At 31.5% G+C, this 56,449-nt stretch overlaps 3 protein-coding genes, 1 long non-coding RNA gene and 1 pseudogene across 4 annotated transcripts in view; 3 read left to right on the forward strand and 2 right to left on the reverse strand.

The window, feature by feature from the left end:
- Window positions 1-530, forward strand: part of LOC114168886 (uncharacterized) — a 3,364-nt gene extending 2,834 nt beyond the window's left edge. Inside the window, exon 3 of the long non-coding RNA XR_003600783.2 lies at window positions 54-530. This is a non-coding gene — a long non-coding RNA (uncharacterized LOC114168886). The remainder of the gene's footprint in view (window positions 1-53) is intronic.
- A 6,492-nt stretch (window positions 531-7,022) lies between these two features.
- On the reverse strand, window positions 7,023-8,018 carry LOC114169096 (aquaporin SIP1-2 pseudogene; annotated as a pseudogene).
- A 2,027-nt stretch (window positions 8,019-10,045) lies between these two features.
- LOC114169935 (phosphotyrosyl phosphatase activator (PTPA) family protein) lies at window positions 10,046-14,254 on the reverse strand. Its single transcript, XM_028055337.2, has 2 exons — window positions 12,995-14,254; window positions 10,046-10,521 (listed from the first exon to the last, which is right to left on the reverse strand). The coding sequence occupies exons 1-2, from the start codon at window positions 14,152-14,154 to the stop codon at window positions 10,515-10,517; spliced, it is 1,167 nt and encodes a 388-aa protein (XP_027911138.1). The 5' UTR covers window positions 14,155-14,254; the 3' UTR covers window positions 10,046-10,514.
- Window positions 14,255-22,233: 7,979 nt separating this feature from the next.
- Window positions 22,234-26,807, forward strand: LOC114170096 (L-ascorbate oxidase homolog). The gene is made up of 8 exons (XM_028055581.2): window positions 22,234-22,759; window positions 22,879-22,988; window positions 23,849-24,119; window positions 24,626-24,728; window positions 24,830-25,175; window positions 25,303-25,668; window positions 25,970-26,048; window positions 26,345-26,807. Exons 1-8 carry the CDS (start codon window positions 22,619-22,621, stop codon window positions 26,543-26,545), a joined length of 1,617 nt encoding a protein of 538 aa, XP_027911382.1. The 5' UTR covers window positions 22,234-22,618; the 3' UTR covers window positions 26,546-26,807.
- A 21,106-nt stretch (window positions 26,808-47,913) lies between these two features.
- LOC114170382 (uncharacterized) lies at window positions 47,914-49,084 on the forward strand. Its single transcript, XM_085668410.1, has one exon. The coding sequence runs from the start codon at window positions 47,980-47,982 to the stop codon at window positions 48,847-48,849; it is 870 nt and encodes a 289-aa protein (XP_085524536.1). The 5' UTR covers window positions 47,914-47,979; the 3' UTR covers window positions 48,850-49,084.
- Window positions 49,085-56,449: the final 7,365 nt, after the last annotated feature.

Raw genomic sequence — 56,449 nt, forward strand, 5'->3', positions numbered from 1 at the left:
AGAAAAAGCAGTGGGAAATTTCTAATGCTATATTTGTCAATGATTTGCAATAGGAAAACACATATACGGATTTATTTAAGATGAAGATGAAACTGTAATTAGAAGCTATGCACTACACAGATGAAACTCTAATGTTGATGCTGAAATTGTGAATGAACCCTCTTTTTGAGGGCTATGATCTGAGGTCCTCACTGTAACCTATGTTGTACTCCATGGCAGCTTCTACAAGTGTGCTTCACTTAGAATCTATGTTCTTGTACCTGCGGAAGAGAGTTCCCCTTCGAAACTTCAAAATCTGTCACTGTTTCAATACTTTACCAAATACCTTTGAAGTATTAAGTCTATGTTTTTGTACTTTATGTTGATGTACTTTTGAACCTTTTTTTTTTTTCTTTGCTGTTGTTTGCAGCAGCAGATTTTAATAAGTTGTGGTGACGTGGATTATATATATATATAGAAAGTGAGAGTTTGTTTGCCTATATATAAGAATAATGTATGCATGCAATGGTGAGTTACGTAATTTTTTACAATTTGACTCCCCTACCCATTTTTTTAGTTTTTTTTTTTAGTTTGATACGATTTCTCCAAAAGAAATACTAAAATAAGCAAATTTGAGATTAATTATAAAATTGAATAAATCATGAGTAAAAATGACTTAGTAGAAAAATAATTTATTCAAAGTGAAAATAAATTTACAAATAAGAGTATAAAATTTAAATAAAAGTGCACAATAAATTTATGTGATTGAGGATTTAAAGGTTTATGTTCATCGAAGAAAAATATTATTACTCAACATGTTATGTATTATTATTCAACATGTAATTTATGTATAGAAATTTACAAAAAAAATCATAAAGCTTTTATGACAAAAACTATAAATTTTGTTGTATAATTTTTTAACAAAAATAACAATTGAATATTACTTTTTCTAACAAAAGTTGCAAATCTTCCCATGATACATAGTCAAAATCTCCTAAGATACTTGTTAATTTCTAGTGACAACTATTAAATTAACTCTTCATTCTTACAAGAGTTTCCTACTTTTGTTTTCATCATGTTACTAGATGTGATTTTGGTGAATACTCAGTTGAGAACCACCATATCTTTCCTTCACCAGAATTTTAACATATAAAGTCAATAATTCTACAATGAAGCTTTAACATGATCTTTTTCTTCTTCGTCATCTGAAACAAACATTTGACATACTGTCAACATATATGCTTGAACCCTTCTCTTCACAGGTGACTTGCACAAACTTCTTGAGAATAATATTTTTTTCTCATTTGTCATCACCATCTTCTACCTCAAACTAGTTGTCGACAAAAGTGAAATTCATTATTGACACCATCTCGACCAAGCCAAATCCTACCACACATGCACCGACAATGTAATTGCATAACAACAAATTCATGAGCACTAACCTCTCTCCAAAGAGGCAATATGCAAAGTTGATTATGCTCATGCCAAATTGTTTCTCTTTTCCTGTTGATTAGAACCTAAATTCTGATGTCACCTTTGTAAATCATGCAATAGAAAAATAATTTCTTCAAGTAGAAGCACTCCCACACAGAAAAACATAAAGGGTTAATTTATTACCTAAACTTTGACGCGAAATTGAAAGTTGTCCCTGTTCGAAATTTTGATACATTTTGATCCTCAAACTTTAAAAATAAATGGATATATTCCTTTTAAACCAATAGAGTTAAATTTTTTTGACGTGTGAAACTCATTTCATGTTAGCATTTGAGTTGTTTACCCTATTTGACATGTTTCCGCTTCAAAGTCAATTGAGAAACACATTTGACAAAAATTCATTACTTAAAATTCATATGAAAGTTTCTAACTTTAACCAAAGTGACTTCTCAAATAAAACTAAATACCATTTAAATCATATGATTGTTATATTATGTACATTTAACACCGCGCTAACTTGATACAATGTAAAGATCATTACTTTTACTTAATTAAGAGGTAAAGGACAAATAAAAATAAATTACAATAAAATAAAAAAGAACAAAAATAAATTATTCATCTAGCCTCATAATCTCATTAGGGAATTACAACAAAATCACTTGAGAGGCTTATCACTCCAAGGGAGCAAAAATGACATAAATATAGAAGGGGAAGGATGGGAGGACATGAAACTATAAGAAAAGGGAGTGGAGAAGTGGTTTGGTCGAAATTAGGGCCCCAACTGGTTCCTAAGATTCCCCTTGATGAATTCTCTCTAGTCTCTTTATATAGAAATTGGGTTGAGCTTTTTTCTGTCTTTTTTGTTATTGTAATCTTCCTTTTTTATAATATAATCTCATCTCACTATCTTCTAAATAAATCCAATAACTTTAAAATATATTTGGTTGTTATGGAGATCTAAAATATTTAAGAAATCTTGCAAGATTTCAAAAGATTTGACAGTTACTATGTTTTGATATTTTATAATATAATTAAATAGGATAATTATTTAAAATATAAGAAATGTACCTAAAAATATATTTATATTTTATCATAAATATTATGGTATTATCAAATACCTTTTGATGAAAAAGATAGGTAAATTGTAAGGTCTAAATTTTGTCTCTTAGTTCCCTTTCTCTCTTGACTTTTTCATTTCATCTTCCTGGTGTTTGGTTTGACTTCTTTTGGATTTGATGATTTGCTAATTTTTATTTAATCTTGAATATTTTGTGAAGTTTTAATCAATTTATGTCCATACATCCATTCACTTTAACTTAGTTATAGCTACATTAACACACATGAGAATATTCATAGAATATTTATGTAATTAAAAAACTATTTTTAACATTTTTTTAACTCATGCTCAATAAATCTAATTATAAAAAATTTTAATTAAAATAATATTTATGAAAGTTCATACATAAGTTTCTAACTTTAACCAATGTGACTTCTGAATTAAAACTAAAAATCATTTTACTCATGATTTATTTGGTTGATATGGAGATTTAAAATATTTAAGAAATCATGCCATATTTCAAAAGATTTGACAATTGCTATGTTTGATATTTTTTAATATAATTAAATAAGATAATTATTTAAAATATAAAAAAAAATACCTAAAAATATATTTGTTGTCCCTTTGGTTGAAAAAAATAGATAAAATTGTAAGGTTTATTTTTTGTTGTTTGTTCCTTTTCTCTCATCACTTTTTCAAGACATCTTCATGTGATGATTGACTTAGCTTTTTTTGGATTTGATTATTTTCTAATTTTTGCTTAACCTTGAATGTTTTATGAAACTTTAATCAATTTATTTCCACACATCCAACCTCTTTAACTTAGTTATAGGTACATTAACACATCTCATAATATTCAAAGAACCTTTATGCAACTAAAAAACTGTTTTTAACATTTTTTTGTTACTCATGCTCAATATTAAGCCTAATGATAACAAATCATAATTAAAACAATCTTTTAAGAAAAACAACTAATTAAGAAACAAGAATAAACGTTAAATGAGTACTCAAATTTGCACTCATCACACCTCACACTTGTCTATTTGCACTTTGTGTAAAACTTAATAATTTCAAAACTTTATTCATATCTACATTAAACCAAAGGGAAAGAACTTCTCTAGAAACACATCAACTTTTTAAATAAAATCAAGTTGCGTGAATCAAATGAATGGAAAAACTCTATTTTAAGCACATGAGTTTATATTTTGAAATTACAAGGAAAATCATGTATGAAAGAGATCACATAAGCTAAAATGTATATTCTCTCACCAATGCTCTCGTAAGTGTTTAGGATTATGTTTTCACTCAAAATAGTCATGTAAGTAAATATTACTATAACTTAAAAATTCTAATATTTACACACTTTTGAAAAACATGTGTTCAAAGATCATGAAGACTTTTCAAAGGTTTGTCTAACATTTTTTAATATTCAAACTAAAGAGATTTGGGTAGTTTTCTATGCAGATGTAATATGACAGTTTTCATATACTAACTGGCTTAAGGTGAATATTGGTGATGCAACTAAAGACTGTCCTGTTTTAGCTATGTATGTTAGTATTTTTAGGAAAGTCAAGATGAATATGTGAGTAGTTTTTCCAACTTTTTAGGCATGCAAACTTCTACTTATATTTAGTTCATAAGGTTCATTTATGCATTGGAGCATGCTTAGAGGAGAGTTTTCAGAGACTTTGATTAAAGAATAATTTTACATTAATTTATCTTAATTTCTTAGGTAATAAAAAAAATCTCATTATGATGATATTTTTATCTTTAAGTTTACTACTTTTATAAGATCTCGGAAAATGAAGAATTTTTCCAAACTTACTTTTATTTAAATAATATTTTTTTTTTTTTGAAATGAATTTAAGGTAGGTTTATTATATTTCTCAACAATATAGACCTTAGAATTAGGATAAGATCTTTGCACTTGTTTTTTAAGATATACTTTTTTTCTTTAATCCAAAGACATAAGCAAATCATCAAGAAAAAAAATCAATTCAATTTTATTTTCTTTATAAAATAGAATCACATCAATTTCTTGTTATGTTGTTATTTTTGTTGTATTTTTCTTTATTAATTAGAATAATTGGTGTAAGCTTATAAAGGTATATTTTTTAGAATAAAAATTAAAATTGAGATTCATAATTAAGCTTAAATTTGTTAATGGTTCTTTATATTATGAGTTTATATGAAAAGGTTTGTATTCAAATTGAATTTTATATTTCTTAATCTACAATCGAAAGATTAATATTTAGAAAATTCAATTAAATGTTAAGTACTTCATAGGAATCCTTTCAATTAAGCTATTATTTAAAAAAATAATGTTTTAATGAGTGTTAGTCAAGCGTATGTTTGTCTTTAGATATCTTGGTATTTAATTGTTATTATTAATAGAATGTCGTGACCAATCCTTTCATTTTTTATTCTCTAACTTAAGGGTAGATAAAAAATCCAATTTTTTTGATCCAGTCCATTTTTCTCTGATCCAATTTATTTAATATTCATTCTATTCAAAATCCAATTCATTTAAAATCCATTTTATTGTATCTGGATATCAATCTAATCTACATTTTATATATTTTATAGATTGGATATCCATTCTCGAAATCTAGATTTTCAAAATGGATAATCCAAAATATCCAATCCAAATTTTCACTTTATATTTTTTGTTAGGTTAGGCTAAAGGTTGAGACGTACTAGCCAAAATTTAATCGTATTTGATTGAGTTGGCGTGATCCTATACAAAATTTGGCCGAATTAGGCCAAATTTTGTCAAGTTAGTCCTGATCAAGATTTGAACCAGTTGGTCCTAGACAAAATTTGGAAGTATTTGGCCAAATCTGTCAAATTCTTTGGTGTCAGCTCTATGGACACAAATTTGGATCCACATCCATTATTTGGATCCAAAATGGATGTGGATTAGATTTTCGATAGGGCTGACACCATAGAATTTGACAGATTTTTTGTCGAGGCCAACGAAGCCAAATTTTAGTATGGGAACTTGGATGACTTTCGAACGAATTTCGGTCGGGGACGACGTGACCAAATTTGGGCTAAGGTCGACTTGACAAAATTTCAGTCGAGATCGACATGACTGGATTCGACTGAATTTCGGTCAGGGCCGATTTTGCTTAATACGACCAAATTTTGGCCAAAGCCGACTTGGCCAAATATGACCACATTTAGGTTAGGGCCTGATCAATCAAATTTCGGTTAGGGTTGATTCCACTAAATTCGTCGACCGGGACCGACTTGACTGAATATAGTCAATTTTCAATCACAACCGACTAAGTTGAATATAGTCAAATTTTGTTCGAGACTTAGTCGACCGAATACGGCTAAATTTGGGCAAGTGTCGGTCGACGAATTTAGTGGAGTCAACCCTGACCAAAATTTGACTGATCAGGCCCTAGCCCAAATGTGGCCATATTTGGCCAAGTCGGCTCTGGCCAAAATTTGGTCGTATTAGGCAAAATCAGCTCTGGCCGAAATTCAGTCGAATCCAGTCAAATCGATCTTGACTGAAATTTTGTCAAGTCGACTTTGTCCCAAATTTGGTCACGTTGTCCCCGATTGAAATTCGTTTGAAAGTCATCCAAGTTCATCTCATGCTGAAATTTGGCCTCGTTGGCCCCGACAAAAAATCTGCCAAATTCTATGGTGTCAGTCCTATGGACACAAGTTTTAAAAAATTTAATTTGAATTTATTTTATGAAAAATGGATTTTGGATTTTGAACTTGATGCAAATATTTAGATCTGGATTTAAACTTGATCTAAATATTTGGATCTGGATTTTTAAAAAATCCAATCTACTTTTTTTAAAAAAGTGAATTTGGATCGAAAATTTAATCAAATTATTTGGATCCAATCCATGATCACCCCTACTCTACCACATTAGTTAACTTGTTTATTCCTTTCTAATCTCTTTCAAATTACTCATCAACCCACTCCTTTCTTTTTCATAAAGAAGTTGACTAGCAAATTAGAGAAGATTTGAGTGAAAATGAGTAAATCAACAAATTAAAAACGAAAATACAAAAATAATGATCAAGTCATAATGTTTGTAGGTAAAATCAAATAACAAGAAATTTAAACAAAAATAAAATAATGTTTTAAATACTCAACCAAGTATGAACAAAATAATTTTTTAATACACATTCAATTAAAAATATGCAAATTCATAAAATACTTAAAAATAAATAAGTTTGGGTATTTTCATCTGAGTATCATGAAAAACTCTTATTCTACCGAGTACTCAAAATACTTTTTTAAGTGATTGCTATTTGAATTTCGTTATTAATGGAATGTTTTGATAGTTACTTGTGTCTTCTCATCTCCAATTTACCAATCAATTCACTCATTTCCTTTCAAATTTCCTCTAAATCACTCCTCAACCTACTTAACGAGTTGAACATATGAATATGGAAGTCATTGGCATTCTATAAGAAACAAAATAAAGAAATACTAGTTAGACAAAAAAAAGAAGAATACTATTTTAAACCCTTAACAAAGGAATTTTTAAATAAAAACTAAATTGAAGATAACCCAATATATAAAAAAAAAACTTTAAATATTAATCTACATAGAATATCATATAATACAAGTCACTTACATTGTAGATATAAATAATCCTACTTTAAAAAGCCAATGATTTATTTAAGCAGTGTTTTCCCTTGCTCCCATTAAAATCCATCTCAAGCCTTCTTCTGTTTGATGGGTGCCATGAACAAAGACCTGAAGATGAAAGCTGCAGAGGACGCCCCTAAGAAAGGGCACACCCAATACACATAAAACTGCTCCAAAGTGTTGTGCTTGTTGTTCACAAAGGCCCATCCAAAGGCATTGGCAGGGTTCATGGAAGGTCCAGTGAACCCAGAACCAGGGATAACCAAAGCAGCAGTAGCAACAGAAAGCAAATAGACCTTCAAAAAAGGGTTCTTGGGACCCCTCAGCACCAAAAAGAGAATAGCCATGTTATGAGTGAAGGTCAACAACCCCTCAGCAAGGGCACCGGTGTGCAAATCCACCTTCAAAAAAGGACCTTTCAGCATGTGCTTGTACTGTGATGGCATCACCAGAACAAGAGCCTTGGCTCCCACAGCGCCACCGAATGCCTGAGCAGGGAACCTAACAGCCATTGATGAAAGAGATGAATCGGGTCTGAGACCTGCAGTGTAGAATGAAACTGTGGTTGAAGGGTTGAAGCTGGCACCGCCTAACACACCTCCGATGAAGCTTACGGTGAGCACACAGAAGGTGTTCAGAACTGTGGTGATGAAGAGACCTGCGAGTGAAAGGGGTTGGAGGCTGAGGAAAAGTGCTACCTCTGTTGAAGCGATTCTCAAAGTTGACATGATGAAAACCCAGATTGATGTCAAAATTGCATCTCCAATTGCAGCCCTTAGCACCCCCATTTTCTGTTTCTCCATTGTTTCTTTGGCTTGGAGGTGCAAATCTCACACACTGTAACTGGTGTTGTGAGCCAAGAAAAAGAAGAGAGAAAGAGATATATGGAGTTTTTGTGGATGTAATTGAACATCTCTGTCTTTTGTGCAGAGGGGTGGTTAGACAACAAAAGTTATATCAGAACACTCCGATTTTAGCTGTTGTGTATCCCTTGTGGGACCGCCTAATCCTCACGTGAAAAATATTTTTTACAAAATTTGTTTTTCTGATAAATTTTTAATAATGTTGACGTGGCAGTACATTGAATGAAAGAAAAAAATGGTACAATTTAAAAAGACAACAAAAATGTTTGGTAATATATTATTGAATGAAAGAAAAATTTGGTACAATTTAAAAAGACAAGAAAAATGTTTGGTGACTTGAAAAGAAAATTTTTTCAAAATTTATTAAAAAAAAAAATTATGAAAATATCATAATCCTTCTCACAACCGAAATTAAATGCATTTTTGCTTTAGGTTATTTTATTAAATTTATGTTAATTTTTAAGTTTCATTTTTATATTAATTATTTGTTGTACCATGTATATATTTTAGACAACAACAACAAATATATTAAAAGGTGTCTATCTTTATTGATAGTAACGTCGAAAACGAATAGTATTTATATGTTATTTTTACTAAAATTATTTTAAAACAAATATTTAAAATACAAATTAAAAAAAAAAGTATAATTCAAACTAAATTATTCAATAAAATATTTATGTGAATGATTTAGTCTTTTAAAAAAAAAATTTAAATGAGTTGGATCAAAATATAATTTTTGAAAAATTAAACTTTTATAAAATAACTTCAATTTCTTGCGTTTAAATAAAAAATATATATAAAAAAATAAAGTTAAAATTTAAATGATTATTTTATGATTAATATTTTTTTATTAATAATTTCGTTTTAGTTACTTGAATTTTAAAAATATATTAAATGAAATTCACTAAATAGGTAATTAAATATTATTATCCATGATTCACAAATTTCATTCATAAATATGTGTACATGTATTATTTTTGTCATCCCTAGTGGGATCTCCCAATTACTAAATCAAATGCATTTTGTCTTTAGTTTATTTTTAAAAATTTATATTAATTTTCAAGTTTCATTTTTTTATATGAATTATTTTTACTAACATGTGTATATCTTATCATAAAAATGAGTTCTTTCAATTGAAGATATGACCATTTTCATCTCTTTGTTTTCATACATCTTAAATCAATCTTACTGTTCTTTTATTCTTTAATTAGGCTTTCATTCTAATTCAATAGTTTATTTTCTCTACTAAATGAGTCTCATAAATAAACCCACATTATTTATATTAATATTAGTTATTAACTGAGTCCGATCAACTTTCTTATAGAAGAAATTAAATATAGAGTTGTAAAGTATGTTACGTGGTGGATGGAGAACCAACCGAAAATGCAATACCTTTTGTGGTGAACAACGTAAGAGATATGTGGGTTACATACATATGTGTGAAGCATCTTTTTCATACGAACTCATTAGTACCTTCACGTCATGCAAACAAAGACATGACTGTGCCGTAACCATTCAATTTTTGTGGAACAAAGCAGAATCTTTCAAAAAGAGTTTTATAAGCTTGTTGGATATTAAAATCACTAAACTCGATTTGATGGTAAAAAAGATTGAATTATTTATGTAGTGTCCTCCTAAATTATCGAAGTAGGATGGGGCTTAAACTCTCTTAATTATTTGCATTATATTTTGAGGTATTGTTTCATTATATTTTTACAGGGTTAGAGTTTGTTAAAGAGGGATCCACACCATAAATCCAACTTGAACAAAATAAAAAATATTTTGAATCGTATAATCTAAAATATAAAATTTACATTTTAGATCGTAAATCCACGTTACAAAAATTTTATGGGTGCATGGAAGAAATTATGGAGGTGAAGAAAGAAGTTGTCCCCCCTATCCTCTCAATCACTTTCTGTTAACTGCATTTTGCATTGTGCAGCAGATAAATGTTAACAAAGTTCACCTATGTAGTATAGGAAACTTATTTTCAAATTTTCAAAATGAATATCACCCTTATATTTGAAGTTGAGCATCCATCCCTATATTAAACGAACGAGTTTTTTTAGTGTTACATCATTGTACTGACCAGAAGGGAAGAAATAATGATTGATCTTAATAGAGACAACATAGGTTACACGTTTATCATCTAGGAGTTCCGTAGCCGTAATGACAAAAGTCTGATAGAAACTAAATAATAAAATTTCAAACTTATTTATTCACTACAAAATTCAATCACATGATTAAGGGGCTACACTCTAAGCTGCTCATAACGCAAGAACCAGAAACAGCAATGAATACATCAACTTCATATTTTTGTGAGTACAGAAGTAGAACCATCTTTCTACAGGTAGCAAACATTCACGTCAGTCATATGGCAAAAGAAAGAAACTCTTTCCATTATCTTTTACCTTTGCGAAGGTGCTATAATCTTATAAGGATGACCTTTTGGTAAAGTTAGATTACAAACCCTTCAAAACAACCTTATAGCTTCCAAATCAACCTATTTTATATAGCTTGTCCTCACAGGAAAGCCGGCAGTGGACGCCAAGAACTATTCCCTGGCAGAAAACAAATTAATAAAATAAGATATCAAAAAGGAAAAATAGGAAAGAGGGAAGAACTTGGCAAGTCAAATTGTACTTTCGCAGAAAGTTTTGAAACAACTCAATCATGAAGATGACGATACTTATTACCCTGTAGTGATTCCAATTGTGTGATTTACCCATAGATTGAAACATTCATAGAGAAAATGCAAGTTTTATACAATATAAGAAGCTTGTGACATCAAGATATAAAATATTAGTTTGATGCTGAGCAACCAGAACTGCACAGATATTAAAACTCTGGCATCAACCCATGTATAGAACATCGGTACATAATACTATCGCGGACATTCAAGGAAGGTCATCACATCATTATATGAAATTAAGAAATTAAGTTGATGCATGATAAAAGACTCAACTACACAATACATAGTTTATGGAACAACTACTGCTTTGGAAATTCTACATCAGAAAATTCAGAATTCAATAAAAAGCGCAAGCAGATGATCTCATGAAAAACAAGCAATCATATCTCACAAATTGGCAAGCAGCAACTTAGTATTTTCTCAATAATATGGATAATATGGTGCAACTACAACGGTTAGAGATATAATTTAATTACATGGGTAAATATCTTACCAAATATTTCCTATTATTAGATATTGTTCTTGCTCCTTGTTATTGTATTTCTTCTTTATTATAAATAATAATACTCATATGTATACCCAACACACAATTCATTATATTCACATTCAGTCTCTATCTTCTCAAGGTACCAAAATGGAACCCTCCTCCGGCACCTGCTTTGTTATTAATCCTTTCAACAGCAACAAACATTTAAGTGCATAGTCTTCCTGTGTAACTTTTTTCCATTCTTCAACATCAGCAATGCAAAGGCAGCAGCGCTCCAACATTACAGTAAAGGCTTCTCAGCTATGATTACAACAGAGCAAGTTAGCCAACTTGCAGGTATTGTATTCGAATGTTATATGCTTCTGTCTTGATCTTTCCACTATATTGAGTTGGAAGACAATTTGAATACGAGATGAAAGACTAATTCAATATTTTGAGAATGGCTTCTAGATTTAAATTGGGCGGTTCCAATTTGGAATAGTATATGCTCAAGTTTCACAGTGATGACACATATTCTATATGGAATCCTCAACCATTTACTTGCTCAGACACTGAATGACGCTTTGATTTGTGTTTCAGAACATAAATCAACAGTGTCCATTTTTTAGATGAAAGTGAATAAACTGCTCACAACCCATTATGGGTGTTTTCTCGGATTGGATACTATCTACAATGGCAATCCTAAAGCGCATCCAAAGTCATTGACTCTGGTAACTTAACTATTCTTTTTACACTCTTTTTTCTGTCATTTGGATTAAACATTAATGATTCCAGATTGATTTTCAGGAATCCGGCCAGAGTAAGCAAGCTTCACTTGTTATGGATTAGGTCCCATATGCCCAAAAATTTCAAGCGAAAGTGTGTTACTGGTGATAAGATTGATGTACAAAGTGATTTATAAGATTGAGGTACAAAGTCTACATTTATATTGAAGTAAATAAATTATGCATTTGAAGCAACTAAAGTGTAATATGAAATCATTCACATGTTTTCACCTTATAGTTTAAAATTTTGGGATAGTGTTAATGTATGACACAGTATTGGAAAGTCTATGACAGTGGTCTAATTTCAACTTCTAACTTTGCCAACCTAATTCTTCTAATAAAAAAAATTAAATTTCAGCACACGCTAGATGGACCTGTGTACTACTCTAGCTTCAAAGTTCATAGCACTCTCCTACACGACTGAATCTGGTCGGATTCATCATACAGCTATTACATGTTCCCTCAGCTAACAGGCTAGAAGTTTTGGATAGTTGGCTTATGGTATGCTCTGGATACATACCAATTACCATCTGCTAACTATGTCGCTCATCTGGAGTTTGGATTTTTCAGGAAAATGATAGGTGATCGGTTTCTATTCAAAGGGGTTTGAAGCATAAAGTGGCCCTCTAGACGGTGTTGTCCACAAGATATTTTTCCGTTCAGCTCAAGATAATGATGGACATGGAATACAAAAGCTGTCATAACAGTAGGCTCCACTATAGCTAATGCTAGCCTATTTGGCATTGGCAAAGGAAAATCTAGAGGTGGTTCCCCAAGTGTTAGACTTTCAATCTACATGGCCGGTTGGTTTGGGTTGTGCAGTGATGATGTTCTTTCAGTAACGGATGATGCCATCTAGCATCCACTCCGAATTTGGATACCCGTTTTCCCCAGCAAACAGGCGTCTTTCATGAGAACATAAATACACAAGCATTGGAGATAATGCGCCAAACACACTCTTAAACTACATTATACATGATTTCTACACTCCGTGCAACCAACCAAACTACAGTGCAACTACGGTAAACACATTTAAGAGCATAGAGAGAACCAAATCACAGCAATACAATCAAAAACAGCATCGCACATACCACTTAATTATCGATCCAAAGAGAAAATGCTGCATGATGGGGACCTTCTCAAGAACCTCAGCCTTGTACATCTTGAGCAACCCACCGTTCACCTTGTTCCAATTGGGCACCCCACTGATATCATCCAGCATGGGCGAGTGCTCGGCAAACACCCCCTTCTTCACCTTCTTCACAAAGGCGATGCAAGCAAGGTAAAGATACTCCTTGGAGAAATTCTCCAAGATATCCTCATTATGAATAGACTTAGGCTTCATATATTTGTGATCAATCAACTGGGAAGACCCAAATATGAAGGGCAAAAAGTGGTAATCATCAAGCCCCCACACACCATGAGACCCTGCAGGCTCTAAGGAATACAACAACTGCAATTTCCTCATGAGCTCCAAGTACTTCACAAACACCCTCGCCACCAGAGCCGGATAATCCTCCTCTCCGACCACTCCCAGCCGCGCCAGGCAGTACAGCCACGCCGCAAAATTCGTCTCGTGCCCGGTGCCGTAATCGATGCGGCTCGCGTTTCCGAAGGAGTCAGTGAAGTAGGGCACGAGTTCGACAGTCGCCGGTTGCAGATTCTCCGGGAGGAGCTTTAAGATCAGTGATTCTGCGGAATTGGACATTTTCTCGTGCCAGGTGCGATACGCGACGTTTCCGTAGCGCGCGGATTGTGGAACAGGGGGGGTTTCATCGGCGAATAGGGTTAGGGTTTCGAGGATAGAGAGCACGGCGAGAGTGGCTGGGGATTCGTGACACTGATCAGAGATTTTGCGGCCGCGGATGGATTCGGAGAGGGCGACGACGAAGCCGAGGAAGTTTTTGCCGGAGAAGGAGTCGTGGAAGCGGCGAATATCATCGGGGGAGTGAATGCGCTTGGTGGGGGTGTGAAAGTCGTAGGGTGGGGGCAAAATGGGAACCTTTTGGGCTTGTGGAACCGGGGAGAGAATGATGGCGCGGGTGGAGTTAGGGTCTGGGGGGATTGCGGGGGCGCGGATGGGGCGGTAGGTGGGGGGAGGGGTGAAGGTGGGGGTTGGCATAGGGGGGGCGAAGGTTGTAGGGCCTCCGCACTTGCAGCAGGTGCCGGTGGTGGGAGAGGCGGAGGAGGGTGAGTGCTGATGGGTGTCGTCGGGGTGGTGATGGTGGTGGTGGTGGGGAGAATCTTCCATTGTTGCGATGGCGAGGGTGGTGATGCAGTCGAAAGTCGAAATGAGGGAGAGAAGAGAAAACCTGAACAGGAGTTTGCGGGCTGGGCCCAGTTATACGTATGCTCTTTGGGTTGTCGATAAGCCCTTTGTTTTTATAGCGGTTACCGGGTTTCAGTAATTCATATCATGATTTAAAACATAAATTTAAACATAAATAATACATTTTTGACTTTTTAATTTAACCCGATTTAAATTGGATTTAAACTCATTTTAAAATCTCTAATTGAGTTTGTACATCTCTGATCACCTTGCCTTATTTTAAGGAGTTTTTTAAAACAAAAAAATGATGTGAAAAAACATTTAAATAAGGAATTGAAGGGTAAAGATATTATGAACATTGACTATAAAAAAATTAAGCGATGTTACAACAAATAATTTTGTTCTATCAAAGAGAACTAAATATTTATCGAAAATCATTACTAACTAAAAGGTAATTTTAGAGGTGTTAAACTGAGTTAGCTCAATTTATACAGGTTAGATTATCATAGGTTGAATTAAAAATGAGTAACCAACCCAACTCATTTTTTAAGAGTTGAAGATTTTATAACTCATGACTAACTATGGATTTATGGGTTAAGGATGTTTTGTTCTTTTATATTATTGTATACATTTATTATAATACAATCAAAGTGGATTAACTCCATTTATTTTTCTATAGCATTATCGTCAAAGCGTTCACCTATTTTACCAAACACATTATTATAAAGATAGTAGTTTAAAACTAAAGTGTGAATGTACGTAACTTGGCCAACAAATAAGTTAAGTATATAAACTATTCATATATTATTGAAAAATATTTTAGTATTTAAAAATATCCAAATGTATAATTAGAATTATTAAATAACCATATTAAAAAACTTATGAAAAATGGTAAAAACTAATAAAGGATTGTTATTGGTAGGTTACAAGCTAACCGACCTCAACTGCAAATTGAATTTGTTTAACCCGCAGGTTAAGTTAGTCGGGTTCAGTTTAATCGGCATTTAAAATATATATGTTTTTCAATCCAACCCAACTTGAATTCGTGGTAAGTTGGGTTGCCTAATGGATTGGAACTCATTTTCAATTCATACATTGACGTATTTACAACTGTATTACATAGAAGAAAGTCAATTGGTGACCTCAAGATGAGGAAATGATAAAAAAGAATTTTTACTCAAAAGCCTCAAATAGACTATTTGAGATGCATTTTATAGCACGGAAAATTGAAAAAACAGTAGACTTGAATGTTTGATGAAGTTTGGAACACACTCTATCCATATAAAATTCTCCCCCATGTTGTGCAAAGTTTTCACGACCCAACAAAATCGAGCATTTGAAATAGGTGTCAATTTACACATTGGTGGATCCATTAGTACATAAGAGCATGCAAAATTTGCATGGTAAAAAAACCAAAAAAAATTGTTTTTATTTCTTCATAATATTCTATAAGAATAAATATGATTTTAGTCCCTCAACTTACATGCGAAATTGAAATTCGTCCCTCAAGAACAACTCATACAAAATTGATCCACAAAATTTATTAATGCATAGAATACATTATCCAGAGCCAACAACATTAACTTTTAATTGATGTGTCTAGTGGTCGTGTTGTGTGGATTAAAAGGTTTGAACATGTGACTGACACATGGCTAACACATGTAATTTTAATGAAATATTTTTTTTTCTGGCTTTCTTTTTTTGTTTTTTCTTTTCTTTTACATTTTTTTGTCTTTTTTCTTTTCCGTTCTTCTTCCTGTATTCTTCTCCATTCTTCATCTTCACTCTCCACTTTCATTCCACACCCTCATCTTCATCTACCCCATTAATTTGTTAAGGTTGGAACCTCACAAACTACAAGTTGGGAAACACCCTTGTTGGTCATAATAGGTATGTGAACATTGTTACTATTTCTCCCGACAAGTCGTTATGCGCTAGTGGTGAAAAATATGGACTTATTTGGGTGTGGGATTTGGCTGAGGGTAACCATTTTTACAACTTTTTTGTATTTTGGGGTTTATTTGAACATAATTTTGTAAAAAATGGGTCTGTTGAATTTTTTTTGCAAAATAGGGTGAAGTCGTCTAGGTGGAGGACAACATTATAGATGAAGTTGTCCTCCACCCTGCCAATTTCTTTTTCTTTTTTTCAAAAAGCGAAATCGTGTTATGGAAGATCGGTTTATATTCACATCAAAAGTGAAGTCGTCCTCACACATGACGACTTCACTTTTCATTTTTTTATATATATTTTTCTTAATGTTGCAGAGTGGTGGTGGAAATGGAAATCGTGGTTTGAGTTCAGTGGAAGCAACAACAACTACTGGTGCACCCGCGCACACTGGATTGCAGTTTCAAGATCTTGTAGGCCTAATGAATGTGAACCCTACACATCAATATTTGCTTTTGTATTCAGAAAGTGGTGTTGCAATTTATAATAAATTGTATCCTTCTTACTACGTTCCATCCTCATCCTACAAGGGTGTTGACCAAGATTGGCATCACTTTCAATCACCACCGTTGGTTTCCTTTGAGATCTTCAGTGATAAAAGTAAATAGAATGTTGCATTATGAATATTATTATTATTATTATCTTATTTTCTAGATAGGTTGTGATCCTACTGCAATTGCAAAGTTTACACTTTCTTCAGTAAGAAAATAAGAAGAAAAGGATTGTAATTTTTGTTCCTTTATTACTCTTTTTAATGCACGGTATTTTTTTGTTGAAATGCATGGAAATCCATCAATTTAGAAACGAGATAATATGAAATAAGGAATGGAACAAGTAATTTTACCTATGGAATGATTTTAACAAGTAATCTAGTACGTGCGAGTGCACCAGTAGTTGTTGTTGCTTCCACTGAACTCAAACCATTGTTTCCATTCCTACCACCACTCTGCAACGTTAAAAATATATATATATATAAAAAAAAATAAAAACTGAAGTCGTCATGTGTAAGGACGATTTCACTTTTGACGTGAATAGAAATCGACCTTTCACATCACGGTTTCACTTTTTAAAAAAGAAAAAAAAGAAACCGGCAGGGTGGAGGACGACTTCACCTGCAATGTCGTCCTCCACCCAGACGACTTGACCCTATTTTGCAAAAAAAAAATTTAATGACCCATTTTTACAAATTTCAGTTCAAATAGACCTCAAAATACAAAAAAAGACCTATTTTTACTCTCTCAATGTTAGCTATATTCTCCATGCCCTTTACTTCAATCCCAACAAGTACTGGCTATACACAACCACTAAGCAAAGCATCAAGATCTATGATTTGGATAATAAGAGTATTGTTGAGGATTTGAAGGTGAACCTTAAGCCTAAAGTTGAGGGGTAGAAGAAGATTAAGGTGGGGAATGGATGTGCATAATGAAGATGAAGAAGGGAGTATAAGAGAGGAAGAAGAAAAGGAAGAAAAAAGAAAAAAAAATGTAAAAGAAAAGAATATATATATATATATATATATATATATATATATATATATATATATTCCTTGGTAACTAATTATCATAAAAGTATTATCTATCGATCAAAATTCATAAAAAAATTGGTAGAAAATACTTTTCTTACAAAATTTTGTAAGAAATCTGCAAGAAATTTTTCATAAAATACAGAAAATTCTAGTAGTAGTGATGGACCCCGAAAAGGTGAGAGGCACATGAGAGCTTTTGCGTAAAAAGGAAATATATTCTCTTTTTTATTTTGAGAAAAGGGTTATATGAGTATATACAATATCCATATGCAGGTAAAACAGAAAAACAAACTTTAAACAAAACATAAAGAATCTTAATAATTTTACTACTGTAAAATAAGTCGATCACAACTCCTCTTCATAATGATCAATAGTCAATCAATTATAATGAGAAATGCATATTATGATCATTTTAACTATAATTAGCATTATGTTACTTACTAATATAAATTCTTTATGTTCTAATGATTTCTCTTATCTTTTCTTCTTCGCTTAAACATTTTCCTCGTCTGCAATGCCTACCACTCTTGAGAAAAAGAAAAGTCATAATTCTCTTACATCATCTTCATGTGACAGTAAAATCCTGTATATGGATTCAAAATTATTTTAGATTCCAACTGTATTCTTAAATACATTATATGTTTATTCAAAATAATATCAAAATTTTTATTTATCTTCATATTTGTTATGTAAATTGAAGAACAACTAAACTTAATCAATTATGTATTAGCATCTAGATTTAATATATATATATATATATATATATATATATATATATATATATATATATATATATATATATATATATATATATATATATATATATATATTTAAAAGGTAAAAGAAGGATTGAAAAAACTATACATTAAATAAAGGCGATCATTGGTCCCAATTTTCGTAACCTATGTTTATTTTGGTTCTATTTTTTTGAAATGATAAAAAGGTCATAATTTTGTAAATTGTGGTTAATTTAGTCCTTTTTATAACGCATTTAAATTGTTAACTACACGTGTCACTTTGTGGTTTTTTTTTAAATTAATTTAATTTTTTTAATTTCTTAATTTAAAAAAATGTCCATGTGTGAAGTTAGCATTTTGACATGTGACAGTATCTAGGGATGTCAACAAAATTTGTACCAGCAGGTAAAACCCACAACGGGTAGGCAATGAATATATTGTAAATGGATATCCGCAAGTAACGGGTACAAATTTTTTTATACCCACGTGTTAACGAGGTGGGTATGGATATCATAGTATCCATACCGTAGATACCCGAAACCACTATACTCTAATTTAAATGAAAAAAAAATTAAAAACACATAATAAAATATTAACACATTGATTTTGAATGAACTATTTTTTGTCAATTAGTTTTAAAAAAATTTCTTATTTCTTGGTAAACTGTCATTCAACACTACTTAAATGGGTTTAGCTTGACTTTGTTTGAAATTTATGAATGTTATGTATTATATTTTTTTTGAATTTACAATTAAAATATGTTGTTAAATTATTATTTTTTTCGTAAATATTTGCGGATACCTATGGATATTCGTGGATATTAAAAGAATATGTAGGTACCCATATAATGAATACCCGCACAGATTTGGGATCGAGTACGAAACACATATTTATCCAGCAGGTAGAGTACGGGGAAGCTACTACCCGTACTCTACCCGCCTTGTTGACATCCCTAGTAGTGTCAGTGCCACATATCAATCTAATGTCATTGTTATGTGTCAAGTCAATATCATTGTGACGTGTCAATGTCTCTTGACTTATATTCAATTCAGTTCAAATTTTTGTTATTTTTGTTCAATTTAATTATAATTTTCGTTATTTTTGTTCAATTTAATTTAAATTTTGTTCCTTTCAAAATTGACCAAATTTAATTTTTATATAAATATTATATTGAATTTTTTATTTTTATTTTTATTAAAATTTATATTAAATATTTCTTTCATTATTTTTATACCAAACCTAACTATACTTTGGAAGGAAACTTATATTTATGTTTGAATTTTCTACATGTAAAAAATAGAGTTAAAGTTAGTTTAAAATTAGAAGAAAAGATCTTCATTGTTTTCAAAATTAGAAGAAAAATTCTTCATTATTTTTTAAATGATAAGAAAAATTCTTAATTATTTTTAAAATTAGAAGGAACGTTCTTCATTATCTTTACAATTAGAAGGAAAGTTCTTCATTATTTTTAAAATTAGAAGAAAAATTCTTCATTATTTTTAAAATTAGTAGAAAAATTCTTCAGTATTTTAAAATCAACTCTAAACTTATTTTTTACATGTAACAACCATCAAACATATAATCATGGTTGGTTTAGAAATAATGAAATAAATATGTAATGTAAATTTAAATTTAAATTTTAATAAAAATAAAAACTTCAGTATAACATTTATATAAGGTAAAATTTGGACAATTTGGAGAGAGACAAAATTGAGACTGAATTGAACAAAAATAATAAAAAATAAGACTAAATTGAAAAAATTTAATGAAAATTGAGACTGAATCGAATATAAGTCACGAAATACTGATACATGAGAGTGATATTGACTTAACACTAACACTTGTCACATATCACAATATTGACTTGATATGTGGATAATTTTTTTAAAATTAAAAAAATTGTGAAATGACACATGACAATTACTATTTACATCATGTTAACATTTTAAACGATATCTAGAAAAATGACCAAATTAACAATAATTTACAAAAAAGTATAATTTTTTTTTTAATATTTCAAAAAAACGAGGTCAAAAATAAACAAAATTTATGAAAGTTGAAATCAATTTTGTATTTAAGTCTACATTAAATGATGATTTTTATTAATATTTGTTTTACATTGTTTTCTGTGATATTTTTTTTATCAAAACTGTCCCTAAAAGTTTGCTAATCTTTTTTTATAATTAATGATATATAAATAGTAATTATATCAAGAAACGGCCTCATATATTTATATCTAAAATAACATTAAAATATAAAAATGCAATGATGGTTGATAATTGGAATGACAAGTGAAATCATCTCCATCATATTATTTTTATTTTAACGTATAATTTTAGAAAAAAATCATATTAATTAAATATTAGTACGAATAATACATAATTTTAAATTTAGTATGAATATATAAGTATGAGCTTTTTTTATAAACATTTCTTTAATAAATTAAGTATGAAAATAAATTATTACAAGATGTTTTGAATAACTGAATGAAAACATTAAAATAATTAAACTTGTCAGTCAAACTGAAAAGTTTGTCTCAATAAATATGTAAATTATTACAGAATATTTTAAGTATCGAAAAAACGTGTATCGAAAAAATAACACGAAAAACAAATACTAATAAACTAATTTTAACCTGTTTATACTTTTTTGTTTTGATGTCATTACCACAGTCAATGTTTATACAAAGTTACGGGGCCGGTTTGACTTTTGGGTGCACACAAAATTTAAAGCCTCTTTTAAACTATTAAAAAGAAGGTTTGAAAATTTAATATAATTTAATTATTTTTGTTAAATTTATTAGAATAGATAATTTTTTTATCAAATTTGTTATTAATATTGTATTAATTATACTAACAAAACAAATCATCCTTATTAATAACTTCAATTTTAATGGATTTGGTTTAAAAAAATTAACAAAAAAAAAAAATCTTTCCATCCATTTTTAAAAAATAAAGATTAAATTACACCAATTTTCACAAATTAAATAAAATTGAGATTAAAAAAAGTTGAAGACCAATTTAATATTTTTTATTAAAACATAGACCAAATAAATAATTAAATCCAATAACAATTAGTTAAAATTATTGTCATTTTACTTTTTGCGACATTTGAGATATATTTGAGATATTTAGTTTAAAATGTATCAACTTTAGTTTTAAAAATCCTAACAAAAAAATTTCAGACATGTATTTTTCTTACGTTGTGTGAAATGTTAATCATATGATATTACATTCAAGTTCTGTGATTTCTTCTATTGATTTGCTTCTTTCTTGTTTAGAAGAAACCCAAAGCAATCATAAGATGGGAGCATTAAGGAATGGATTAAATTTCGGATGAGCCATGGAATCAACGTGTAGAAAGAAAATCAAGTAAGTGTCACTGTGTCACATAAAGTAGTTAGCGGCTTTGAATGCACAATAGCAAGATTTTCAAACAACTGCAGACAAAGTAGACCCTAATGCACTGTTTCTGGATCATATCAGTTAAATGTTCATCTCTTCACAACAAAACACAACACAGAACAAAAAGACACATTCGTCCCTCACATATCATTTACTACAACTTAAAAAACGTTAACTTTTTCTTTACATTGATTATCCCAATTAAAGCAAAATTAAGGTAAACCTTGTAATTGGAACAAGCTGTATGCCAACGTGTAATTTTAGAGTTTAAAGCTGTGTTCCATCATTAACAGACCAAAGTAAACTGGTTTTCCATTGCAGCTTTGTATTAAATATGGTAAGTGATTTTTTAGTTCTGGGAATTTGGTAATTTTTTTTTCTTTTCTTTTGTGCACATTTTTAACATCAATGACTTAGTTATGGTCAATTTGAATGGACGTGGTTTGAAGAGGTTACTACTGACACTCATTATAAAGGTACTGCATTGTTGGGTACAGCTCAATTATGCCACTGGCTAGCATTTCACACATCCACATGCAAATGCAAGAGGTGGTTCCCTAATGATCCATTGCTTCTGTTGAAGAATCCTTTGGTTTTCTCTCTCTCTTTCTACCGACATTATCTCTCTTTATATCAGCCTGAGTTCTAAAGCAAAAGGCAAAAGGCAAAGGGTTGGCTTGGCTGTGACCCCTTTGCACAAAGGAAAAGAGGGTGCTGTGTTAAAAAAATACAGAACTTGGTTGGTTCAAAGTTGCAGCAAGTTTGTCTTTTTTTCCATTTCCACATTTTGGGTTAGGGAGGGAAGGAGAAAAACCAAGAATCAAGAAATGGGGTGCTCCATGAGAGTGTGTAGTGTCTTATTTTTGACAGTGTTGTTAGTGGCATGTGCTAGAGGGGAGGACCCTTATAGGTTTTACACTTGGAATGTCACATATGGAGACATTTATCCTCTTGGTGTTAAACAACAGGTACTTTTTGTTGTTTTTGTTGTTATTGATGATGCTGTTTTTATTTTCGTTTCTCTCCTTAATTCGTTGTTTGTTCTTATGAGTGATACTGATATATGGTGTGAAAATTGTAATGGCAGGGTATTTTGATAAACTGGCAATTTCCTGGGCCACAAATTGAGGCTGTGACCAATGATAACTTGATTATCAATGTTTTCAATAGCTTGGATGAACCTTTCCTCTTATCTTGGTTAGTCTCTCTCTCTCTCTCTCTCTCTGGTGTCGTTCTTGTTTACTCCACTCTGAAAGTATCAGTGGCAGAAAAGAAGTTGAAGGAACAAACGTTTCCTTTTCCTTCTGCTTTTTCACTATTATTTTTCACTATTATGAGAGCCTATTTTTGGATACTGCGGCGTCGTTTAAAAGGGGTAATGCAGAATTAGGAGCATTGTTTGTGTTGTTTACTGGAATATATTATATGCTAATTGCTAGATCTGGGTGATTTAAGAAAAAAATTAGACTAGAGCTGTCACAGATTTTCTGCTATGTGTTTCAGTAGATCATAAGATGCTTCTATTGTCACTCTCACATGTTTGTTGTAACATTTCAAATACCCTTTCTTAAATCAAATAATTGTTCAGAGACATTTTGTAAAATCTAATTAATTAAAAGTGACTATAGACACCCCTGATTGAAATATAAACACTTGTCTGATCTAGAAAATACTAAATTGCTGATTTAATCTGCTGATGTTAGACTATAATACATGAATGGAATCTTGCTTTTGCCCCCAAAATAGCTGCCAATGTTTGATATGTAAAGTCGCCAAAACCAAATAAGTTTTAGAAATTCAAATGTGAGTCTTGTGAAAAAAAGACCAATAAACTCATACTCATTGTGGTGTCAATGTTTTATTTATTGGTTGAACTAAAAAAAGAATCTTTTATATTAAAAAAAAGAATCTTTTATATGGGTTGAACTAAAAAAAGAAACCCATCAATATCTAAGAAGATAGTAATCTCAAGGCTATGTCTACAATTTCAGTGATATGTAAATTGTGTAATTCATTTGAAGAGACTTCAGTGTTATACTACTTGTTTCTTTGTATAGGAATGGAGTGTTGCAGAGGAGAAACTCATGGCAGGATGGAGTGTATGGTACAAATTGTCCAATTCCACCAGGCCAGAACTTCACTTACGTTCTTCAAGTAAAGGATCAAATTGGTAGCTACTTCTACTACCCTTCCCTTGCATTCCACAAGGCAGCAGGAGGGTATGGTGGATTCAAAATTGCGAGCCGCCCCGGAATTCCGGTGCCTTTCCCTCCTCCGGCCGGAGATTTCACCATATTGGCCGGAGACTGGTACAAGAGAAATCATACAGTAAGTTGCTTTCTTTGGATTATTGTTGATGAATTTGGCTAAGCATGCTAGCATTTTAATTCAAATTAATGGTACATATGATTTTAGTTTTTCACTTTATACAACTTGCTTGCATTCCCAATGTTATTAGTCCTTGTATTCTATGTAGTAGTAATATAACTAAGAAACAATCTACACTTTCCAAGAAATCCTAAGCAAGCGTCTTGATGAGTCAGGGAAAATTATCTCGATTTATGGTCTAGATTAATTTCATCTGACATGTAATTGAATGCTATTAATGCTCTAGTAAATTGAAAATCTCAATAATGTATTGCGTGAAGATTGATGAGAACAATAAACACTTGGTGGTTTGGCACCATCTAATAAATGCTCTGGATGTGATTTTGCAAATAAACGCTACTGGGTGTGACTTTTGTGTGTCCTTAACCATTTGACTTTATTTGTTCACTGCCAAACCTGTTTCAAAAGAGACTAAATCATCAGCAAAATTGTGTTTATTCTTGCAGGATTTGAGGGCAATTTTAGATGGTGGAAGTGACCTTCCCTTCCCTGATGGACTTATCATCAATGGACGTGGTTCCAATGCCTACACTTTCACAGTTGATCAAGGTATACAAGAACTTTAAGCAAGTTGTTTACATGAAAGCTGATAACATTGCATATGTTGGATAATTTTATGTTAAATTATGAGGTGTTTGATTTTTGGACAGGCAAGACATACAGATTCAGGATTTCAAACGTGGGTCTCACAACTTCAATCAATTTCAGAATCCAAGGTCACAAAATGACAATTGTTGAGGTGGAAGGGACCCACACTCTCCAGAACATTTATGATTCACTTGATGTTCATCTGGGGCAGACTTACTCTGTGTTGGTTACAGCTGATCAACCACCCCAAGACTACCTTATAGTTGTCACAACACGATTTACCTCTCAAGTGTTGAATGCAACCTCCATTTTTCGTTACAGTAACTCTGGAGGAAGTGTTACAGGCCTTTTTCCTTGGGGACCAACTATTCAAGTTGATTGGTCTTTAAACCAAGCTCGCTCTCTTAGGTATTTATTTCATATTCAAAACCCAAATGATACATGTTATTGTACATTTTCATCTTCTTCTCCATTAACTAGATATATTCTATAACACAGTACTACCATACTTACTACATATATATGATTAAATCAGGAGGAATTTGACAGCAAGTGGACCAAGGCCTAATCCACAAGGATCATACCATTATGGTCTGATAAACACAACTCGTACAATTAGACTTCAAAATTCTGCTCCAGTTATCAATGGCAAACAGAGATATGCTGTGAATAGTGTCTCCTTCATACCTTCTGATACACCACTTAAACTGGCTGATTACTACAAGATCCAAGGGGTGTTCTCTCTTGGAAGTATCTCTGACAACCCCACTGGTGGTGGTGGTTACCTTCAAACTTCTGTCATGGAAGCCGATTTTCGTGGCTTTCTGGAGGTTGTGTTTGAGAATACTGAAGACACTGTGGAATCTTGGCACATTGACGGCCACAGCTTCTTTGTAGTAGGGTAAGATCACGTAACCATTCCTTTGTGCTTCAAATTTGATACTGAACTTCAGTGTTACCCCTCTTGATTCTACTTGGTTTCTGATTAGTTACTGCTATAGTTCAATAAGCTTTATATATGATCCATGTAGCACACTCATTTATACCACTTTTTTCATTCAATTGATATCAATGGTTTTTGCTTTCACCATCTTGTAGTAACATGTATTGTATCTCTCAAAATTCTGAGTTCTTTGTTTTCTTCCATTGAACATACAAAAATTTACAACTTATAATAATATATCTTGCATTGGAACGAGCAGAATGGATGGAGGGCTATGGTCACAAGCAAGCAGGCTTAGTTACAATTTAAGAGATACAATTTCTCGTTCCACAGTTCAGGTAATCAATCATGTTTGTTATCCCTTGTGATATAACTCTGAATATGTGATTTTCCTTATATCAGAAATCATATCAGAATTTACTTTTAAAGTAATTCTCTAATCATGCAGTGATTTCTGATTGACTAACAGGGTAAAAAACTTTTTTGAGTCTTGTGAAAAAGTTTCATTTCATTGGAGAAGTTTTTCAAATGAAACTATTATTGTTTATGGGAGAAGCCTTTGTCAAATCAAATGTCACTTTCATTGGCATGATTATTGAAAAATATCAACTTTTAGCATTGTTTGGATTGACAGGTTTATCCCAAGTCATGGACTGCACTTTACATGCCTTTGGACAATGTGGGAATGTGGAATGTGAGATCTGAGAATTGGGTTCATCAGTATTTGGGTCAGCAATTTTATCTGAGGGTTTATTCCCCTGCAAATTCATGGAGAGATGAGTATCCAATTCCAAGTAATGCTCTGAGGTGTGGCAAAGCTGTGGGTCACTACTAATGCTACAACTATGGAGATTTTTGTTGAACAGTGTCATTCATTTCCATTCAAGGCTTAACTCAAGCCAATATTCTATTGTACCATTCATGTTGTGATGATGCTATAGATTATAGAATTATAGGTTGTTCATGTCCTTCTCCTATTCATGATGTTATGTCCAAATTCAGCTATAAGATCATATCTGTATTTGGATTATGATATTCTTATTTATACTATTTATTTAAATAGGTTCAAGGGACCTAATTTTAATGTGTCATGGAAATGAGATTGTTGTTATTGTTGGTGGTGTAGTAGTTAGTTGCTTATATTAACATAGGATTTGTTTGTGTGTGTGTTTTCTAAGAAGAAAAAGTAAGTTCTGGTTAAAATTATGTTTCATCAGCAAACAGATTCGAACAAACTGAAGATAATAAAAACAATGAATAAACTATAATGGATTGTGAACACAAAAAAATAAAAATCGAAAAGGACAATAGAGAGAGATTATAGAAACAACTTATAAAAAAGGATGGATTGTTCCTGATTTATATCATTAACTTTTAAAGATTACTTATGAAAGTAAGTTATATGAAAATAATTTAATCTTTTTTAACTACTCTTTTTTTGTTGTTTTTCTGGTGAAATATTTTGCAAAGATAACTATGTTTATGAATGATTATATCTTGTAACGAAAGCTTAGCATCGAATTTTTAAAATTATGATATCGATTCATAATTCATAATCATCCGTATTTTGTCAAAGAGTTACTTTTAAAAAAGAGTTACTTTTAAACGTATTTCTGATTCGAATTTACGGGTCGGGTCGAGATTACGGGTTTATCTTTAATCTTACAATGTATGCATAAGTATAATTTAGTTTACAAAACACATTTTTGGTGTCAAAGTTATCCTCAATTATATATTATTTTGTTCAAGTTTAAGATTGATAAAATTTAAAATAAGAGTTTCTAAGAAATATTTTTTAAAATTACTTATATAAGAAATAAATACGTCTTCTTCCTTAAAAGGAAAAATTTTAAAGCACATGAAAAGATAAAAAAATATATTTATTTTATTAAAAAGCATTTTATTTAAAATCATTTCATAAAGTATATAAATTGAACTAAGTATATAAATAAAGGGCTCTTTGGCAAGTAATAAATTAATTGATAAGTGGTAAGTTAGTTTTTAATTAGAAATTTTTTGTTCATAAATTCTGAGTTGACCTAATAAGTTAAATTTATTAAAGTAGAACTATTTGGTAGGTTGGTTGGTGATAAATTATTTAGTAATAAAATGACATAAAATATAATTATATAAGTTTTATTATATAGATAAAATTTATATTTTTAAAATAAAAATATATTATTATGTAATTATAATTTTATATTTTTAAAATTAATTACTTTTCTTTATCAAATCTTTTAATAATTTTTATTTTCTTTATAAAAATATTAAGTTTTTTTTTATCTGTACAAGTATTTTTATTTAAACAAATTGATGTAACAGTTCGTTAAATTAAATTTGTATTTATCTTAAAAAATTTAAAATTTTTTATTTTTTAAATTTAGGTTGAATATATTTTTAGTCCTTAAACCTTTATGGGAAATTGAATTTTTTATGGTCTCTAATTTTGATATATTTTTGTCCAAATTTTTAAAATGAATGAATATTTTCAATCTAATTTTATTAATTTTTTTTCAGGTGTCAAATGGTTTTACATTTGTGTTTTTTATACGGTTTGACACGTTTTGAAGTTTTAAGACTAAAAACATATTTAATTTTTAATTTTTTTACAACTTCTAATGTATTAATGTTTATTTAATATCGGTTAAAATACTCTTTTAGTCCTTTAATTCTTATAAAATTTTCAATTAGATGACAAAATTGAATGAAATATAAAATCGAGGGATGTAATTGAATTATTCATGAAAATTAGATGATCAAATTAGGAATTTAACCTTTACTGTTACAACTTCAAATTTGTTGAGATAATATTGTAAGGGTCGACCATCATATTCAAGGTATTATTCACTTTGGAGTTTAAAGTTTCTGTTACAATTTTGTGCTTGAAAGATGTCTCAGAAGATTAGAGGAAGAAGACATATTTAAAATCTTTGATCTTGACTCCTGAAAGATGTGTGACTATTGAGTATATCAGTACACCGAATTGTCTCAAACTACTTAGGAGTCCAAATTAGGGGTGGCAAAATGGCTGGGCTGGACAAGTCAGCCCGTCAGTTCGTCCAAGATGAGACTGACCGAGTTTAAAATTTTAACTCGTCAACTCGTTTTGGTCTTATCTGTCTAACCTGTCAATTTAACAAACCAAAATACGGGTTAATATAGGCCAATATGTTGACTTATTTTTTTTATAATTAAAAGTTAAAATAAAAACTAATTTAAAAGATTAGCTTTTCGATACCATGTTTTTTAAAGGTTTAAATATATAATAGTATTATAATTTAAATCATTAATACTTACAAATTAAATTTTAACTATTAATTATAATTGAGTAATTTAAAATGTGAATGTAATAATTATTTTAATTTATCTAATTAAAAATATTAACTACTCAATTAAAAGTTTATAAAATAAATGATATCATTAAATATGTTTTTAATATTCATTTATACATATATAAATAAATTTTAAAAAATTAAAAATTAAAAAAGTGTGATGGGTTAGCCCGATCCGGCTGATCAGCCCATCTTTTACACAATTGGTTATTATTAGTGGTATATTTTTGTTTGGCAGACTAATGATAAGTCAGATTGACCTATTTTATTATTTCTATTCCAAATTAAAGGTAGTTTAAATAATTTTTTATCTTTTAAGTTTTGGAAACATATTTTGAAAACAAAATCGTTACAAAAGCTCTAAGATCCAAATGGATAATACATGTATCAAGTAATTAACTTATTAATTAACTAAGTATCTAATTTCCAAGTAGTTTAAAAGTAATTCCATGTTTAAGATAATGTGAAAGTAAGGTGGTGTTCGGATTGGATAGAAACAAAAAATATTATTTAATCCAAAATGGGCTCTTGCAATGAAGAGTGCATGCAACAACAGGAGTCAACGGAGACTTGTCATTACTTCGTCTTGCAAATTTATCTTTTTCCATGACTGCCCATTCAGATTTGTCAGAATTTGTGAGTTGTCAGACACCAATTTTCTTTGAAATTGAAATAAGAAAGAAGGAATTTAATTTTACGCAGAGAGGTAGATTGGTAGCTAAGACTATCCGCGTCGGTGGAGTTGACCGATAGTTTTCCGTGTCTATCAAACCAAAACATTCATATCATCCTTCTTTATCACTCACTACCAATACTGCTACGGATATGAATTAAACAATAAATAAATAAAGAAAAAAAAAGGTTTCTTTTATTATACTGTTTCTGTTTGTTACGTTTTATGTGATATTTTAGACAAATAATGCATTAAATATTTTTCTAGAACTATATATCCTCAGTGGAAATACTGCACAGTAAGAGTAATGAGTTATTAGTTAAATAATATATATATATATATATATATATTGTGTTTTTTTCTAAATTTGTTATAAAATTTTGCAAAAAAATTATTCTTTTTGTTTTTCTTACAAATTTTAATTGGTAGATAATTTTTCTGTGAGTAATTATTTTCTACAAAATTATAAAATTTATAAGTATTTTTTATAATTTTTTTTTTGTGAAAAACATTTGTGTGTTCAAAAAATAAATGGTAGGAAATTATTGCAAATTATTATTTTTAACAAAATTTGCAAGTGTTCTCTAATAAAAAAATTCTAAAAGAAAATTGACAAAAAATATGTGATTTTTTAGTAGTGTGCCCAACTTAGTCCAACCTGACCTTAGTCCAATCAAAACAATTTGCTATGGTTCTTCTAAGTGTACTTGACTTGGATCTGACATGGCTAAGACTAACCTAGGTATAACTTAGCTTAGTTTGACTTAGACCTAACTTAATTTAAGGCTAAGTAGGACTAAGCAGAAAACTCCAACCTGTCAGAAACCATTGCACTCGAATGGAAAAATAGGGGTATGGGCCGGGTTATACGAATTTGGGTTATTTAAATAAAAATATTTGGATTAAAGCGGGTTTAAATGGTTAGGTACAAAGTTTAAATTAAAAACCCATGAATATTCGACTTGATTCGTGATTTGAGTATTGTACACCCTGGTGACTAGACCACAACCGACCTACATGCACAAATGTGCGGGGTCCGATCTAAAGTCGACCTACGTCCATAGATGTGTTGGGTCGGATCTGAAGTCGACCTATGTGTATAGATGAAGACCCAATTCATAAACTTGCAGCCCATATCCTCTTCCCAGAATAACGGCTAAACGATCACATAACCAAATTCTCGTAGAGGTCGAGATAACCTCAGCACATGTCACCCACCTATCGTGATCCTAGAAAACTAAAGCAAGGACGAGTTGGAGACCTATATATAAGTAAGCGGCTACTCTCCAAATGGGGGACAAGAAAAAGGATCGAGAAAGGCACGACTATAGAGAAAAAGTATCCCTTTGCAAAAACATCTGACGAAGAAGACGAGTTGCAACCATTGTGCACCTCAGATTCCCCATTGGGAGAATAAGTATAAAATAAAAAATTTTAATGTCAACCCTAGTTCTGCAACACCACTAGCGGCTCCATCTCTAGAACTTCCTTCAACATCTATCTTCGATAGTGTCTTCTCTTTCTCGTTCTGCATAAAAGGTGTTTCGTGATTGGAGGTTAAATTTGTGTCATTGCAGTGGCTGCGTAGGGGGGGGGGGGTGGAGGTTTGATCTACGTCGTCGCAGTGGTTGCCTAGGTTGCTGGTGCGGTGGATTCAAACGTCGTTTTGTAACTCTAACAGTGGTTGTGTTTGTTGAATGTCGATGAGTGATGTGTTCATCTCTGGTTGGTGACACATTTTCTTCTTTGTAACATAAAATCTGGATAACCTATTATCCATCCAGAGGTACTCGTATATGATATTATTCGAAACCGACTAATCTGATCTTTGAAATGGTCAGATATGAATTTTAAATGATAAAGTCGGATTGTGCTGAATTAGTCATGTGGAACCTGAATTCGACCTAGCCCAACCATTGTTGAGCCACAAGACTAAGTTTGATCCGATCGAACTCAACTTAGGTTTGTCCTATCCTAACTTAACTTTGGTATGACTCAATTCAATTTCTTTTGGGTTCAGTTAGAAGTAAACTTACATGAGTTATGTCCAACCAAACTCGACCCTATGTGAAAGTTCAACCAATTCCGTTCTTGCTTACTTTAATATCAAATTACTTACATTTTTATAACCTGAATTTAACATAATTTATCTGTTAGAAGTAAACTTACATGAGTTATGTCCAACCAAACTCGACCCTATGTGAAAGTTCAACCAATTCCGTTCTTGCTTACTTTAATATCGAATTACTTACATTTTTATAACCTGCATTTAACATAATTTATCTTGATTTTAGACTTTTAATCTCTTAAATATTATTTAATCCAAATTCAATTAAATAAATTTAACTTAAAATCTAACAAATATAAATATAAATTTGAAATAATTATATTAAAATAGGACTAAATTAATATGAATTTTAATAGTTATATATTGGATGCGAGGATTAGTTCGTTTTACACCAAAATTAGTGTAAACTTTTTTTACGATGAGAAAATACACTATTAATAGAGACATTGTGAGTTTATACTAAAATGTATGATACGTATGCACATTAACAAATAAAATCATTATAGTATGAAATATTAATATATTATATATATATATATATATATATATATAATAAATTTTAGTGTAGTACTTTAAAATGTGTACACAATTAATAGTTTAATTTTTGTTGAAAAATAGCTGACCAATACAATGCTAATAGTGAATAAATTTTATGTTGTAACGATCTCTTGTAAACTATAGTACAAACAGAACTTAAAGAATTTTAGTTTTAATATTTTTATCATAAACACGGTGTTTTATTGAATGGTTATCTTTCTTCTTTTTATATCGTATATAAAAAAATTGTAGAAAGGAACTGTGAAGATACAATGTGTAAGATTAAAATATCTATATATGCAGAATTAAAGTCCACGTTGGCTTTGGAGTTGATATTTCAGTTCCACTTGTCATGGTTTAAATGTTGGTTTGAATTCCCCAACTGTTCATAGCATGCAGCATTAATATGAAGATGTAGTGGAGAAAGGCTATATAATGCGAACTCATAATTTGTGCCAGAGCAGCAAAGTGAGTGTATTGCTTTTTGGCAATGGCTACTAATTTCCATAGGAAATGGGTTTCCGTGAGTGTTCTTATTATGTGCATTGTTCTTGAATTGAGTGTGATCAGTGTTTTGGGTGATCAGAAGCTTCACCCACAAAGATATGGAGATGATTGTCGATTTGGACGTGGACCACGGTGCAGGGGTTGGAGGGGCCGACGTGGCCGTGGTGGTGGACTAGGGGGAGGAGGAGGGTTTGGCGGTGGTGGAGGTCTTGGTGGTGGTGGAGGTCTTGGCGGTGGTGGAGGTCTGGGCGGTGGTGGAGGTCTTGGTGGTGGTAGAGGTGGTGGAGTAGGCGGTGGAGGAGGGTTTGGTGGTGGTGGTGGTCTTGGTGGCGGGGGAGGTGGTGGTCTTGGTGGTGGGGGAGGTGGTGGTCTTGGAGGTGGTGGAGGTCATGGCGGAGGCCTTGGTGGTGGGGGAGGTCATGGCGGAGGTCTTGGTGGTGGAGGCGGTTTTGGGGGCGGCGGAGGAGCTGGGGGAGGTCATGGTGGAGGTTTTGGTGCTGGAGGAGGTGTAGGTGGTGGAGTAGGAGGAGGCATTGGTGGGGGTGGTGGTGGTGGTGGCGGAGGAGGAGGAGGTGGTGGGGGAGGATTGGGTGGTGGATCAGGCCATGGTGGAGGGTTTGGAGCTGGTGGTGGTGTTGGTGGAGGCTTAGGTGGTGGAGCAGGTGGAGGGGGAGGAGGAGGAGGTGGTGGTGGGGGTGGTGGTGGTTTGGGAGGAGGTTCAGGCCATGGTGGAGGATTCGGTGCTGGTGGTGGTATAGGAGGTGGTCTTGGTGGTGGAGCGGGAGGAGGAGGAGGTGGTGGTGGTGGAGGAGGGGGTGGAATAGGCGGAGGTTCAGGTCATGGTGGGGGCTTTGGTGCAGGAGGTGGTGTAGGAGGTGGTGCAGGAGGAGGAATAGGTGGTGGTGGTGGTGCTGGAGGAGGTGGCGGTGGAGGAATAGGAGGAGGTTCTGGTCATGGCGGAGGCTTTGGCGCAGGTGGTGGTATAGGTCATGGCGGCGGTGGAGGTATAGGCGGAGGTGGCGGCGGCGGTCATGGCGGCGGTGGAGGGTTTGGCATTGGAATTGGCATTGGAGTTGGGGTAGGAGCTGGGCATGGTTCCGGCAGTGGTTCCGGTGTAGGCGGAGGAGGAGGTGGGGGTAAACATTAGGGTTTAAGCATGCATGCATAACAATATTTGGATATTCCTTAAGAAAAGCGTTTATGTAAGGATTATGATAGATTCCATGTTGTCTTGTGTTTTTAGTGAAAAGCTTTGGCAGAATCCTATTACAATAGTTACATGTGTTTTACCAGTGAAAGTCACTGAGATTCAGAAAAATGTGATGAATTATACTTATTTGCATGGAAATGAAATATTGTGATTTATATGTCCGAGAAGTTCCATCCTTATCTTGATGAAGCAAGCTATTGTTGAAGTTGTTTGGTCAATTCAGCAGAAATATATTAATGCATTAAGTTAGTATTACGAATGGGCACGTTTCAAAATTTATGTGCATTGTCCCAACTGAGCCACTCTCTAGAACAACTAAAGGCTGATGAAGGACAACCATTTATTGTGCATAGTACATTTCCACCTTAAAATAAATCGTTTTTATGTGTAAGTGTTTACAAATATGATTTGTCTATTTCTTTAAGTGTTTTAAAAATGTGTCCATGTTTATAAATTTCAAACTGAAAAAAAAAATCATACTGCACTGGAACACTAACACACCAAGTTAAAACATCATTTTGTAGTTGTACAAAATCATATATAAGGTTTAAAAAATATTCTTTAACCTGATTAAAGTATTAGTCATTAACGATGACCAGAGAGTCCTAACACAACATTACGAGAGAGTATGGATTTAGAGTCCACCAAAACCCATCGCTAATAAACAAAACAAAAGTTGATGTTAAATAATTATTAGCTTCGGATTTAGACTCTAAAATTATGAACGTTAATTCGTTACCATTGATCTTTAAAATCGACTCAAACTAGCGTTGATAAGTCATTATTTTTTGTATTAAAGTAATTTAACATCGGCCGAGCCTAACATTAATGCACTTTTATTTTAAAAGTTATTTAATCTAATGTTGCTTAACTGCTAATGACACTAAATTAAAAAAAATTGTACAGTACCTCCATATTTAACAAATATATAAATGAAAAAAAAATATAATTGATGAAAAAAATGAATGTGTATAAGTAAAATGAATATGGGTGGAAGACATGAAAATGAAGGAAGAAGATGAAGAGAAAAATGTGAATGAAGTAGACGAGGAGAATAATATAGGTAAAGAAGATGAGATATGTGTGGATGAAAGATATTAGTCCGAAAAGATTTAGAATGTGAGTCAATAAAAATGATTCTCAAATGTGGATGAAAGATATGAATGTGAAAAAAGAAAATCCATGAATCTAAATAAAGAAAGATGACTCTGATATGAGATTAATATAGAAAATGAGGAATGAAAATTATAAAAAAGAAGATTTGTCATTTTTAAATCTGGACCATTAGATTAAATTAATCTACTGTCTATATATTCAGTATGAAAAATGTATACAAATCTTGAATATATAATTGTGTTGACTTAATCAACATTAACTTTTATTGATATAAATATTACAAATAAAAGAGATTAGCATTTTTTGAACCAAGACTAATTAACTTTATTTATTTTAATTTTTTTTGTGATTAGCATTTACTAAGTTGACCTAACTTAAATAAAAATATTTAAAATAACAAGATTAGCGTTCACTAACTCAACACTAACATAAACAACTGCAGCAAAGACATTTAACTATAATTAATTCATATGTCAAGTTAATTACAGTTAAATATCTATAATCTATTAGGGCATAATATATAACCAATATTTTTACTACAATTTAAAATCGTAACATATAACTTTTTTATTTTTAATTGGCTACGATTCTAGGAATCGTAACCGAGGAATCTAAATTCTTCTATATTGAAAAGGAAAATTACTTATTAACAATTTTTTTTTTATCAAAATTTCTAAAAATGAAATTAACAAACTTAAATTTTTATTTTAATTAAAATAAAATAATAAATAATATACTTTTACCTAAATAAAAAAGTTTGTCAAAAATTTTGTTAAAAAACTTTGTCAATCAATAATAGCTCGAAAAGGGAAATTATAGTTATTATTACTACGAAATCAATGACTTTTTTTTTTCTTTTTAAACGAATTGATGTGGTGATTGAGTCTTCAAAAATGAATCACTAAATTAATGATGATTACTTTATTTTCTTTTTTATATCATTAATTTAAATACTACGATGTATAATTATTCTCTCTTCTTAATTGATTTAACCAAAGATAATGAGAGTTAGTGCTCTATATTAATGTTCAGACTCTATTAGTTTGTAGACTCTTCTATTTAATTTAACCTTTTATAATTTATTAGTTTCTCAAATTTCAGTTGGGTCACTTAATCCTTTTTACAAATTATTCACATTTACATTCCTTGCCAAAAATTTCTAGAAGTTAGTGTTAGTTATCCTTTCTCTCTTGAACTATAATTAATCATTGAGTCTAGATTCTCTATTGATTTTTTTGGTATTGTCATCTACTGAACATTAAAAGTACATTGTGTTAGTATTTTAAATATCTTTTAAATATATTTTAAAATATCAAAATTAGTGATAATTAGTGTATTATAAAGACACAATAAAGAAATAACACAAAAAAATCCGACAAAAAATCCAAATTCCTAATCATCTTTCTCTATAAGTTAACTTCAATCATCTTTCCCAATAAGTTAATCTTATGTCATTAACATGAACGATCTTTAAGTCTAACCTTCACAAGTTCAAATTAAGTTTCCTATATTTTGTTTCAATAAAATTGATGTAATTATTGTTTGACATTTTATATGTTATAACTAATGTATAAGCTAATTTTAATAAACAATTTTAAGTTAATGCAAAGGTAATATTTTTACCCATATTGTGTATAATGCATGTTATTACAAAGTTTCAGCAACATCTTTATATATTATTAGTATCATTTTTTAAATTATTACCGATTAATATCTTTACTATCATTACAAAAATAATGTTGCGAATTTAAATGTTTTTTAACACTCTAACAAAGTTACCTATACATTTACTACCATTTAAAAAGTTGTTGCCTATGTATTTTGTAACATTTAAAAAAGGTTATTAATTATCTTTTTTTATAACAATTAAAAATTATTGCATAAAATTATTATTAGTTTATCTATTTAAAAATAAGAAACAAATGATATTAATTCACTTATTGTAATATTTGAACAATCTTATGACAAGATTGAGGTAAAGATCAATTGTACCACAAAATATTCGATATGCAATAGTAAAGGATAATACAAATCTTTATATAATAAATTTTCTAAAAAGCAACCATTTTTAACCATTTTTTTTCATACCAAACGGCTTTCAATCAACGATGGTCCAGTTTATCTCTTAAAATTTTTTATCCTACATTTCGGTTGAATTAAATTTAACTCAGTAATTTAAATAGAAAAAAAAAATCTATGTTAATGTATTGAAATAAGAATTTTAATTTAAATTAAAAAATTGAAGTCTACAAACAAACTCATTAATTCTGAACAGGGAGGTGGATGGGTAGACAACTGTATCCGCGTCCACAGAGTTGACCATGTCATTTTCCTCTTTCCGTGTTCGAAAGCATATTATTTCATCTACTTTGGAATAATAAGTTTAATTATTAATAATTACAGTTTTAAGTTATCGACATAATTTTTATTTTTAATATAAAATTGAGTACATTTTTTAATTTAGTTTCTTATAAATTAAAAAAGTAATTTTAATAAAAAATATAATTATATGCAAAAAAAAATCTGTTTTTTAATTTAGTTTCACATTAATTTTAAATATTTCTTTCATTCTTTTTTAATTAAGGATAATATTCATACTTTCATTATCTGAACAAAAATAATAAAAATTTAGATTAAATTGAACAAAATTAACAAAAAGTAAGACCGAATTGAACATAAATCACAAGATACTGACATATGACAATGACATTAACTTGACACGTGACAGTGATACTTGTTTAATACGTGACACTTACACTATCATGTGTCACAATACTAACTTGACAAGGGAACAACTTTTTTAAAATTAAAAAAAGAAAATCCATAAAGACAGTTATTATTCATTCTTTGTTAACCATTTAAAAAACATATGTATAAGGAAAGCGATTTTTTATTATTAAATTTTAAGAATTTTCTCTTTAATCTTATGTATTATTTTATGAGTGGTTTTCCATTTTTCCATTTTTAATATTCCAAAATTAATTAAAAAATGGTATCTTATGTTATAAGATAAAGTTGTCAAAATTTAGTAATCAAAATATCATTGTCTTGTGTAAAAAGGATTAGACAAAAATTAGGATTATTTTAAAAATTTAAAAGATGATGATCAAACCAGACAAAGTTATGAAAATTTGAAAACGAATAATATATTTCAGCCTAAAATAAATGTTTGAGTTGAAAATGGTTGAACGAGGGGTGTGCGTGAAGTGTGGACACAGCAAAGAGTCCACTGACGTTGCCTTTTGACTCCGATATGATTGCCACTTGTGATTGTTTAATGTTATGGCGAGTTCCCCAACGGTTTAGAAGATGAGTAATTAGTAGAACTCAGTAGTGGGCGAAGCCTATATAAACCGCACTCCACATCCTGCAAGACCATCATCTACCAATTTCATAAACCCTGTGTATTTGTATCACTTGTTTACACAATTATGGGGGTGGCTACTAATTTCCATTCAAAATGGGTTTCCGTAAATGTTCTTCTTCTCTGCATTCTTCTTCACTTCAGTGTTGTCACCGTTGTTGTTGGAGATGTGAAGCTTGACAAACAAAGATTCGGAGATGGGTTGGGCCGTCGTGGTGGTGGAGGCGGTGGTCTTGGCGGCGGTGCCGGTTTTGGTGGCGGGGGAGGAGGTGGACTTGGAGGTGGGTCAGGTCGCGGTGGAGGTTTTGGAGCTGGAGGAGGTGTAGGTGGTGGTGCTGGGGGAGGCATCGGTGGTGGAGGAGGAGGTGGCGGCGGAGGTGGTGGAGGAGGAGGAGGAGGTGGATTGGGTGGTGGCTCTGGACACGGTGGAGGGTTTGGAGCAGGAGGTGGTGTTGGTGGAAGTATAGGTGGTGGAGCGGGTGGAGGTGGAGGGGGTGGAGGAGGAGGAGGAGGTGGTGGTGGATTAGGTGGAGGTTCTGGACACGGGGGAGGATTTGGTGGTGGTGTTGGCGTAGGAGGTGGTGTTGGTGGGGGAATTGGTGGCGGTGGAGGAGGTGGTAGTGGTGGAGGTGGGGGAATAGGTGGAGGTTCAGGTCATGGTGGTGGGTTTGGAGCAGGAGGTGGTGTAGGGGGTGGAGGAATTGGTGGAGGAGGGGGAGGTGGCGGTGGAGGAGGTGGAGGTGGAGGAGGTGGGATAGGTGGAGGTTCGGGGCATGGTGGAGGGTTTGGTGCAGGAGGAGGAGGAGGAGGAGGTCGTGGCGGTGGTGGAGGGATTGGTATTGGAATTGGCATTGGAGTAGGAATCGGAGTTGGAGGTGGTAAAGGTAGTGGCTCTGGTGTTGGTGTTGGTGTCGGAGGAGGTGGCGGTAAACATTAAGCTTATTGCATGCATGGTATTATGGAGCTTATCCAACGTTAATGCATATTGTTTTATTTATCATAAAGTGTTTTAAGGAGTCAAAGGTTTCTGAACAATTGTATTAGGAGATCCCTGTTACTTAGCGACACTGTCCATTCAAGAGTTCACAATTTGTATTTCTAACTATGCCTTTGCTTGTTTGTATCATTGAGACACCACAGAAAGAATCTTAAAGTTTTGTTCTTCTTACATGCCCGTTCTCAATGTTATTTAATTAGTGAATAAAGATTACGTTCGGATTAATATAAATTTAGACTAATTAACAAATTAGAATTTCAAGACAATCAGAATATTATTAAGTAAAGTAAGAGGCAACAAATAAATCAATGTGATATCATCCGAAATAAGACAAAAATTTTATTTTAGTAATAATAAAATTATATTTATTATTATTTATTTTATTTTCATATTTATTGAATTTATATGACAATGTTGGTTATTAACATTAAAAATTTATTATTATAATAGAGATTATAATACTGAAAATAAGTCTCATATAATTTTAATTTAAATTGTTTTTATCATATGATTATTGAGATAAGATATCACTAATCTCGATAGATCAATATATGTAGTAGTTTTTATAAGATAAAGATTAAAATATCTTATTTTTTAAAATTACATATATAAATGATACATATAGAGATTGAACTCATTAAAAGAAGAATTTTTAATGGTTACTAGTACATTTGAATTGTCAATGAGAAATTTCTTTGAAGAATTACATAATTTCCTTAGACTTGAGATTATCATAGAAATTAACAAGTTATTTATTATACTATGATATCAAACATCTAATGCTTTGTGATGTCAGTTGAATGATTATTAGGTATGATTAAATTATTGGGATTAATGATTAATTAAGAAAGAATCCATCAACTCTAGATAATGAGTTTGGGCTCTATATAATAAAAACCTTGACCAGGGTATTATGAATGAAAGAAGAAATGAGTCTCTTCGGTCATTCATATTGTGTTAACTTATTGAAAATTGACACTATACCATATTCTAAAGTTAACATCGAGTTGTAAAGATGGAAGGAAATATTATACTAATCTTCTAGTGATGGTTCTAAAAGTAAAAGATACTTCATATTATCCAACGGTTAAGGAGTGTTGCTAGCAATGACAGACCTTAGTTGGTGTATATGGGACCTTGCCCCCCCCAAAATTTTTCTCTTCTTCATTAAAATTTGATAATTTATCTTCATTATTTAAAAATAATGAGTTAAAAAATTAATTTTTATAGAGATAAAACTCAAACAATTATTGAATTTTAAAACATGAACAAAGATGTGTTTACCTACTCAAATTGAAGTTTTGATGATGTCCAAAGTCATGCAACATGATCAACCTTTGTCACTAGAAGTAGGTGTAATCCTTCGTATGAATAGGTAGTGCATGCCTAAGATCAATGTAAGCCAAGCCTAGAACTACTTAGATCAACCTATCCAATCCTAAATTGCTTAAATATAAGTGTTATAGAATTCCTTAATGGATTAGCAACTTATCTAATGGATTATCGAAATACACTGTAGCTATTGCAATCAAAATTCAACCACGTTAATCGATTAGGTAAAATTCCTAATCCATTAATCTAACCAGCATAATTCCCTCTTTTAATCAAATCTCATATTCGTTTTCAAATGCACGAGACATAGAATCAAATATCTGATTTGAGAGATTGAGAAAAGTAAATTCTTGAGTTCTTGAGAGATTATTCTAGTAGGTGTTCAAAGAGGTTAAGGATGGAGTTACTCTTGGGAGATCAAGCTTGGCATTAGGGACTAATTGTGATTTTTGCACAACAATAAGTGTACTCGTTCCTTTCCTTCATCAATTACATTTCTTTTTATTCACTATGGAGGTGAACACCTAGTTGTAATTGTGTGAAGCCTTGTATCTAGGGGGGGGGGGGGTTCTTGATTGGCGAATCAAGTTCTTAGGTCTTTAGAGTCTAGGATTATTTAGGCGATCTTGTAATTCTTGGACCTCTATTGACTTAGTGGAAACCTTCTAAGCTCAAGTTGCTTAGAAGAATATTGGACTTAGATTCATCTTGAATTGAACCAATATAAAAATTGTTTCCTTCTCTCCTAATTGTTTGAACTAATCCATTAATACAACGTTGGTAAACTGATTGAAGCATTGATAAAGATTGGAAAAACACTTCAAGAATCTTTCAAAATACGAAAAATCTTGAAATACCAATTCAAACCCACCCCACCCCCTCTTGGTTGACATATATTAGACTTATATGATTTAATAAGATGATAACATTTATCATAACTTTTTTACTTTCTCACTTGCTATTAATTAATAATTTTATTATTAAGTTTCCAATATCATATTCAAAAGAAAACTAGTTTAAAAGTTAAACTTCATTATATTATTATTGTAGATGCTCTCAAACATTCAAATTTGAAGAATTTATCAATCATATTTGAATTATATCAATTTTTGGTAATTAAAAAGATATATCTAAAGTGACATTTTATAACTTGTAAGAGAAGAAACTAAAACCTAAGACTATTATTCAGTAGATATTTCATTGGATACGCTGAAAAAAGTCCAAAGGTTATAATGTTTTATTGTCCATCTCATAACACTAGAATTGTGGAATCAAGGCATGTAAAGTTTCTTGTAAATGACTTTAGTAGGAGTGATTTAATTCAAAATAATCATAATGAAGTTCAACCCTCTAAATCAAATGATAAGCTGGTAGTCATTCATGCTCCTTTGGTTCAAGAGCCTATTAGACAACTAGTTATTCGAGTTCCATAAATTGTTGTAAATATATCCAGTTATTGAGGAACCAATTGAACACTAAGTTTCTCATCGAGGTAGTAAAGCAACATTAAGAAGACCTATAAAGATCAAATGATCATTCAACAATTTCTAGTGATTATGAAGTGTATTTACAATAGTTAGGTTATAACATTGGAATCGAAAATGATCTTGAACCGAAACAGATGAATCATTTGCTTCAGGTGTTGAAAGTCTAATGTATGCTCAGGTTTGCACTAGACTTGACATTTCACAATTGGAGTTTTGGGAAGATATCATAGTAATCTAGGTGTTGACCATTAGAAAGCTGCAAAGAAGGTAATCAAATATCTTCAAGGATTAAAGGATTTCATGCTCATAATAGATAAACTGATAGTTTGGAGGTGATATGCTACTTCTATTTAGATTTTCTTGGTTGTATTAATACTAGAAAATCAACATTTGTTTATTTTTTTATTCTAACTAGTGGAGCTATATTTTGAAGCAACAAAAAGCAATATGGAGGTTGAGTTTGTTTCTTATTTTGAGACTACCTCACATGGTGTATAGTTGAAGAGTTTTATACGAGTTTAGAATTATTGATTCAATTGCTAGGCAATTGAAGTTATATTGTGATAACTTTGTTGCATTATTTAAGGCTAATAATAATAGAAGTGAAAGTCAAATTAAGCACGTTAGCACTGAGTTAATGATTTTTGATCCTTTGACTAAAGGTATGCCATTAAAGAGTTTTAAGGATCATATAGCGCAAATGAGAATTGGTTCCATGTTGTGACAATCATTATTTTTAGGTATAATTACTGATTTAGTCCCCTAATTTTTTGGTTTGGTTCAATTTGGTCTTCTCTGTTAGGTTGGAGTTTACACCGTATCCATATAGGACACGTGTCAAGCAGTACAATTTGTAATTTTTTTTAATTTTTTTTCTAAAAATTTAAAACTGTCATGTGTTAGGTTACCATCGTGCCATGTGGTAGTTTCCAATTGGGACACGTGGTAGTAGAAATAATTGTTTTCAATTTAATCCTCAATTTAATTTTTTGGTTCAATTTAGTACCCCCTATTTGATTCAATTTAATACTCAAATTATTTTATTTTTTACATTTTTACCTTTGTAATTTTTTACACTTGTAAAAAATAAAATAATTTGAATATTTAGGTATAGTGATTTGATGTATAAATTCAAAAAAATTATTTTAACATGTATATATAAGTTATAATTAAACTTATTTACTAATTTGTTTTCAAATGGGAAAGAACAATTGGATCGTGTTACATGTAAAGTATAAGGGTACTAAAAAGAACAAAAAATTTAAATAGAGGACTAAATTGAAAACAACTATTACAACTACCATGTGTCACGACGGTAAATTGTCACGTGTCACGATGGTAACCTGATACGTGATAATTTATAAATTGTTAGAAAAAAAAATAAAAAAATTCCATGATTTGACATGTGTCCTACATGGACACGGTGTTAACTTCAACATAACGAATATGACTTAATTGAACCTTTTAAATAATTGGGGGACTAAATTGAACTAACTAATAATAAGTGGACTAAATTGAATCAAATAAAAAAAATTAGTGAACTAAATCAGTAATTATACCTTATTTTTACTTTAATAAAACTCTTATTCAATTTTTCTCATTTTGTTGTGCACATATTTATTTATTTTGAGAAATTTCGTTTGATCCAGAATAAACATATGGTTTATTCATTATACTTAGGAGTCTTTGATATATTATGATACATGGGAGATAATACTCACCTTTGGAGGACCTGCCACCATGACTTTTGTATTTAGTTTCTTGTATTGATTGATAATGGGATATATGGACCAGGTGGAAGAATGTTAGTAAATTTTCAAATATGTCATATGTGAGATAATATGAGATATTCACATTGTCAATCATTTCTATAGATGTGGTTCATTTGTTAATCAGTTTTATAATTATTGTGTAAATTTTGATACTGTAATTTCAAATAATTGGCAACAACAATTTGTTATGACAATTACTCTTTGATGGGAAGGGAATTCTATAAATTTCCCATGTGCTTTGTGCTTGTTCTCTCTACATTATATTATACCATAAAAAAGTTTAGAGGGTGAGAGTTTAAAACGACAAAGCACATCATTCTATTATTCTGGTGACAATGACAATGTTGAAGGTTAGTCTTTATTCCTTTTTCGCATTAGTTTTAGAGATTGATGAATATTTTATTTTCTTTTTTATCATTAATTTAAATATTAAGATATATAATTTTTTTTCTCTTGTTAATTAATTTAACTTCAAAAATAAAGAGTTGGTGCCTTATGTTAATTCTCAAACTCTATTAATTTGTAGACTCTTTTATTTAACCTTTTATAATCTTTTAGTTTCTCAAATTTCACTTAATTTATTAATCCTCCAAAAGTTTGCAAATTATTCACATCTACATTCCTTGCCAAAATCTTCTTGTGTTAGCCATCCTTAGTCTCGAACCACATGACCAGACATCTTTCTGGATAAAGTTAACTTAACTTCAACCATCTTTCCCAAAAACCTAATCTTTTGTCATTAACATGAATGATCTTAAAGTCACGAGAAAAGCCTACTATTATTTCTCTCTATTGATTCTTTCATATATATAATTTTTTTTATATATAAAACATTCATTGAAATAGTTTAACATAAATAGAAAATTTGTAATTTCTAAAATTATATCATGCATATATGATGCAACCAGGGACGAATCTTCTTAGGAGCATGGAGGGGCTATGCCCCCCAAAATTTTGAAATTTTTTTAATTATATATATATATATATATAATATAAAAATATTTGATTTTTTTTAAATTGTAGGTAGTATATTTTAGAAATTGATGAAAATTAAATTGTAAAGCATAACATTTAACAATAGATAATAAAACATAAAATTAAATATAATAAAGAATAAAAATATTTAGGTTTAATTTATCTTTTGGTCCCTGTTTTTGTCCAAAAGTTGATATTAGGATTATGTCAATTACATCAACAAAACAAATTATTCATACTAAGTGTTTCAATTTTAATGAAAAAATTATTGATCTGTTTCAAGAAATTTAACGAAATTTATCGTAAAAGACAAAATTGCATCCGTTTCTCAAAAATCGGAACTAAATTGAAACAAATAACTGAAGGACCAACTTAATATTTTTAAACGAAAAAATGAATCAAAAGAGTAATTAAACCAAATATTTATTAAGATAATTTTTATTTTCCTTCTCATCGTCTTTTTAGTTTTTCACAAATTATAATCATTTCTCACTATAATATCTTTTCTTGTTTTTGAAGACACAAATTCATTATTTTTGCTCTCATTTCTCATTTATCTTATTCCTTTCTTGTCTCGTCTCGATAATAAAAACATTACTTTTTATCTCATGAATTTTTTGTATATTCATTTTTTATGAATATAGAAAAAAATAATGTATTATGGATTTTTTCATAACCAATTTTTAATTGTGACTTGACTGTAATATTTATTTTATAATTACGTGTCTCAATTTTTTATTAGATTATGAAAAATTATTTTTTAATATTATTTACAAAGAAGGTATATTGATAAAGAATAAAAGAATAAATTCATTTTTTTAAAAGTGATAAAAAAGAAAGTATTGATGAAAGCAAGATAGACCCTATTTCATATATTTTGAAATATTATACTAAAGGTCAAATTGTTAAGTTAAAAAAGCCATTTTTTGAAGCATTATACTAATAATCGAATCTAATAATCTCAAAGTAGTTTTAAATGTCAAAGAATTAATGTAAATACAATTTGGATGATTAAATAATTATTTTTCAATTTCCAATTTTGTATAATTTTTCATTTACAGAATAGACTACAAATAGACATTTCTTATCTTAATTAATAACATCAAATATAGAGATATTAAATAAATGGAATTAGTTTATGGAGGTAATATGAAATAATGCTAAATTGAGGTACAATATGAAATGAGGTATATGGAATGGGTCGTTGTCAATAAAATTACTGAATTATGAAGGAAACTTGGAGCTCCTAATCATTTGTTCACAACGAGAATTAAACTATGTAAGATGATCTAACCATTCTCTTTCGTTAACTGATAAATGAAGGAGACAGTTTCCTAATAAATTTTGTTTCCATAAAATTTATGTAATTATTTTTTATGACATTTAATATGTAATTATGCTAATTTTAATAAACATTTTTCAGTTAATCAACTAACTTATTAGCTATTAGCTAATAATCTTGCGTAACATAATATTAATATATCATAGAGAATTTCCATATAACAAAGTAAACATATTTTTAACTTCTTCTTTTTTCATACCAGACGCCTTTCAATCAACATGGTCCATTATATCTCTTAAATATTTTTATCCTACATTCAGTTGAATTAAATTTCACGCAATAATTTATGTAGAAAAAGAAAATCTAAGTTAATGTAATGAAATAAAAATTTTAATTTAAATTGAAAAAATTAAAGTCTAGAGACAAACTCATTAATTCTGAGCAGAGAAGTGGATAGCCAACGTTATCCGCGTCCGCAGAGTTGACCACGTCATTTTCCTCATTCCGTGTTCGAAACTAGACTACTGATAATTAAAGATTTAAGCTATCCACATTATTTTTATTTTTAATATAAAATTAATTACATTGTTTAATTGAGTTTCTAATAAATTAACACACTAATGTAAACGTAAAAAATATAATAATTATACGCAGAAAAATCTTATTATTGTTTTAAAGATATATAAAACTTCGGATTTACAAATATTATTATTATTATTATTATTATTATTATTTATACATTGAACTATATTACTTATATTTTGACATATTACTTATACTTTGATATATATTATTTATATTTCTAACCTTTAGCTTTCCAAATGCCAAACATCAAACGCTATTTTGTAATATGTTTTATATAAAGATTTAAATTATTACCTACTGTAATAATAATATAATAATAATTGATTAATTGTTAAAAATATTAACCAATTTTGTTGATACATTTGAATGGACCTTTGAAATCCAATAAATAACTTTTGTTACAGATATTATATTCACAAATACAATTCTAATACTTTAAAAGTTTCGGATACTAGTTAATGATTTGCTTTTATTCTAAGTAATAATAATACAAACTCCACGGATAATTCTGAACCAAAAAGTGTCACACTCTCACTTATAGGCATTGGGGAGTTATTTAACATGCAGATATATCATGACAAAAAGGAGATAAAAATATAAATAAATAAATTAAGTAAGTAAATAAAGGGAAATGATATTTAATAAAGTTTTGTTTGATAAATAATTATTTTTGGTAAAACATTCTAAAATTTTATTACTTTATTTTTATAACTTCCATAAAAAAATAAAATATTACTCTATTTTGTAACATGATTAACTTTATAAAAAAGAGTTTGTCAAAAAATTATTTTTATAAATAAAATAAGTGTTTGAGTTGAAAATGATTGAAATCTTAGTGTGTACGTAGGTATAGTGTGGATAGAGCAAAAGTCCACCTTTTGACTCTGATATAATTGCCAACGGTTCAGAAGATGAGCCATTAATATTACGCACTAGTGGACGAAGCCTATATAAACCACACTACTCGTTTTGCAAGAGCAGCATCTCCCACTTCGACAAAGTGTGTTCATTTTTATCATTGTTTAGACAATTATGGGGGTGGCTACTAGTTTCCATCCAAAAGGGGTTTCTGTAAGTGTTCTTCTTCTCTGTATTCTTCTTCACTTCGGTGTTGCCACTCTTGTTGTTGGAGATGAGAAGCTTGACAAACAAATATTCAGAGATGGGTTGGGCCGTCGTGGTGGTGGAGGCGGTGGTCTTGGCGGCGGTGGCGGTTTTGGTGGCGGGGGAGGAGGTGGACTTGGAGGTGGAGCAGGTCGTGGTGGAGGTTTTGGAGCTGGAGGAGGTGTAGGTAGTGGTGTTGGGGGAGGCATCGGTGGTGGAGGAGGAGGTGGCGGCAGAGGTGGTGGAGGAGGAGGAGGTGGATTGGGTGGTGGCTCTGGACACGGTGGAGGGTTTGGAGCAGGAGGTGGTGTTGGTGGAAGTATAGGTGGTGGAGCGGGTGGAGGTGGAGGGGGTGGAGGAGGAGGAGGAGGTGGTGGTGGATTAGGTGGAGGTTCTGGACACGGGGGAGGATTTGGTGGTGGTGTTGGCGTAGGAGGTGGTGTTGGTGGGGGAATTGGTGGCGGTGGAGGAGGTGGTAGTGGTGGAGGTGGGGGAATAGGTGGAGGTTCAGGTCATGGTGGTGGGTTTGGAGCAGGAGGTGGTGTAGGGGGTGGAGGAATTGGTGGAGGAGGGGGAGGTGGCGGTGGAGGAGGTGGAGGTGGAGGAGGTGGGATAGGTGGAGGTTCGGGGCATGGTGGAGGGTTTGGTGCAGGAGGAGGAGGAGGAGGAGGTCGTGGCGGTGGTGGAGGGATTGGTATTGGAATTGGCATTGGAGTAGGAATTGGGGTTGGAGGTGGTAAAGGTAGTGGTTCTGGTGTTGGTGTCGGTGTTGGAGGAGGTGGCGGGGGTAAACATTAAGCTTGTTGCATGCATGGTATTAAGGAGCTTTGGCTAACGTTAATGCCTTGTTTTATTTATTTGTCATAAAGTGTTTTTAAGGAGTCAATCATTTTGGAACAATTACTTTAGAAGATCAGTGTTATTTATTGACACTGTCCATTCAAGTGTTCGCAATTTGTATTTGTAACTATGCCTTTACTTGTTTGTATCATTGAGACACCACAGAAAGAATCTCAAAGTTTTGTTCTTCCTACAGGCCCGTTCCCAATGTTATTCTTAATTAAGCTGCATATCATATATAATTTCCCTAATAGCCATAACGAAATTTCAACACATGTCATATCTCATTTAATAGATAAATTTTATTAAATAAAACATCACATTTATAAAGAGATAGAGCACCTGACATAAAATATATAAGATACGAAAGAATCAACCTTATACTTATCCATAATATCCAGAAAAGAATACGAAAAGCACAACATAAGGCCATAAACATAAACTAAACATGAAACAGGTTAAAGAAGGTTTCTCACAAAGCAATGAATTACAAATAAAACTGTTGTTTAAGAGGAGCTCAACTTAGAGCAGGATCCAATGTTTCTAACTAAGCTGCAACATCTCCATCACCATGGTGACCGCTCGGAGTCCCCACTTCTGTTCACACCAACATTTGATGATCATCACAAAAAGAAAAAATAAAACAAGAAATAGACACAGAGAGAAAGGGTAAGCTAGAGAAAATAATTTTTTATGATAAATAAACAAGCAGATTTTTAAACAAGTATTTCAGTAAGAATACAAAACGATGTTTGTACTTTTGGTGGTCTCTACTGTTCTGTATAGCCATTTTCAATGAGTTTCACCCTAGCACATACAAGGTTAGTCCATGATCATCTAGGGCCATTATCCTACCAAAGACTAGGACCTTCTGCTACTTTCACCACTTAACCACCAACCAGCCTACTCCATGTGAGAGTAACTGATTCTTTAGAGTGTCAGGGTGCAACCTTGCTTTAATCCTTATTTAATTACATATACCACAAAACATCACCATGAGGGTCTCCCCAAGAGTCTCATGGAATTACGTCAAGCTCATACCATATACTCATCCTCACACATCTATAATCATTTCATACCAAGCACAACAATTTCAGTTCATAAAATCCCATAATACATGCATAGTCACATGCTTCATGCTTTCTCAAGATATACAACCAACCACATATTATATAAGAGAATTAAAAATAAGTATGCACCATTCTCGCTTAAGCGACAGAGGTTATTTCGCTTAAGCTAGGCATTCTCGCCTGAGCGAGAGCTCAAACAATGGCACTGTGAGTTTTCTACGATTTCTCGCTTAAGCGGAACTTTCTTGCCTGAGCAAGATTGTTCTTCGCTCAAAACTAAAGCGTATCGCCTGAGCGACAACTCGAGCAGAGGCAAAGGGTAAGTTTCTGCTACTCTCGCTTAGGCGAGAGCTAACAGGTTTGTCACCTGCTCACGCATGCATAACCAGAATCCAAAAATCAAACCATAGAAAATTCATTCTCATACACACACAAGCATCATCTATGCATTTTAAATCGGGAATAGAACCAAAGACAACCAAGATATTTCAAAAGTGTTAAAACCCTAACTTCCCTTACCTTGGCAAAAGCTACTGCGAGAAGAAACCCTAAGTGGAAGGAACACTAGGAACTGGAACAGAAGCACAAGCAAACCAAATTGAGACCACATCAGATATTTATGTGGAACCAAAGCTACCAAACAGAAAAGAAACGCAAAGAAAGAGAGGTATTTGGGTTTGACTTACGCGGAGGGGGAACGTTCAATAAGCTTGGAGCAGGCAGTAGCTCAAGTCCTAGCAGAGCTTTGTTTCAGAAAATGAGAGAAGATAAGTGAGCTGTTTTGGTTTGGGGAGACAAAATAAAAGTAGTGAGTGGATAGGAGGGACCTGGAGGTAACAAGTGGACTGACTCTAGACTCTCCAATAAAATCAGGCCCAAAAACTTTTTAAATAAGAAAATGTATCTTACAACATCACCTTGATAATAAAGTCATTTAAAAAAAAAATCTTCATCAATTTAATTGATTAAAGAAATAAATATTGGTCATTAAGAATATTTGGTTAATCTTATCTTATTTATAACCATGGTTACGTTCGGATTAGTATAAATTTAGAAATTAATAAATTAAAATTTCATGACAATAAAGTATTTAAGCGTCAACGAATAAATAAAAGTGATATCACTCGAAATGAGATAAAAGATAGTTCACTATATATGGAGTGGAGTCTGGAGTCCAGTGAAACTTTTTTCTATGTCCTTCTCTTACTACTAAAACCAAATGTATCTACTACTCAAATATGTTTTTATATCTCTTTTTTTAATTAAAATTTTCTGTTATAATAATATTAAATTAAACTATTTACTGTTTTAGAAACTAGATCCTTCTCCTGCTACTCATTTTGTTCATATACATTTATTGTACATATTTTATATATTTTTACAATATTATACGTATAATGATTGATTTTAAAATTGATAATGGAATAAATGACTATTTATATATATATATATATATATATATATATATATATATATATATATATATATATATATAAATATATATATATATATGAAAATATATATATATATATATATATATATATATATAAATGTTATTTATTTATTTTTATTTAAATTAGTTTTTATGAAATATTTCGATTGTTAAAAATATATTTCAGTTTTTTAGAAATTAGTTGCTATTTTAGATTAAGTTTGAAATATTGTAAGTATTTTATATTTTATATTTTATTATATTTTGTTTTGTATATAGAATATATCAATAAAATAAAATAATATGTTCCATCATATAATATATCTCATATATCTATATATCTGTCATAAATTTCATATATCTTATACTTCCAAAGACTTCAAAAAATTCTAACAATGGTATCAGAGTCATTGTTCTTACTATCAGTAGAAGTTGTATAAGAGCCATTGTAGAAGTGATATCAGAGCCATTGTTCTGACGGTTAGTATGATGGAAGAAAATATAAGTTGTTATTCCACTCTTTGATAGTGAAAGGTATGATTTATGGGTGGTGAGAATGCAAACATATCAAGAGGGGCTAAATCTATGAAAAGTCATGGAGGAAGATGATGTTCCTTTGCCTAAATCGCACTGTGGCTCAAATCAACACGCACAAGGAGAAAAAAAAGAAGGAGAAAGGAAAAGGCAAAATCATGCTTATTTGTAGGTGTTACACAAAGGGTCCTTCCCAAGATCATGACCTTAAAGTCTTCCAAAAATATTTGGGAATACTTTAAACCATAATATGAGAACGAGAAGATTAAATTTTGAACTTGATAAGGGAGTTCGAGATGCAAATGATGAAAGAGTATGAGACAATTAAGGAATACTCAAACAAATGGTTGGGTATTGCCAATAAGATAAAATTGTTGGGAAAGGAGTTTCAAGATTTCAGACTCATTGAGAAAATTCTGGTGACGGTGCTGGAAAGATATGAAGCATTATTGCTTCCTTAGAAAACACAAAAGATCTTTCTACAATTACTTTGACAGAGATTATACATGCCTTGCAAACACAAGAACAACGAAGATTGATGAGGAAAGATCATGCGGTGGTTGAAGGTGTTTTAAATCACTTTGAAGAAAATGCTCTTATATAGTCAAGAACAAAACAAAAAAGAGCAAATACAATAACATAAAGGTTTTTCCATCTTGTCCCTATTGCAAGAAAAAAGGTCATCAACCCAAATGGTGTTGGTGGAGGCCAAATACAAAATGCCACAAATGCGGCTAATTAGGACATGTGGAAAAAGTATGCAAATCCCAAGATTCTCAATAAGATGTTAAGATTGTGGAGTATAAATTAGAAGAGGAACTACTCCTTATAACATCATATGTTACAACCAACCAATCTATAAAGGATTGGATTATAGATAGTGGTTGTACAAATCACATGACTTATGATAGAGAACTTTTCAAGGAGCTCAACAAATCATATTTCCAAAATTGGGAATGGAAAAACTTGATGTGAAAGGTACATGAATAGTTTTGATTAAAACTCATTCATGTATCAAGTAAGGAGGAATGTTGAGAATATTATTTAATATCTTTTTTATTTAAATTAGTTTTTAGAAAATATTTCAGTTTTTAGAAATATGTTTCCTTTTTAGAAATTAGTTATTATTTTAGATTAAGATTGAGATATTGTAAATAATTTATATTATATTTGATATTTTATTACATTTTGCTCTATATATAGAGTATATCAATAAAATACAATAACAAGTTCTTTAACACAACACATCTCGTATATATGTCATATCTCTCATATATTTCATATCTCACATATTTCCAAAAATCCCAACATATATATATATATATATATATATATATATATATATATATATATATATATATATATATATATATCAATTTTTAATAAAGCCCAAAATAGTATTCTTACATTATTCAATTTGAACTTACCTTTAAATTCACTCATTTTACTTCTAAATTTCGTATTGATCAGCCCGGCGACCTAGCCGAGTCGGGTCGGTCTAATGTCATAGATTGGTCGAGTGGGCTCGATGACACAAACGGGCCTAACAACCTAGATGGGTCGGAGGGCCCGACTACCTAGTGGGACCAAGCCGGGCTAATGACCTAGATGGGTCGGGTCAGGCCGGATTGACGAACTTGACAGGCATGACTAGCTTGTATGTCGTCGGGCTGGTTAGGCTTGTCTGGGTCGTCAGGTCGGCCCAACTCGTCTGGGTTTCCTGCACAACCCGACCCATCTTTGTCACCATGTCGGACTAGCCCGACCCATCTAGGTTGTCGAGCCGTTACCAAATTTATCATGAACTCAAAACATAATTAATCAAAAAATAAATATTGTTAAAATGAAATTTTATCTCACAAGAAATTCAATTGTTTTATCCAAACAAAAAATTGAAATGCAAGGTATTTTAATTTTCTTATCTAAATAAGTTATTTAGAAAATGAAAGGAAATTAATTGTAAGCAATTCAAATACAATGCATTATAATTTCTCATAATTGTTGAAATGTTTCATCCAGAGAAAAGGTAAAGAAAATAACTAAAATTCATCCACTCTAATCCCTCTAAATCCACTTAAATATATTCACCCAATCTCCTTCAAATCAAATCTACAATATCTCGAAAGAACACATAGAAGGAAAAATGATCATTATGAATGAATAATGATATTTTGACCAAATTTTAATCCACCATTCTAATTATTCTTCAATTGTCTATTTTAATTTTTTTAATAGTATAATATAATAATTTAAGAGTGATTAAAATGGTAATTAAAAATGAGTAAAAAAAAATCAAAATATCATTATCCATTATGAATTGAATTTGAATTGTTTCCTATTTCAAGGATGAAGTCTTTTGGTTGACAACGACTTAACGTATGACTCTACTTAATTCTAAAACTTACCATCTCATAAATTTTCCTTAAAAGTGTACTAGAAGTGTAAAAAAACCTTAATATCCCTATAAGAAAGTAACCATTTTTTAAATTTCTTTCATAAGACTTTCGGTCTACAGTGGTTACTCTTTAGTTAGAGTTACATATGTTAAGAAAGAACTTAATTATATCTCTTAAATATTTTTATTCCATGTTTCAATTAAATTAAATTTTTACTGTAACCTATGTAGATACAAAATCTGTTAGTTATTGATATAAAAATTTAATTAAATTAGAAATTTGAAGTCTACAAACCCATAAAGTGGACGAAGGGCTATATAAACCACACTCCTCATTTTGCAAGAGCAGCATTTCCCACTTCGATAAAGTGTGTGCATTTGTATTATTGTTCAAACAATCATGGTTGTGGCTACTAATTTCCATCCAAAATGGGTTTCCTTCAGTGTTCTTCTTCTCTGCATTGTTCTTCATTTCAGTGTTGCCACTGTTGTGGTTGGAGATGGGTTGGGCCGTCGTGGTGGTGGAGGCGGTGGTCTTGGCGGCGGTGGCGGCTTTGATGGCAGGGGAGGAGGTGGACTTGAAGGTGGGGCAGGTCGCGGTGGAGGTTTTGGAGCTGGAGGAGGTGTAGGTGGTGGTGTTGGAGGGGGAGGTGGCGGCGGCGGCGGTGGTGGTGGAGGAGGTGGTGGTTTGGGCGGTGGCTCCGGACAAGGTGGAGGCTTTGGAGCAGGAGGTGGTGTTGGTGTTGGTGGAGGTGGAGGTGGAGGGGGAGGGGGTGGAGGAGGAGGAGGAGGTGGTGGGCTAGGTGGAGGTTCTGGATACGGGGGAGGATTTGGTGGTGGTGGTGGCGTAGGAGGTGGTGTTGGTGGGGGAATTGGAGGCGGTGGAGGAGGTGGTAGTGGTGGAGGTGGAGGAGTAGGCGGAGGTTCAGGTCATGATGGTGGTGTAGGGGGTGGAGGAATTGGTGGAGGAGGCGGCGGAGGTGGAGGTGGTGGTGGAGGAGGTGGGGGTAAACATTAAGCTTGCATGCATGATATTTAGGAGCTTTAGCCAACGTTAACGCGTTGTTTTGTTTTATAATGAATTGTTTATGGAATCAAAGGTTTTGGAACAATTTCGTTATATCCATGTTAATTAGTCACACGGTCCATTCAAGTGATCGCAATTTGGATTTGTAACTATACCTTTACTAGTTTGTATTATTGAGACACTACAAAATCATCTAAATATTTGAAGTGCACTGCTTCTAGTTGGAAACTTTTGGTTTATTTATTAATTAAACACTTGTAAGTCATAAGGTCATAATGTATTTGATTTTTTATCGAAAAAACTTGAGGAAATAAAATTAACTTGAAATAACAAAAAATATTGTCTGTGATTTGATAGAGATTTATTAAATAACAAAAAATTTGTAATTTATTTTTGTCTTTTTATACGCATTGCAACGCTATTCAACCATTGAAGATTTCTTACAGAACTCCAAAACCCCAAAACCTTCGCATCCCAGGCAGTGAATAATATTTTGCTCTCGCTTTTGTTATCAACTAGTGCTAAGTCGCCGATAAAAAAAAGTGCTAATTCGCCGATAAAAAAAAACTAGTGCTAATTCAATGTCATCCACAAAATGTTTCATTCAATACATCCTTCAAAAGAAACAAATAATTTAACATTCTGAATCTTATATGCAATTTTAAGGCCAAGGATATGAGTTTTAATGAAATCAAAAGACTATAAGTGAAGTAGTGCCAATTTTATGAAGTCATTAGAAACGAAGAAAAGCGATAATAGAAGCTTTAGTTACATATAAGTTCCACCGCAGATTCTCCACCCCGTACTAGGGGTGTGTTCTTTTGTGTAAATGTATTTGAGAAAGAGTATCAAGATGGATTTGTATTAATTTGAATGAATGAATATGTGTATTTTTTTTCGAGTGAATTTAGAAGGTAAAGTGGGTGGATTTGAAGATAAGTTTTATAAAAGTTAGTGAAAGATTTGATTGATATGATAGATAAAATAAATTGTGAAGATAGATAGAATTTGAAATTTACCAAAATACTCTTGATGAAAAAATAGAATAATTTTGTAATTTGATGTGGTAAAAAAATTAAAATTAAATAATATGAATTTAA

The sequence above is a fragment of the Vigna unguiculata genome, chromosome 11 (genome assembly GCF_037176805.1).
Source record: "Vigna unguiculata cultivar grain cowpea cultivar isolate G323 ecotype 2 chromosome 11, ASM3717680v1, whole genome shotgun sequence".
Classification (NCBI taxonomy): Eukaryota; Viridiplantae; Streptophyta; class Magnoliopsida; order Fabales; family Fabaceae; genus Vigna; species Vigna unguiculata.

Bases quoted from the DNA above. Each gene is read 5' to 3' on its own strand.
- LOC114170096 (XM_028055581.2), top strand. From the start codon at position 22,619: ATGGGGTGCTCCATGAGAGTGTGTAGTGTCTTATTTTTGACAGTGTTG. The intron at 22,989-23,848 runs GTTAGTCTCTCT...TTCTTTGTATAG, and splicing joins GAACCTTTCCTCTTATCTTG to GAATGGAGTGTTGCAGAGGA. The intron at 24,120-24,625 runs GTAAGTTGCTTT...TTATTCTTGCAG, and splicing joins GGTACAAGAGAAATCATACA to GATTTGAGGGCAATTTTAGA.
- LOC114169935 (XM_028055337.2), bottom strand. From the start codon at position 14,154: ATGGAAGATTCTCCCCACCACCACCACCATCACCACCCCGACGACACC.
- LOC114170382 (XM_085668410.1), top strand. From the start codon at position 47,980: ATGGGGGTGGCTACTAGTTTCCATCCAAAAGGGGTTTCTGTAAGTGTT.